A 60,948-nucleotide genomic window follows, 5' to 3' on the forward strand; every position below is an offset into this window, starting at 1 on the left:
AAAATGAATCTTGACTGCTGCCACACCATGTGTAGAAATACATTTCTGTTGGATCATAGACCTAAATGTAAAAGATAAAGCAAAAAACATTTAAGAAAACATAAGAGAATTGGAAATAGACAGTGGGCTAAGAAAATATTTCTTAAGTAGGACATAAAGGGTTCTAGTCTTTAAAAAATAATCAACAAATTAGACTTCATTGGCATAAGAAGTTTTGTTCACACACCCACACAAAAACCATCAACAGAACAAAAATGTAAATTAGAGTGGAATAAGATATTTGCAATACATATTTCCAACAAAGGAACTCATGTCCAGAATATATGATGAGCTCCCACAAAGTAATGTGAAAAAGACAACTTCATTTAGAAAATAGGCAAAAGACTTGCATAGGGGCATCAAAAAAGAGGATATCCAAATGACCAATGAATATCTGAAAAGGTGCCCAACATCATTAATTATCAAGAAAATGCAAGTCAAACCACTATGAGATACCATTGTACACACTAAATTAAAAATTTTTAATTGATAAAACCAAGTGTTGGCAAGGATGCAGAGCAAGTGAAATGCTCATATTCTGCTGGTTGGAGAATAAATTGGCATAAACACTTCGAAAACAAAAGCACTATCTACTAAAGCTGAATGTATGTATATACATCCTAGGTATATAGTCAACAAAAATATGCATACATATATTTAACAGAAGACATGCCTACAAATGTTCATGGCAGTTTTATTCATAATAGCCCTGTCTTAGTCAGTTCAGGCTGCTGTAACAGAATACCATAGACTGAGTGGTTAACAAACAACAGACATTTTTATTTCTCACAGTTCTGGAGGCTGGAAGTTGAAGATCATGGTGTCAGCATGATTGGCTTCTGGTGAGAAGCCTCTTCCAGGTTGCAGACTGCTGATTTTTTCTTATATCCTCACTTGGCAGAAAGACAGTGAGCGAGCTCTCTGGGGTCCCTTTTATAAGGGTACTAATCCCATTCATGAGGGCTCCACCCTCATGGCCTAATCATCTCACATAGACGCTCTCCCAATACCACCATATTGGGGTTAAGATTCCAACATGTGGACTTTGAGAGTACACAAACATTCGGTCCATAGCAAGTCCCAAACTGGAAACTACCTAAATATCCACCAGTAGTATAATATAGCTAAGTTTGATATAATCACATAACAGAATACTAAAAAACATTAAAAATGATTGAACTATCACTACACAGGACAACATTATGAACTTCACAAACACAATGTTGAATGATAGAAGTTAGAAATAAATAAATATACTCAATGATTCCACTTATAAAAGGTTCAAAAACAAGCAAAACTTACCTCTGGTGATAAAAGTCAAATTCATGATTATCTTTTTGGAGTTAACAACTGAAGAAACAAGAGGAGAGGCTTCTAGGATGCTGCTAATATTCTAATTCTTGTCCTCGATGGTGATTACATAGATGTGTTCACTTTGTAAAAATTCACCAAACTGAACATTTAAGATTTGCACCATTTTCTCTATGTTATTATTCTTTAATAAAATGTTTACTTTAAACAAATAGTATTGGCTGTTTTACATAGATATCATATTTTAAAACTTGGTAGACTGAAAACTATAGAAGAGAATAAAAATAACCCATGGTCTCTCATCCATGTATAACCACTGTTCACATTTTGGTGGACTACCCCATTCAGTGTACATAAGTTCCAAGAGCTTCACTCATACTAAAGACAGAACTTCATAAGCTAGAACTCAAATATAGGGACATGTATAATTAGTCCTCTAATCTTCAAGCAAATTATCACAAATCTAATGAGTTAAAACAACACACTTTATTTTCACATGGTTTCTGTGGGTCAAAAGTCCAGGCAGAGGTTAGCTTCTTCCTCTGATTAAGGTCTCACATGGCTGCAAAGTGTCAACTAGGCTCTGTTTTTATCTGGAGGCTTGACTGGGGATGAATCCACTTCCAAGTTCAATCAGGAGATGAATTCACTACTGTTGAAATTCAAAGAATGAAACCTTCTTAGAAATGCTTTTAAATAAACATGCTCAAGCTCCACAAAGAGATAAGTAAAGGAACAACAAAAAACATGATATAAAACAAACAGACGTGAATCAAGAACGAATGGATATAAAAAATTATAATCATTGACATAACAGCTCAAAAGATGGAATAAACTGTAAACTAGATGAAGAGAGAGCTGGGTAATAGAAAGAGTGCACTGAAGAATTCGTTTAGAAGGCAATATAGAAAAAGTGATGGAAAATATGAGAGAGAAGTTAAGAGAAATGGAAAATAACATTAGAAGATCAAGAATACATATAACAGAAATTTCCAGAAGTATGACGTAGAAGGAATTAAAAGAGAGCAATATTCAAAGAGATAATAGCTAAGAATTTTCAAGAAGTGAAAAAAGACATGTGTTCTCAAAATAAAGAAGTGCAACAAATGCCATGCTAAATAAATAAAAATTAAAATTCCACCTAGATACATTCAGAATTTCAAAGATGAAGAGAAAAATCTTAAAAGCAACCCTGAAGGGGAAAATAGGTTGCTCACAAAGAAATGATAAATAAACTGAAATGAGAACTCTCAACCACAAAAGAGATAAGAAAACAATGCAGTAATACCTTCAGGTATTCCGGGTGTTGAGGGAAATTAACTACTAACTTAGAATAATATACCTAGCTAAACTATTACTAAACAAAATGAAAACATCTTCAAACTTACAAAAAACAAGAATTTTTCATCCCCCAAACTTTTGATGAAAAATCTCCTAAGAGATGTCCTCTGCCAAGAAGAAATAGAAACTGGGGACTTCCCTGGTGGTGCAGTGGATAAGACTCCACACTCCCAATGCAGGGGGCCTGGGTTTGACCCCTGGTCAAGGAGCTAGATCCCACATGCGTGCCACAACTAAGAGTTCACATGCCACAACTAAGGAGCCCACATGCTGCAACTAAGGAGCCAGCGAGCAGCAACTAAGGAGCCCAACTGCTGCAACTAAGACCTGGTGCAACCAAATAAATGAATAAATAAATTAAAAAATAGAAACCTGGGACTTTCCTGGTGGCTCAGTGGTTAAGAATCCGCCTGCCAATGCAGGGGACACGGGTTCGAGCCCTGGTCTGGGAAGATAACACATGCCGTGGAGCAACTAAGCCCGTGTGCCACAACTACTGAGCTTACACTCTAGGGCCCGTGAGCCACAACTCCTGAACCCACATGCCACAACTACTGAAGCCTGTGCACCTAGAGCTCCGCAACAAAGAGAAGCCACCACAATGAGAAGCCCGTGCACTGCAACGAAGAGTGGCCCCTGCTCGCCACAACTAGAGAGAAAGCCTGTGTGCAGCAATGAAGACCCAATGAAGCCATAAATAAATTTATTAAAAGAAAATAGAAACCAAAAAGGAAGGAGTATCAAGAAGCAATGATGAACAAATGTTAGTAAATGATATTGGTAAATCTAATTATTATATTAGGATATAGGTTTGGCTGATCTGACTAAGATCCAAAATTCTAGTGGCTCACAAAGATAGAAATTATTTCTCAGTACAGTCTGGACATAACTAGCTCATATAACAGCTTCAAGGTGTCAGGGCCTCAGGCTCCTTATGCTTTGTTCCTTTATAATACCTGTGGTGTTGCTCTCGTCCCCAGAGTTCAAGATGGCTCTCCACTGCATCTACCTTCTCATTAGCAGAAACAGGGAAAGGGCAAACACAGTTTCCTTTAAAGAGCAGGAACTGTGATTTGCTTATATATCACTCCCACTTGCATCCCATTGGTGACAGCTAGCTCCAAGGGAGGCTGGGAAATGTAGTCCTTAGCAAGACAGCCATCTGCCCAGATAAAAATTCTTTTAGTCTGCAAATGGACAGATCAGGTATTGTGGGACAACCAGCAACTCCACCACAACCATTGACTATAAAAACTATATAATCCTAATTAAATTTTTACCCTAAAAAAGTATGATTAAATCAAGAAGGAAATATGTCCAAGCAAAAAAAGCCTGCAAGGGAGATTTTTTTAAAGTGATAATGTGCAGTTTGCAAAATGATACTCAGTGTCAAGTGTCTGCTAAAGAGTGAAATTCGCATGTAAAATCAAGAGGTTCCATCTGGAACATAGCAAGTAAAGATTGACTTCCACAAAGATGGAAACAAGTGACAATGTTAGGAATTAGACTGATATGCTAAGAGATATCAAACCAGGTTCAGTAGATATGTTGTAAACCTATACACTACCCACCTGTTAAAAAAAAAAAAAAAGGTAGAATTGAAATTCCAGACAAAAATAACAAGGAACTGATTTCAAGACTTACTATTATGCTACAGTCATCAGGACAATGAGAGGTTGGCCTAAGGACAAATAGATCAATGGAACAGAAGAAAGAATCCAGAAATAGACCCATACATTCACTGTTGATTGATTTCAGCAAAGGTGCCAGAGTAACACAACACAGAAGATAGCTTTTTAACAGCTGGTGCTGGAATTGCTGGATATCCACTTGGAAAAATAATGAACCGCAACTCTTACTTCACACCTGACACAAAAACTAAATTGAAATAGATCACAAATCTAAGTATAAAAGGTACAACAATGAAACTGCTAGAAGAAAACACAGGAGAAGATCTTCTCAGCCTTGGAGTATGCAAAGATATCTTAAAAACATGAGAGGGGCTTCCCTGGTGGCGCAGTGGTTGAGAGTCTGCCTGCTAATGCAGGGGACACGGGTTCGAGCCCTGGTCTGGGAAGATCCCACATGCCGCGGAGCAACTGGGCCCGTGAGCCACAACTGCTGAGCCTGCGCGTCTGGAGCCTGTGCTCCGCAACAGGAGAGACCACGGTAGTGAGAGGCCCGCGCACCGCAATGAAGAGTGGCCCCCGCTTGCCGCAGCTGGAGAAAGCCCTAGCACAGAAACGAAGACCCAACATAGCAATCAATCAATCAATCAATCAATAAATCAAAAAAAAAAAAAAAAAATGAGAGTACAAGCTGTAAGAGGGGAAAAAATGGATAAATTTGACTTCATCAGTGATAAAAAAACTTTTGCCCTTCAAAAGACACCACTGAGAAAATGAAAAGACAAACCCCAGATTGGGAGAAAATATTCACAATACAAATAACTGATAGAAGACTAATATACAAAATATTTAAAGAACTGCTACAACTCAATAAGAAAAAGGGAAATAGCCCAATTAAAAACAGGCAAAAGAATTGAACAGATACTTCCCAAAAGAAGATATATGAATTTTTCATTGTACATTATTTCACCCATATGAAAATGTGTATATTTTTCATCCACGTGAAACAATGCTCAACATCACTAGTCGTACCAAGTGTTGTGGAAGATGTGGAGCTGTGGGACTCTCAGACAATACTGAGGGACTTAAAGTGGTACAACCACTTTGGAAAACTGTCTGACAGTTTCTTTTTTTTTTTTTTTTAAATTATTATTTATTTATTTATTTATTTATTTATTTTTTGGCTGTGTTGGGTCTTCGTTTCTGTGCGAGGGCTTCCTCTAGTTGTGGCAAGCGGGGGCCACTCTTCATCGCGGTGCGCGGGCCTCTCACTATCGCGGCCTCTCTTGTTTCGGAGCACAGGCTCCAGGCGCGCAGGCTCAGTAGTTGTGGCTCACGGGCCCAGTTGCTCCGCGGCATGTGGGATCTTCCCAGACCAGGGCTCGAACCCGTGTCCCCTGCATTGGCAGGCAGATTCTCAACCACTGCGCCACCAGGGAAGCCCTGACAGTTTCTTATAAAGTTAAACATACACCTACCATACAACTCAGCCAGTCCACTCTTAGGTATGTATTTACCCAAGACAAATGAAAACATATGTCCACACAAAGACTTGTACACAAATGTTAATGGCAGCCTTATTCATGACAGCCCCAACCTAGAAACAACCCAAATGTCCTCCAACAGGTGAATGGAGAGACAAATGGTGATATAACCACACAACGGAAGACAACTTTGCAATGAACAAAGTAACAAACTACTGACATGAGTAACTTACATTAAGTGAAAGAAGCCAGATACAAAACAGTGCATAAGGTAGGAGTCCAATTATATGAAATTGGGGGAAAGGCAAAACTAATCTAGAGTGAAAGAAAGCAAAAATCAGTTGTTTGCTATCTTCCTTCTGGTGGTGGTTGCATGGGTATATTCACTTTTCAAAACTCATCAAAATTGTGTAAATACTATATGTAGATTATATCGGACATGTGCTGTCTAACACAGCAGACACAGCCATACGCGGCAGGTGAGTACTTGAAGTGCGGCTGATCCAAAATGAGATGTGCTGTTAAGTGTAAAATACATACCAGATTTCAAGATTTAGCACAGAAAATATAAACTATTTCATTAATAATCTCATATTGACTACATTCTGAAATACTCTTTTTGACATATTATGTTAAATAAAGCATATTATTAAAATTAATTTCACCTGTTTTTTTAATGTGGCTACTAGAAAATTTTAAATAATACATGTGACTCATTATATTTCTATTGGACAGCACTGCTTTGGACATTGTTGGGAAAATATATATCTGGGTATCAATGTTAAAAATTTAAGGGCAACCAGTTAAACAACAGAAATACATCTATAGTTTCAAAACTATCAAAGAAAAAAGGAGAATAAAGAAAACTGCAAATTTAATAGATGATAGAACATGAGAAATAATAATTTTAAAAGGTAGGGTAAAGAGAACAACAAAATAAAATGGTAGAAGTAAGTCTAAATATATCAACAGTCTTTACAAATGTAAATTGATTTCATTTGTCTCTTTAAAGACAGGGAATGTCATATTGGATCAAAACAAACAAAACAAAATACAATAGCATGCTGGTTAGAAGGAACACTATAAAGCAAAAGAAAAGGGAAAGGCTGAAAATAAAATAATGGGAAAAGATATACCAGGCAAATAGTAACCAAAAGAAATCTGACATAGAATATTAATATCAGGCAAAATACACCTAAGGCCATGAAATATGAAAAGAGATAAAGAGCGACACTGTAGGATGATGAAAGTAACAAATCAAAAATATCCACCAATAATAAGCTTTTTATACCTAACTACTAGCCTTGAAATAAGTAAAGCAAAAACTGGAAGAATTAGTTTGAAAAACTGAGGAATTTACAAAAGGAATGGGTTCATGGTTGTCATGAACACATGAACATTTATAAAAAATTGTCCTTGTGTTGGGTCACAAATGAAAGCCTGAACAACTTTTGAAGTGGATGTAAAGCAGACCACATTCTCTACCCACAATGCAGCAAAATTAGAAGTCAACAACAACAACAAAGGCAGATTCACAACAGCTGTAACTTTGAAAACTAAAAAGCACACTTGTTGTAGGAACATTTCTTTCCTACTCCTGATGTTTCCTTCTCTGTGGAGGGAACCAAATTAGTGTAGCACTCCCAGCCTCTCTCTGCCCAGGGGAGGAAGAGTGACATAGCTGGTCAATGCGGGGAATATAAGATGGGCTTACTTGATTTACCAACTTCCTTTCTCTTCTTGAAAGTGAGCTGCCTACAGGCAGTGGTCATTGTCTGTCCCCCATCCACCACCCACAGCATCACAGTGACCAGGGGTTAAGGTTGCCAAATCCCCATTTTCAGTATTAGGAAACCCATTTGGCTGTCACATCTACCCTCATCCTTATCCTCCAACCTTATCTTTATCAGTTAAAAAAAAAAAAGATACCTCCCCCCACTCTTTGTCTTGTCTCTCAGTTCAAAATCCAGGAGTCCAGGAGAGGAAAGAGAAATTGTTTACTGAGCTCCCTCAAAGACATCAACAGAAATCGCAATGGGAATGCTGAAATATTTGGTACTGAGAATAAAGAAATAGATACAAAACAAGACTTGTAGAATGGAACTAAAATGACGTTTGTAGAGAAATATATAGTTTAAGTGCATTTACTCTAAAACAAGAATGACTTAAACATAATGAGTAAAACTTTCAACTATCTAAAGAAGCTTAAAAAAAAAACAGTTGAAGGAAGTAAACAGTAGAGATAAGAGCATAAATGAAAAGGAAATCAACAATCACAAAAATGATCAACAGCTAAAAGTTGTTTCTTTTAAAAGACAATAAAACATCTGGCAAGATTAATCAAGGAAAGAAGGAAAAAGGCACAAATATCTAATATTAAGAATGAAAGGAGAATGAAACTACAGATATAGTAGAAGATTTAAGAATCATAAGAGAATACTATGAGCAACTTTATGCCACTATATATGAAAACATGAAATAGAGAATTTCTAGAAAAATAGAGATGATTAAAGTTTACTCAAGAAGGGGACTTCCCTGGTGGTCCAGTGGGTAAGACTCCATGCTCCCAATGCGGGGGGCCTGGGTGCGATCCCTTGTTGGTGAACTAGATCCTGCATGCATGCCGCAACTAAGAGTCCGAATGCCACAACTAAGAAGTCCACATACCACAACTAAAGATCCCGCATGCCACAACGAAGATCCCACGTGCCTCAACTAAGACCCAGTGCAGCCAAAATAAAATTAATTCATTCATTCATTCATTTAAAAAGTTTACTCAAGAAGAAGAAGAAACTAAATACATTAGTGACCATTAAAGAAAAGAAAGCAGTATTTTAAAAATCACCCCTCTCCACTCTCCACCTCCCCAAAGAAACCACAAATACATTGGAGAGGAATGAGACAGGGCTGTTCCTTAGAGGCAGAAAGAAGCAGGCAGGAACAGCTAGAGATCTGGATGACCTCACTGAGATCCACTCCATTCCTCCATTCCTGACCTTGTCACTGTTTGGTTTCACACATGAGCTCATGAGTTCCCCTTTTTTCCTGAGCAAATTCAGCTGGGTTTCTATCATTGATGTAACCCAAATACAAGCAGAGGTACCACATGGAAGCCACAAGAAATACTGTAGGAGTGGGGAGTTCTCTGGTGGTCTAGTGGTTAGGATTTGGCACTTTCACTGATGTGGCCTGGGTTCAGTCCCTGGTCAGGGAACTGAGATCCTGCAAGCCTCGCAGCACAGCCAAAAAGAAAGAAATAATGTAGATGGGGCACCATGTCTCACACAGTCCTAGGACTCCCCTGTACATATATGCTCTTCAAAATTCCACATCTGTGGCCACTGCAAAAACCAAACTTTCCTTCTCTCTCTGCTTTTCAAACAATTCCATAGGGCTCCTCACTACCAGTTGGTTCTGTTTACTTCTTTAACAAAGGAAGAAGTATCTGGCCACATATCCCAATCCTGGAGTGGGGGCTTCTGCTCCTGCCTGCCGTTCTGCTCGAAGATGTCCAGAGGATCTCTACCATGCCAACCACCCAATCCCATCCCCCTGTGCCCTGGGCAATGCTGATGAGGAATTTCAGTTCACTGATGGCTCAGCCTCTGCCTGACACATAGCAGGCCCTAGCTGAGTATACCGCATATCTCCTTCACCCGCACCCCAGTGCCAACACAGAACTTAGCCAAGCACTACTTCCTCCAGGACTACATTTCCTTCACTAGAAGGCAAAGAAATGGAGAAGCTCTAAATTCCAGACCAATCCTTTAGAGGATTACTGAATTCGGAGTTGTTTAAAGGGACCTCAGGGACCCACTCACTTTTCACATGAGAAGTGTAAAGGTCAAGACTTACACTGCAGGAGTGGTACCCAGGCTACTGCAGACCTAGAACTTTTCTTCTGGAGGAGGCTGGCATGCATGGTCCATCTTAGTAAGCTCCCACCATAAAAAGAAGCCACAGGACAGAGTATGGACAAGACCTGAGGATCCATTCAGAGTCCTTAGAATCGATGTCCCCAGCAGACAGTGTCCCCAGCAGCTCCATCCCTGCACGTTGCCAGAGATGAACCCGATTTTCTAACGGCCTCGTGTCATGTAGTTCAAGCATGATGAAAGCAGGGGTTAAGTCACAATTAGCAAACCAGTAACCAGTTGAATGTATGCAGTAAGTATATTTTCAGTCGATAAGTATTTAATTGGGGCTTAATTATTGAGTGATCACAGAGCATTTGAGATGCTTGGGTGAATGGTCCACTGAAAGAGACTAGTGCTACTTTCCTATTAGCACGGGTATTTTAAGGCATTCATATTGATCAGTGTGATAAATCCCAGAAGGTTAAATTTGCTGAACATGTACATGAAAATCAGTGCCCTGTGTGACCCGCACCTCTCTCCACACCCCTTCTTTCTTCCTTCCTCCTTCCAGAAACATCATGGGTCTGATAGAACCACTCTTGTGTGAATAAGGCTCTCATAGACTCATAACATTTGACTCTTAGACTGAGAACTACACCTTGGGACTGGGAACTCCATGAGGGCAGGCATGTTTCTCTCTTACTCACGGCTGCACCCCAGTGAGCCTGCGCCAACTAGAAGCCTAATAAATCTTGGTAGAATGCATGAGTGCAGAATGCTAGGACGTTGGGCCCCAGTGTCTCAATGTCAGAGTCACAGGCGATCAGTCTCCCAGCTTCTTGGACTGAAGGACCTAGAGAGGTGAGCAGCACCCACAGTGTTCAGGTGCAAAACTGAGAAGCTCTGGCTTCAGGGGCTTCTGCTGAGCTGCTCTCTTGGCTGTTGGAGGGGAGGGAGGGATGCAGAGAAGGGAGGGAGAAAGGGTGCAGGTTTCCAGGGGCTCCTAATGAGCTTGGACAGCAATGGAAGCCCTCACCCCTAAAGGTCCCAGAACTTCTCCATTCCCTTGCCCTGCCCCCACTATACCCTCCATAGGCAAGGCAGCTCTGGGACGTGGGAGGATCCAGAAGACTGCTCCCTCCCCCACCTCTACTCTCTCCTCCCCTCTCCCCTCCCCCCAGCCTTGGGAAACGGCAGCAGGAAATTTTGGAAGAGGGTCAAGGGAGATCCCTTATGGGCCTCTGGATGAGAACTTGGACCCTTTTATTTAACTGTTGCTCTCCCCATTCCGCCTTCCATTTCCTCTCAAAAGCTCCATGGAACTCACAGGTCAGGGTGTCATCACTTCACTGGGGCAGGTTGTATAGCCCAAGATAATTGAGAAAGAGCTTCAGTGGGTGGCCACAGTTTCCCTGTCTGGAAAGTGAGTTTTGGATTAGAAGAGTTCTGAGATGCCTTCCGGCTCCGATATGCTAGGACTTCCCTTTTTTTTTTTTATGGACCCCACTCCTTAGCAATGGGGTCTTGGGCAAGTCACCAAAGCAAAGCCCCTGCTAGCTCATCTGTAAAATGGGTACATTACCAGAGGCAGCCTGTCAGCTAGAGTGGATTTTCACCCCAACACACCCCTTGCAGCTGGTTCATTGCGTCCACCGTGGAGGTGGCCCAGGGCACTTAGTTAAGAGTTCAGACCTTGGTGTCTGGCAAGGTCAGCTTTGGGTTCCAGCCTCACCATTGACTGACTGCATGACAAGTAGCTTAAACTCTCTGTCAGTCTCCTCATCTGTGAAAAACAATCTTAACACGTACCTACTTCTTTTTTTTTATTTTTTGGCCCCGCCTCGAGGCTTGTGGGGTCCCAGCGCCCCACCAACCAGGGATCGAACCCCCGCCCTCGGCAGTGAGAGAGCAGAGTGCTAGCCGCTGGCGCTCCAGGGAATTCCCCAACAGATACCCACTTCCTAGGACTGTTGGGAGACCAGATCTGCGAGCTCATAGCATGTGCTAAGTACTTGGTCAATGCCAACTGTCACTTTGTGGTTCGCTGAGGTTCCAGGGCTCAAGGCAACCACACTGGCCTGGAGCGAGTCACCAGCTCAGAGACAGAATTGGAACCCCCTTTGATTGCAGACCAGTTCTTTATTTGTTTTGGAATTTTTGACCCCAAAATGCCCTTTTGGATCATTCTTTCTTTTTTTTTTTTCTTTGAAGTATAGTTGATTTACAATGTTGTGTCAGTTTCTGGTATGCAGCAAAGTGATTCAGTTATATGTATGTGTGTATATATATATATATATATTCTTTTTCATATCCTTTTCCATTATGATTTGTTACAAGATACTGAACACAGTTCCCAGACCAGTTCTTGAGGCCCTGGGGAGTGCCACCAAGGCGGCAGCAGCGAGCCCAGGGTGTTCTTGACCCTCCATCGCTGCCCCACTTACCCTTGGACCATTTTCTGAGAAGCCCAGGACCCCATAGCTCCAAGCTTCTGCAAGGACCTGATTAATCTCTGGAGGGGAGCTGCCTGACAGGCCTCCCTCCCCGCTGGTCTGTCCTTCCCTGCCTGGTGGGCTCACAGAGGCCAGCCCTCCCTGGGAGGCAGCAGCAGGTCCTAACTCCTGCTTTGCTGGTTCAGAGAAAACCCTGTTCCAGCTAGGTGGCAGGAGGTGCCCTCCAGGGTCACAGCTCCCTGAGCCAAACAGCCCAGCTCCCCCAGGGCCAGTTAAAGGAGAACTGCAGGGATTTGCCTGCTGGTCCAGTGGTTAAGACTTTGCCTTCCAATGCAGGGGGTGTGGGTTCGATCCCTGGTTGGGGAGCTAAGATCCCACATGCCTCACCGCCAAACCCCCCCCCCCAAAAAAAGAAGAAACAATATTGTAACAAGTTCAATAAAGACTTTAAAAATGGTCCACATCAAAAAAATTAAAAAAAAAAAGAAGAACCGCAGTGGTCCCTGTGGTGCGTGTGCCTTGGGGAAGTCATGCTTTGACCTGTAGATCTGTGTGCACCATGACATACCAACCAGCCTCACCCCAAATCACCCTGCCTTCTGAACATTTGCTTAGGCTTCTGCAGTTGAGAATCTTGCCATGCACTTGGCTCTAGTTACTGGTGGACTCCTCTATAGCCCTAACAGTGATAAAATGTCCCATGGAGTGAGTGCCACTGTGTACCGTGCCAAGAGCTACTGGTGTCTCTCCTTAAACCCACCCAGCCAAGTCCAGTGAAGTGGTCCTTACTGCTATTCTATCCCCATTTGACAGCTGGGCAAACTGAGGTTCTGAGAGTAACTTGCCCCAGGACACATACGACCAGTAAGTGGAGAAGCAGAATTTAAATCCAAATCCACTGGACTCCAGGCTTTAACCTCCTTACTGGGCAGCCTCCACTCTGCCTGCCGGGGCCTGAGTTCCCCAAGGGCTGCTGCGGCTCCTTCCAGGGCCCAGTGCAAGGCCCAGAATCTGGTTGCTATCTAGTTGGCATCGAATGAATACACTGTCTACTGAGAGAACCAGTTCAATGAAAGAAAGAGAGAGAGTGTGTCTCACAGGGCAGATGGGTGTCTGGTCAGAAGCCCTTCAACCCGCAGCCACAACCAGACAGGGGGGACCCCAGGTGCTGGAGAGTTTTGACATCACTCCCCACCCCCGATGCTGGATAGGACCCAAGGGTGAAAACTAGAAAGTAGAGGCGGTAATAGGGGGCTGCAGATGGTCTGGGAGCTGGGGAGTGACGGAATGCGGAGGGACACTGCTTACGCTATGCAAGTGGGTACCGGGTACCGGAGGCAACAGCCCAGTTCTTTGAGAATTGGGCAGACCCGGCAATTCACGAGGGAAGGGAAGGGCAGACGCAAGTGGCGACCCCCCTTCCTAAGTCACAGCAAACACGACGGATCCGGTCAGCCCTCGCCGCAGGGCCTGGCCCCAGCCATCCATCGGCCTTCTTGGGGAGATGGGGACGGGCAGCGGGGAGACCCGGACATTAAGATTTGGGAAAGTGGGGCTCTTTCACCTGTCTTCTGAGGCAGAGATGGAGACTGTGAAGGCGAGGCGACGCCCCAGAGAGCAGGGCCTGGTGTGCGCGGAACACAGATGCTCGGGCCGAGGCGCATACGGTAGGGCGCACGCTTAGGCACACAGGCTAGAGCGCACCAGTGGGGATGCACAGGCTGGGGCGCTCGGGCTGGAGTGCCGGGGCCTGGGCACCCGCTGGGGCGCAGCGCCCAGGGAGCACCGGGGAACCGGTCCCCGCGCCCCGCCCCGGCCGGGACGCCCCACGGCGGGCTGCTGCAGGAGGCGCCCCTCAGAGAAGCCGTTTGCCGCCGGTGTGTAACCTGATATTTTTCTGCACGGCCCCCAGAGGAATTTTTCCATTACCCAGGCAGCGCCGCAAGCCGCAGCCTTTTCTCTCTCCCCGCCTGGCTCGCCCGCCGCCCCCCGCCGCCCCCCGCCGTCCCCCGCCGTCCCCCGCCGTCCCCCGCAGCCTCTCCGGGCCGCCGCTCCGAGGCACTCTGTGCAAATGTAACCTTTCACAGGCCCCGCCTCCGCCAGGAAGCTGCGCGCTGGGTTGCCAGGAACGCGGCGCGGCGCGCTCAGAGCTGGAAGGCGGCCCGTTAATCAGCGGCGGCTGACAGAAAATCAGACAGCCCGGGCGGCCGGCCGGCCTCGGCCCTCTCCCTCCCGGCGCCTCCGCGCCTCGCTCGCTGCGCGCCCGCTCTTTGTTCCTCCGGCTCGCCCTGCTCTTGCCTCCGCGGGGCTGCGCCTCTCCATCACGCCCCCTTCTCCTCCCTGATTCTCGTCCTCTCCTGTCTTTTCCCTCTCCTCCTGGCCCTGTGCTTCCCGCTCTCTCCCCCTCCTGCCAGATGGCCTCGGACTCGCTTCCTTTCCTTCTCCTGGACAGCAGAAAGTCAAAGAAAAGGGGCTCATTCACCCCGTTCTTCGCCAGCCTATTGGGGGGAGGTTGGGCTCCCCGGTGCGCCTCTTGGTAACATCCTCCCCACCATCTCCCCGGGATCTCAAGACCGGCCTCCGCCCCAGATAGAAAGATCTTAAGCTGAGCTTTATGAATGACCTTAAGGTGGAGGAGTCCATGAAATCCCTAAAATTTTATGTCCCACTTTGGGTGCCTGGTGGGGTGGGAAGGGGGGTTGTCCAAAGGTTTCGTGGGTTTTTCAAAGCAGTCAGTGATTGGTTAAAAATCAGATTGGTCAGTGAAAGGTTAAAAATCACAGCCCTAGAGATGCTTCCCATTCATCTTAATGAACCTATTCAACACATATTTATTGAGACCTACTACGTGCCAGGTGCGTGCTAAGTCCTGGGCATATAGCCATGAACTCCAGACGAGGACCCTCACATTAGACAAGCTATAAATGTGTTATTACAGGCACTCTGGGGCTGGGAAGGAACTGGGAAGAGGTCGAGCGGAATGACAGGTGAGCCGAACCTGGGCTGGGGCGGGGGGAGGGGTGGTCTGAGGACTTCACAGGTGCCCCGGTTCCTACAAAGCCTGCACCCCAGCCTCCCCACTCCCAGCGCAGGCGCCAGGCCGGTGCAGCCCTTCCCCCCTCTGTTCCCACACCGCCATAAACAGCACTCAAAGCATGCTTGGGGCTGGGGGCAGCGGGGACACTATGGCCCCACCCTGTGCCCTCTTCAAGGCAGTAGAGCTGGCAGAGTGACCCAAAGGTCACCGTGTTCTATGTAGACAGGCTCAAAATGTGAGTCTGTGCTTGTTTTGTAGTAAGAACATTCGCAAGCGTCCGTTGAGCAGCTGCTCTGTAGCAGGAGCTGGGCTAAGCATTTTACATGCGTCATCTTTCATTGGCTTATTCGCCACTTCGACAAGTGTCTCCTGAGCCCCTCCTCTTGCCAGGCACCCTGCCAGACGCTGAGGATAAACCACTGGAGGTGCTCCTTGCCCTCATGGAGCTCACAGTCTGGTAGAGAAGAGACAACAGACAATTAACGGATGTCACAGCCGGTGACAAGGGCTGGGGATGAAATAAGCAAGGCAGTGAGAGAGACAGCAACCAGTGGGCAAGGCAGGAGGCGAGTGGTAGCTATGCTGGCTAGGGATGGTCAGGGATGCCATCCCTGAGGAGGGGGCATTCAAGCTGGGATGTAAAGGGTGGGAAGGAGCTGGTCCCCTGAAGGGCCAGAGAGGAAATTCTCAGGCAGGGGTAACAATCCACAAAAAGGTTCTGCCATTCTTACAACTACCTTAGGAGGTGGACACCACCACTGTGCCCATTTTACAGATGAGGAAACCGAGGCTCAGAAAAGCGAAATTCCTTCTGGCCTGGGGTCACCCCGCTAGGAACAGGCAAAGCAGGTCCTGGAATCCAGGCCTTCCCCCCACCCTTTCCCCTTTCACCTCCTGCCCCCCCAGCCCCCCACTTCCTTCCTGAGAACTGGTTAGCAGGCTCTCTGTGGAGGCAGCAGTGGGTGGCGGTGTACAGTGCAAAATGCTCTAGTCTGGGCTAGGAGTCCTGAGCTCTAATCCTGTCTCTGCCTCTCCCAGCAGGGTGACCTTGGGCAATTCACCTACCTTCTCTGGGCCTCAGTTTCCCCCTCTGTGTACAAGGATAATAAAGGCATGCCTCTCACAAGGCTGCAGTCCAGTGAGGTCAAGGGCATAGAGTGTTTAACAGAGGTCTCTGCACCCAGAAAGCGATCAGTGTGATCGTAGCTGACGCCAGATTAAATGAAGTGTCGCTATAGAAGTGGTTTCTATAACCTGGCAAAAATTAGACAGGATTTTTTGTTGCTGCGAATGGCAGTGAGGGGTTGCCTCCACCTTTTGCTAAAGGGTCTGTGGTGACGCTGCCTGATGCCCCCTCCTTGCTCGCCTCCCCAAGCACCCAGCCTTTGTCTAACCCTCCACATGCAGCTCTAGCGGTGCTGTTCAGTTTTGCCCATCAAGAGGTGGTAAGGAGATTCTGCTCACTGCGCCCTTGGCCTCAGCAAGAATTTACTTTTTACAATCCCCACCGTGCTCCTGGGCTGCGTGTAGGAGAGATGAGGGGCAAGGAATCCCCGAGGATGGGGAACTAAATTCTGAGCCTGGAGAAAGAGGAATCTCATGCTTGGTGGTTAGTTTCCACTGTGAACTTGGAGCCAGGCAGAACTCAGGTCTGATGTCTGGCTTCCACCCTCTCATCTGTAAAATGGGTGTGATAATAACAGCACTTCCTTTGTAGCTGATCAAGTTGGAGAGGCCTTAGCCAGTTCCTGGCCCCAGCAAGGGCTCTGCTGTCAGTGAGCCTTTATTATTGTGGTGTTTCTGTCCCGGGAGGTTGGGAAGACAGAATGGAGGAGGTACCATGTGAACTGAACATTGTAGGACAAAGAACTGGAGGGCTCAAGGAAAGGGAGTGGCAGCAGAGGGGCACCTGGGGAGTGGCAGATAGGCAAGGGGCAACTGAGGAGGAAGAGGGGGTGGGCCTGGATCTGAGCAGCCTCAGATCTGGACAGCTGGCTGCCACTTCCACACGCTGCATCAGTGAGGATGCTTCCGGCTGCAGGTAACGGGCATGCTGACTCAGGCTGGCATAAGCAATAAGTACACCCAAACAGAACATAGCAGGCAGCCCAGAGGTGAGGCCAGCTCCCGGGTCGGTGCCGTCCCTTCTTCAGCCAGAGCTTAATCCTCAGGGAATAGTGGAGGCCACCTGTTTCCTTCCTGGAGTCCAGCGGAAGGGAGAGAGGGCCTGGCATGGAGTGGGTGCTCCAGGAAGGTTTGTCAAATGAATGCTGAACGGTGCCCTATTTCTGTAAGTTTAGAGACTCTTGAGAGAGCAGCCATCAGTTAAATAAACAAGCCTTCAGACCAGGGTTTCTCAGGAGAATGTCTGGACCTTCTACACTGGAATCACTAAGGGGATGGGTGACAGGCTGAATAATCTAATCACCCCTAAAGATACCAGGTCATAGTCCCTGAAACCTGTGGATGTTACCTTATAGGGCAAAAGGGACGCGGCAGATGAGATTAAATAAAGGATCTCGAGACAGGGAAATTATCCCGGATTGTCTGGGCAGGCCCTAATGGAATCACAAGTGTTCTTATAGGAGGAAGGCAGAGGAGATTTGATAGAGAGGAGGAAAGGTGATCTGAAGACGGAGGCAGAGATTGGAGTGATGTGGCCACAAGCCAAGGAATGCCAGCAGTCACCAGAAGCTGGGAGCGGCAAGAAACAGATTCTCCCCTGGAGCCTCCAGAGCAACCCGCCCTGCCAACACCTAAATTTAGCCCAGTGAGACTCAGTTTGGACTTCGGTCTACAGAACTGCAAGAGGATACATTTCTGTTGTATTAAGCCACCCAGTTGGAGGTCACGTGTTACCGCAGCCCTAGGAAACAGGATGGTTATTAAAATGCAGATTACTGGGTTCCAAACTAAAAACACTGGATGCTGGGCCAGAGACTCTGCATTTTAAGCAAGCTTTTCTCCCCTCTCCCTCGTCCCGCATGACTGTTGCACACTGAAGTGTGAGGAAGAAACTCTGCATTGGAACAGAAGGGTGACCTGGGCTTGATCCATACAGGAAAACACTGGCAAGAATTAGCTTTGACTCATGGCAGCCTCTTTGGGGTCCTGAGGACCCAGTCCTGTGGAACTCAGCAGCTCTCCCAGGAGCCCTGCCCCAAGGCCATGCATATACTGGTCCTGGCCTGGGCCCGCCTGGGCCCCCTCCCCTCCTCTCATTTCTTGTTCCCCTCCTCTACCGGTCTTCAGTGTCCCTTATCACAGATCACAGCACCAGACTGTGGTTTCCCCGGGACTGTGAGCCCCCCAGGGCAGGCCCAGTCCTATCCTAACCACCAGGGGTCCCTACATTACTCTTGGCATACACTGAGAGCTCTGTAAAGACCTGAATGTGCCCATGATGTCACTGACCCTTCTGTACCCCCCAGACCTTTTGGCAGTGAGACAGGGGCTGGGCAAGTACTGGCTGTCTGGTCCCCTCGCCCTGACCCCCTCCTGCAGAAGCAGGCCAGCCCCCCAGATGCTCACAGGAATGCAGGCAGAGCCCCTCCACACCCTCCCTGCCTCTCCCCCAGCACCACCCTGGGTGGCTTGCCAGCAGCTAAATAGAGGAGGAGCCTGGGAAGGAAGAACCCACAGCAGCCTGGCTCTTGGGGACTGGAAAGGATAGGAGTGTGAGGGGACCAGCGCTGCCTTGGATTCAGGACACCACTTCTCACCTCTCCCTGCCTCTAACCAGCTGGGTGACTGGCCGTGGGCCCATCCCTTTCCCTCCCTGGTGCTCCGTCCTTCAGCCAAAGGGGCTCAACAGCAGGGGTCCCCAGAGCTCAGGAGCAGGGTCCCTGCATCCCATCAGAATGCACAATATCCAAGTGTCTTTTTTTTTTTTTTGTCCATACCACACACGGCATGCAGGATCTTAGTTCCCCGACCAGGGATCGAACCGGAGACCCCTGCAGTGGAAGCACGGAGTCCTAACCACTGGACCGCCAGGGAAGTCCCCAAGTGTCTTTTATGGGGACATGTACTACTCCCCAGTTCCAAGCAGGTCTGCTCCTCCAGGCCGTGTTATCTAAACCTGCTGCCTTCACTCACTGAACTCCCCCAGCTCTGAAGACTCGCGGGTCTTTCCCCATTCTGCTCCCGGGCCTAAAGCAACCTTGCAAATAAGTGTGGCCATTTGCCAGCCCATGGGAGGCTGATGGCGAAATGATCAAGTCCAGCCCTTCTTTCTACCAGCCCGGGATAGATGGCGCTGCTGGCTACTTCCGTATCACTCCCCCGCTTAAACCCTCCATGGCTCCCTATTGGCTACAGCAGTCGTTTCCAAACCTCCCTTTCTAGCAGGGAGACTTTCCTACACCTGTGTTTATAAAACAGATGAATGCTAAGCAGCTCAGGTTGAGGCAGGAGTGAGGGCAAGGCTGGACTCTGCCCCTAACCTCCCCTCTCCTTGTATGGTTTTTGCTAATGTTGGCAAACCATTAGCCAAAAGATAAGAAAGGTATGAGTGTAGCCCACAGACCTCCCACCCCTCCTTGGCTGGCCTCCTGGGACAGGGGTCATGGTTGCAGGAAGCCTCCCCAGGAGAGAGCCCAGCAGGGTCCCCACCTCCCAGTGCCTACAGACACACCCACAAATGTTTGATGGACCACCACCCTGCGCCAGGCTCTGTGCTAGACACTGGGATACACGAGGCAGAAATGGCTGCCTTCAGAGAGCAGGAACCTTTGGGGAGGGGCCTGGCACCCAAGAAACAAGTCCAGGGGTAAGATGAACAAGTGCCACAAAGACAACAGATCCAGGAACGGGAATCTGGCATGAAGGACTGGGGGGACATCGTTAGACCAGGGGGTCAGGGAGGGTCTCTCTGAGAAGGACTGGGAACAGAGCATCAGAGCAGAGGGAACAGCACGTGCAAAGGCCCTGTGGCTCTGTATGCTCCTAGTCGGGAATCATGGGATAAGCAAAACTGTCACAAGTCTCTCCCTCTCCACAAAAGGACAGGTACGTGACGTTCCCAGCAGCTTCACTCATCAGAGTCAGAGACCAGAAACCAGAATAGCCATTGACAGGAGACGGGATAAACAAACAGTGAAATTCAACAGAGCAATGAAAAAGGAAGGTACAGGTGGGCTCAATGACATGGACGAATCCCCAGAATATGCGGAGTGAAAAAGTCAAGCATAAAAGAGACACTCTGATTACACTTGTGTGTAAAGGAACAACTGTCCGTGGGGATGGAGGTCAGACTAGTGGATCCGTGGAGTGGAGCACGATGGGAACTTCCCCCAAGTGGTGGGGGTGTTTGGATGGATTCTTGCTCAGGGTGGCGCTCACACAGGACACAAATGTAAGAAACTGCGGAGCTGTACACTAAGACGAGAGCGTTTTGTTTTATCTTCTGTAAAGTATACCTCAAGAAAGTACTGAAAGGCAGAGAAATACAGTTTGCCCTATTTGGAAAGGAAGACTCCCGCGTCACCCCAGCCCACCACTTCCAAATCAGGAGTCACCCTGCAGGCTTTGCCTGATGTCACACCCAGGGCAGAAGAGTCCTGGCTCCCCTCCCACCCCTGCAAAAAGCCACCCAAACCCCGTCTTGCCCAACGCGTAAGTGAGGACGAAGGTCCTCCCTGACTCTGCCTCCTTCTCCCAGTTCTTCTCCCTCGAGGTTCGAGGGCTGGGAGGGGGTCCCAGGGTGGGGATGGGGTGGACCTGGAGACCAACTTTCCGGAATGTTCGGTGTCAGGCTGGGAAGGGCCCGGCTCCTCCCGAGCAGCTAGGCTGTAACCTGAGCCTCCGGTTACACGGATTTCTCCCGGGGGCGGGACCCCCACCCCCCAGGTTCTGGAATGCAGCCTGGGGCGTGGAGGGTGGCCTGGGAAGGGGTAACAAAGGTGCAACCGCTTTGAAATTCTGCTTCCTGCCCCCCCAGCCCCAGAGCTGAACAAACACTCCCTCTCCTGCCGGCTGGGGCTTTATCGGGAGTGCAGTGGGGACAGTCCGATGCCCGCCCCTGCCCGGGCTGGGATTTCGTTTCCACTCTCACCTGCCACCACCCAACCTCCAGGCCTAGCTGCGCCCGCCGGCTGCCCAAAGCCCACCAGCTCACGAGGTCCAGCGCTTCCTCCCCAACTCGATGGGCTCCAATCCTGGGCCTACCCGTCGTCGGGATGACATTCAGCCCCACAGGTTGGGGGTCCGGGGGGAGGAGGCATCAGGGGCCTCCCGCAGTGGTTGAGGCTGGCAGTGAGGCCAAGACTGAGGTCGTGGGGTTAAAGGCCAGCTTGGGGGGAACATGCACCCTGGTCGCTTCTCCCCTTGCCCACCCCAGTGAGGCCTGCTTGCACGGGTCCAGCGCCAGGATTCTGGTTCTTAAACACGGACAGGCTGAGGCAGGGGCTGTGAAGTGTCCCCAGCATTGTTTTGTTCGGTTTCAATAAGAGGAGCCGCCTTTATTCGGGGGCCTTCCAACAGCTCCCTGCAGCGCGGTGAGGATGGGATGAGGATGCCGCTGGCGGGGCCCAGCTCTGCGAGCTTCCCAATCTCAGCAAATAAACAAGGGGGGTGGGGAGGGGCACCAGTGAGGCTCCAGCCCCTCTCCTCCTTCCGACGTCTCCAGAGGTGACGGGGGGCTGCCAGGCAGGAGACCTTACCGGGAGAGGACAGGGCCTTCGGAAGGGAGCCGTCCATCCGGCAGCATGAGAGTGGGGAACCAGCAATACACACGCAGTGACACACGCATGTGATGACACACGAGTGTGCACACAGCACACGCATAGGCACCTGGCCCCCCTCCCCCGCTCCCCCAGCTCCCAGGCCAGTCCCAACAACCCAGCCCCTGCAGTGTCCTCTAAAAAGCCCCAGCAGAGCCCACCACTCTCCCAGAAGACCCCTGCCCCACCCGCTGGCCCTACAGCAGTCTCTCCCCTCCCCCTCCCTCTGCCCTTCCTGCCCTCCCACCGCTGAGCCCCACCTTCACCCCCCAGCTCAGCTCCCATCTGCACCCCAACCCTAAAACACAAGGCTCCCCAAGGCCAGGCCCACATGGCCCCGGCAGCCTCTCCATCCACGGAACCGCCCCTCGGGCAGGACCTCCACCTCAGCGGTGCCCCCACTGGACCCCAAGGGAGGACTCCCTGCCTCCCTCCTCAGCCCGCACTTTGGCCACCCCGGGCCCCTTCCTCATCCATTGGTCCAGGGGTATTACCTGGGGGCCAGGCGCGGGGGATGGGGGCAGGAGCTGGCCGGACCATTGGAGGACATCCCCAGCTTAGTCTCTTGGTGAAGGGAAAGCAAGGATAGAAGTGGGCTTGATGGCGTCGTCCCTGCCGGCAGGGATGTTACAGAAGTTGAGCCGGGGTGGGGTGGGGCTGAGAGCCCGACAAGGCCCTCCACACCACACAAACCAGCAGATGTGGTCCAGCCACGTGAGACCTGCTGGTCTCCTCGGGGGCCTCCCCCTCTCCAAGCAGCTTCGCCGACTCCACCAAGCTGGCCTGGGGGTCTCCCCTGCCCTTCCCAGACCCCTGTGCTGCCCCTGCCACATCACTGACCACTCTGTCCTTGTCTCCAAGGCTCTGTCCCCCCACCAGCTGGGGCTCCAGGATTCTGCCCATTGACAGGCACAGAGAGAGAAGTGGATTAGTGAGCGAGTGAATGAATGAACGAACGAATGAATGAACGAGGGAAGAGCTTTTCCACCAGCTGCTCATTTACAGGCTTCCCTGCCCTTGCAGGTTATGCCCACACTCGGGGGAAGAATTTACCCCGTCCCCAGCCTCGTGTTGGTCATTAACTCAGTGCCTGGACTTGCCTGGTTAATAAATAATTAAGCTGGACAGGTGCTGACCTCAGGCTGACCTTGAGCCTCTCCGCAGGTCGTCCCCCAGTCGGATGTGTGACTGCTTCGTAGTGACCCTTTTCTCCTCTTCTCTGCTGGTGGGTTCTGAATCCTGGGGAAGTGCCAGGCACAGAGAAGGCGTGGCCCCAGCCCCAGAGTGCCCCAGCCTGCCCGCAAGGCCACCCGCCCCGTCACCCCAGGACACAGAGAGTAGGGACTCCTTCTTCTCCACTCTCCTTACCAAAGCCCAGAATCCCTGAACTGAGCCAGCACGCGGGCCTCAAGCTGGGCTCTGCCGATGATGCGCTGAGTGACCTGGGGGTCCAGCTCGCCCCCACCACTGGGCCTCGGTTTCCCCATCAGTCGAACAAGGAGGATGGGTTCAGCATGACTGCGACTCATTCCATGACGCTGTGGAAACGGGCGAGTGTTGTGACAGATCCAGAGGAGACCTCAGAGACCACTCCGTCGTGTGCAGTGAGGGCCCGAAATCACACAGCAACTGGGGGAGGGCTGGGAGGAGGACGCAGTCCCTTGAGCCGTAGTCCGTCCTGGTCTCCCTCCCCTCCATGGCAGCCCTCCTTGTTGTCCATTATTCTCTTTTCTTCTTGTCATTCATTCATTCAGTGATAAGTTAGGCAGGGCTCAGCATGAGGGGCCAGGGTCTTGCCCTCAGGGAGGCCCAAACTAGGGGACACAGACCTCCCAGGCAGCTACACTCCAGAGCAATTTGTGCAGGTTCGCAAAAGGGAGGGGTGAGAGCAGGTGGAGGAGGAGGAGAAGAGGAGAGGGGAAGCAGGAGCTCCTGGCAGGAGTCACAGCAGAGCAAAGGCCCCACAGAGCAAGAATGACCCCTTGGGAGAGTTACACGCAGTTCAGTTTGGTTGGCTGTATCAAGACCTGATGAGTGGGACTTCCCTGGTGGTCAGTGGGTAAGACTTCGTGCTGCCAATGCAGGGGGCCTGGGTTCGATCTCTGGTCGAGGAACTAGATCCCGCATGCCACAACTAAGAAGTCTGCACGCCGCAACTAAGAAGTCTGCACGCCGCAACTGAGAGTCCACAAGCCGCAACTAACAGTCTGCATGCTGCAACTAAAAGGTCCCGCATGCTGCAACGAACATCCTGCGTGCCTCAACTAAGACCCGGCACAGCCAAAATAAAATAAATTAATTAATTATTTTTAAAAAGTAAATCTTAAAAAAAAAAAAGGACCTGATGAGCCACAAGTAGGAGTTTGAAATTAACTCCAAGACAATGAGGAGTAAAAGGGTTCGAACTAAGGAGAGGCGTTGTCAGATTGCTGGAAAGAGGGCTCTGGCTGCTGCTGCCGCATGAAATGATTGAGTGGAGTAGACACAGCCTGGGAGGCTATGAGTGTCACCCCAGGCAAGAGGCAGTGGAGTCCGGGTCGCTGGCAGCGGGGTGGGAGAGAAGTAGATAGATCCAAGAGTTACTAAGAAGTAGAATCATTAAGACTTGGTAACTAACTTCTGCTTCTGGCCAAGATGGAGTAACAGAGGCCAGATTTCCTATCCCACTTGAAACAACCAAAAAATTCAGACACACACACAAAAAATACATGAAACAGTGGTTTTCAAGAAAGAACCATCTGAAGGGATTAGAGGGAACTGTGTCTGATGCTCATACGGGGTTGGGAATACTGCCTGTTCCCACCAGTCAGACTGGAAAACTCATAATTCACAGGGAGGTGGGTATAGCATTTAGGAAGGTCTTGTCTCAGAGGTGGGGAATAATTAGCCCTAAACTGAGCATTGCTAAAAACCCACCTAATAAATCATAAAGCAAGACCCAAAAGGATCAATTGGGTCCCAAGTAATTTAACTGTTTCCCAGAATAAAGCTCAAGCAGATTTATAAAAATACAAAAATATCCAAAAATCACATCTGGCATCCACTAAACATTACCAGGTGTGCAAAGAAGCAAGAAAACATGACCCATAAAGAAAAGAATAATCAATCAATTGAACCTGACCCAGAACTGACACAGATGTTAGAATTAGCAGAGAAGGATTCTAAAACAGTTTTTATAACTGTATTCCATATTTGCAAAATGTTAGAGGCATGAAGTTATAAAAAAAGATCCAAATTAACTTTTAAGAGTTGAAAATTACAATGTCTGAGATGAAAAATACCCTGAATGGGATTTGTGGCAGATTAGACAAGACAGGAGAAAAGTTAATGAACCTGAAGGCACAGCAATAAAACCTATCCAAAATGAAACAGAGAAAAAAGAATTTTTTAAAAAATGGAAAGAACACCAGTCAGCTGTAGGATAATTCCAAGCAGCCGAATATATGGGGAGTCCCAGAGGAAAGGAGGAAGGGGAACAAAAAATATTGGAAGAAATCATGGATGAAAAATTTCCAAATTTAATGAAACCTGTATCCAAGAAGCTCAATGAACCCCAAGCACAGATGCTTGGTGACCGACTGGAAGTGGAGGGTGAAGGAGAAGGAGAAGACAAGGGTGATGTCCTTGCTTCTGGCCCAGGAGGCATGGCTGGGATACCATTCTCTGAGGGGGAGGCCTGCAGGGGGGCAGGTAGGGTGGGATCTGTGTCAGCTTTAGGGACACAGATGGAGGTGTCAAGGGCAGCAGGCATGATGGGTCTAGTGTTCAGAAGGCAATGGAATGGAGATAGAAGTCCAGGAGGCCATGGACTTGGTGGGCCGTGCTGGAGAGAGCTGAAGGGGCAGACCCCAGGACACACCATCAGTTAATCAAGAGACAGAGCCTGAAGGGTCACATGGGGAGCTGAGAAGGGACATGCAGAGAGGGAGGAGGGAAACCCAAGGAGCACGGTACCCAGGTGGACTGGCCCTGATGAGAGACTGGTCTAAAGTGGCCATGTTGTCACTCAGAGGTGAAGTCTGGTGTGGCTGGCTTGGCCCCAGGGCGGGACTGTCTCAGGATATTGTACAGAAAGTGGTAGATGTCCTGGGGAGGGTTGGGACCCCAGGGGTCTGGAAGAGGGTGGCAAGCATAAAATATTCTCGCAAGAGTGAGGACTAGATGGGTGGAGGCGGGGATGTCTGAATTTCAGACCTCAGAAGTGCGGCCGTGGAAGTGAGGACCAGGTCAGCATGGACCACAGTACAGGGGCCAAGCCAAGGCCCCCGGAAACAACAGGATGGAGAAAGGGAGAGACCAGCATATTGGCCAGGGCATCCTGGTGGTGCCAGAGGAACACTGAGACAGGAGAGGAGGACTGTGGGAGGCCCCAAAGTCTTCTGAGCATGAAGCATTGTGCCAGGGGTGAGGAGGTGATCCCAGGGACCAGGGTGCAGGAACCACAAAGGGGTGAGGGAGTTGGGTGGGGGTGGAGGGAGAGGCAAGCTGTGGTGGGTGGAAGAGCATCACAGACGTGGGTTACGAACCACAGAGATTCCTATGGAGAGAGAAAGAGAGAAAAAGAGAGTGCAAGCAAGCTCATTTTCTGCACACCGGGCTCCATCACTACCACCCAGGCGGGCAGCTTAAGGAAGGATGCGCTTGTGCATGCCTTCACAGGACGCTCCAGCTCCTGAGAGGAGAGCTCTGGCCCAGCCCTAACCTGGGCCTTGAAGCCAGGGCGGTGGGATGGTGCAAAAGTCGAGAGGAGCCAGGCCCCACGGCCTGCCACTGGTGCCCGAGTATGCTCAGAGCAGACGGGCCGGGGCGCAGGTGTGAGAGGCCCAAGCAGGGACGTGGCATGTGGCGGCCTGCCTCTCTAAGCTCAGAGCCTCAGGAGAGCCTCTCTTGGCAAGGGGCCCGGGGGAGGACTCAGCCTGCTCGGCAGGGCCACCTGCTGTCTCTTGCCCCTGCCAGCCCTAGAGGCCCCGGGGGGTGCAGGGAGGATGCCGTTTCCCTGGACCCAAGCCGGGTGCCGGGGGCAGCTGGCCGTCCTGGCCAACTTCTACCTCCCTCTTCAGAATCTTCTACCAGGTAAGCAGCAGCCAAGCCCTGCCCTGGTCTCTCTGTCCTTTTGCACTCTGCTGAAAGATCGGGAAGTGCCCTCCTCCCCCTGGGAGCGCGTTGTGCTCCCTAATGAATGTGGGGTTACACACACCCAGGGTGCTGTGTGTATGCTCCAAACGTGCGTGGAGACAGAGACCCAGGCACAAATGTAAGCAACCTCGGAAATGTGCATGCGCTTGGGAGGAGCTACCTACACTAACGGGCATGTGTATAGAGGAATTACACATGGGCGTATGCAAACACAAGGAAGGCATGAAACCACAAAGGTGAGTACCTGCACCACGTGCACCTGCATACCCACGCATGCCAGCGTGCACACATTACGCACCCAGAATGCAAACATAGAGCAGATGTCCAGGCACACACGGCCATTTCATACACATCCCTGTAGCTCCGCGCATCCACAGAGGTGCCCATTCCATGTGCTTATAAGCATTCACAGAGACGTTCAACCCACACACAAATGTGCGCTGAAAACTAAGTGCAAGCAGACGTACACAGGCACATGCAAGACGCACATACAAACTTGCACAAAGATGCACGTTTACATAAATGTACACATGCATACACATACACAGTTATTTGTACATATACGGAGCCACTCATGCTTATATATGTGTACATGCATGCACACGTGCACAGCCATGCCCGGGTACACAACGCACAAATACACACATACAAAAATGCACATGCAGATATGCCCTCATATATATCTGGATGCTTAGAAAAGCCTAACTAAAGGCGCTCAACACATTCATGCTACACTGAAAGCGCCATGAGGGCAGGGACTGTGGCCCCCTCGTTCACAGCTGCACCCCTGAAGCCCAGCTCAGGGTGTGGTGCCCAGAGGTTTGCAGAGCCGAACACTGGGAAACAGCTTGGGCAAAAGCTCAGAGGCAGGAGGGCGACAGACAGTCTGGGGAGTGGCCAGAGGTCCCTTGTGAGTGAGTGGGGCTGGGATGGGCCCGGTGGCTGGGGAGGGGGGCTTTCAGGATGGTTACTCCTCTTCTTCCTCCCACCCTCCTCTTCCTCCCACCCTCCTCTTCCTCCCACCCTCCTCTTCCTCCCACCCTCCTCTTCCTCCCCTCCTTCCCCATTGATTCTCCCCTGCTACACATACTGATGGCAGGTGGAATGTCAGATGGGGCAGGAGGGAGGCAGGTGTCACAGAAAACCCATGGCCTTGCAGCCAGGAAGGCAGGTCTTGCTTGGCTCTATCTTAGTGCTGGGGGACCCGGCCAGGGTACTGATTTTCCCTGGGTCTCAGTTACATGCTAGGTGTTCAGCTGTAAGAATTTTCACAAAGTGAACCCACCTGTATAACTAAACAGCATCCAAATCAAAAAAATAGAACATATCCTGCTCCCCAGAGCGGATGAAGGTCAATTTTTACAGAACGTAAGGCCCCGCAGGCCAGCCTGTGCCCCCCCGCCCCCATAAGTTTCTATTTGCCCTCACAGCCAGCAAGGGGGCACTTCGTCCTCTCAGCTCAGGACCCCTTTGCCAGGGTTCCTGCCACCCACGGGGAGAAAGGGCAGAAACAGCCCGTCAGCCTCCAGCGCTCCGGCCCTGCCTCTCCTCAGCGTCAGGCCAGGGCCCCTGTGGCCGGCGGTGGGGCCGCCTCTCCTTCAGCACCGCCTCTGGAGTGCCATTTGGGGAGCCAGGAAACCTTGGGAGAGGGAGCACGGAGACCCCAAGTTTCTATACCATCCTGCCCCTTCGATTGAGCCACTTGTTGGTAGCACCCAAGGGCCTATGGCTTTCAGGGAAGACTTGAACCCAGGGCTGACCCAGTCCAAAGCCCACAGCCCGTACAGTGGTGGAGATCATTATCTCCATTTCACAGGGGAGGAAACTGAGGCTCAGAGAGACCAAGAGCAGAGCTAGGACTCCAGCTGTGGGGGCAAACTTGACCCTGTCATCCCCCCGCTCAAAGCCTCTCTGTGCTCCCCTTTGCTGGGACACTCCAAAGCCCTCCATGACCTGGCCCTGCCAACCTCTCCCTGGGGGGACATAAGGTCCAAACCCCTTTTTGTTGAAGGCCTGGGACAGCGACAGGGGCTTGCCCAAGGTCACACGCTGGTGAGTGGAGGGACAGGATTAGAGCTCAGATCCCCTGCTTTCCAGCCTGGAACCGCCTCCCCTGGACCAGCCTAGTACTGGGAGAGGAGAGGTCTCCCCCACTCCTCCCCTTTCCCTCCTCCCTGGAGGCTGCAGAGGCGAGCTGCCCTGAGCCAAGTGGGCCTGGAGGACCTGACCTGACCCCCCTTCCTCCCTGACCACTCCCCCAGCCTTTTGGTATGTCAGCATCCACTGAGAAGACCCCCCCCCATCTCCCCTCTGTTAGCTGGGTTCTAGTGTCATGGGGCCATTTGCTGGCTGTATGGGGTGGACAGGGCACCTCCCCTCTCTGAGCTTAGTTTACTCATCTATAAAATGGGGTTATGACACATCTCCTAGAGTCGCTGGTAAGAAATGGTGGTATAAACGTGAAATAAACCCCCAACACGCTTCCTTCCGGGCGACAAGCCCAGGCACTCCTCATAAAGCCTCCCATTTTATCATCTCGACAAGCTAGACGTAGGAACTGCCCGGGTTTATACGCGAGAGGAAACTGAGGCTCAGGTCAGGCACTTTCCGAGGCAGCAGGGCTCCAAACCACTGGGAGCAGGGGTTGGTCCTCCCCGGCCAGCCCTCGGGCTCTCCAGGGGCAGGGCCCACACTAGGGGCGTTCTCCGCACCCAAGCGGGGCTCCGGGTGCCAGGCCCACGGGACGGGTCGGCCAGCGCGGAGGGCGGGGCCAAGCTGGGGAGAGCGGGTTGTGGTGGGGGGAGCGCCTGTCAGCGCGGGGTCGGCCTTGGGTCGATACAGCGGCGGGATGAATGGGCGAGGAGAGAGCACAGAGGCAGAGCGGGCGCGGGGGAAGGGGGGAAGGGGGGAAGGGGAGGAGGAAGTGGAAGACGGCCGAGGGGAGGGGAGGGGGGAGGGGAGGGGAGGGGGAGGGGAGGGGAGGGGAGGGGGGAGGGGAGGGGGAGGGGAGGGGAGGGGGGAGGGGAGGAGAAGAGAGGGCCCGCCCCCGCCCCCTCCTACCCTCACCCCGCCCGGCGGCCCCTGCCCGGGTCTGCAGCCTTCAGCGCCGAGCGCGGCCCCGCGGCCCCGCCGAGGGATCGATAACTAATTTCACCGCAGCAGCCGCCCCAGTTTTTTCCCGATAATTGTGCGCCTGCAGCTGCGAGCAAGGCCCCCAGCCCGGCGCGCGGCCCCCGCCCGCACCCGATCAATTGACACCGCCACCGGGCGGCAGGAAAACTCATTTTTCTCTCCCTCCCCGGCTCCCGGTGGGCGCAGGCGAAGCTCCGCCTCGGGCCGGGGCGGGGGGGTGGGGTGGGGGGTAGCGCGGGCCGGTTCCCGGACTGACTCGAGTTTCGGAAGGAGGTTTCCAGGGTATCCGAGGCAGCCGGAGGGCCTCAGTGTCTCTGTTCCACAAGTAGGGGCGTGGCCGAGGACCTGGGGGCTGGACTGACCCCGCCCCCTCGGCTTTCCCTGGGCGGGCCAGCGGTGCACCTGCCCCCCCTATCACTTCTGGGAGGGAGGACCAAGAGCGCAGGCGCCGTGGTCTAGACACGAGGGTTCGAATCCAGCCTTTACTAGTTACCACTGTGTGACCTTGGACTGGTTCTGCCCTTTGGGCTCTTCCTCTCCGAGCCTCAGTTTCCCCATCTTCCCAAAGGGGCTGGCATAGTCCTCGGTGCGCAGGGCTGTAGATGGGAGTGCGCAAGTACGTGATCGGTAAATGGCGGTTGTCATTAGAGAGTGGAGGAAATCTTCACTCATTTACTCACTGAGCACCTACTGTGCGGCAGGTACTGTTCTGGGCTTGAGGACAGAGCAGTGATGAAGCAGACAAAAGTCCCTGCCCTCGTGGAACTGACCTTCTAACGAGGGGATGAACGAAACAACATGTAAGTGAAGTAACTAGTGAGAAGACGAGAAAAGCCATGGAGAAAAGTAAACTAGGGCGTGTGGCATAGGGTGTGAGGAGTGGTTGCAAGGGCAGTGCAGCCCCCCAGGACCAACTGAGCGGGGCTTCATTGCCAGAGGCCCCTTTGCAAAGCTCTGAGCTGCCCCCTCTGCAAAGCTCCCAGCCTGCTGTCTGCTCAAGGTCAGGGAAAGCTGCAGACTTGGCATTCTCTGAGAAGGGTGGGCAGGAGGAAGGAGAGCAGAGCGGGGAGAAGGCGAGATGGGGGGTGTGTCTAGAGAGAAAGGGGGTGTGCAGACAGAGGGAGAAGGGAGGACAGAGCTCCAGTGGCCAGGAGGCCTGGAAGGTCAAGGTCAGATGGTACTCAGGTAGCCAGCCGCCCCAGCTGGGCCACGGAGGCTCAGAGAGGGGCAGAGGCCTGCCCAAGGCCACAGTACATGTGGGGGTCGGAGGTGGGCTCCTGGGTCTTGGCTCCAGACCCTGCAGAAGGGTGAGAAGGGCCAGAGCGGAAGAGAGAAGAGAGGAGAGACTCACGAGGGTAGGGAGGGGTGGGGGCAGCCCAGAGGCTGGGTCAGAGGCGGGCTGGGAGCTTCCTCGGAGCAACATGGGTTGTGTTAGGACATCTTCGGGAGGACTGGGAATGACTCGGAATGACTCAGGGAACCCAATCTGCTGACCAGACTCCCTCCGGCCTGCCTCCCCTCCAAACCAGTTACCCAAATCTGACAGAGGAGTCCTAAGGCTTCTGCACGATGGTGGGTGAGCCAGGCAGGAGGCAGGGCCCTTGGCTGTTGGGGAGGTGGGCTGTTCTGGGGCTGAACAAACCTCAGGACGTTCCCCCTGCCTCAGTTTCCTCATCTCGAAAATGGAGTTAGTGGTGAAGTTCTGAGGTTCTGTCTGTCTCCTTCCCTCCGGATTCCTGGCACACCCAGCCCCATCACGGGGTTGAGAGCAGTGACTCGGCAGAAGTGAAAGCTCGAGACTGCTAGCAACCAAATGAGGTTAGCAGGGGAGGGAAGGGCTGAATTGGGTGGCTGGGATTTGGAACAAACGGAGCTAGGCCGCACCCACCTGTTTGTTTGTCCATCCATCCACCCACCCAGACAGTCATTCAGTCATTCAGCACACACTTAGTAAGCACCTACTATGTGCGGGGCAGTATGGAGGGGAGTGGGCATAAGGTCCTGCCTCTCCCATCCTGTCCCTCCCCCCATGACCCCCACGCTTTCTCTCGAGGAGTGGTCGAAGGAGCACCGGACTGGGAGTCAATGTAGGACTGATGTCCCCTGGGTGCCCCTCTGTGCCTTGGCTGGACTAACAACAGCCACGTCAAGGGTCTGGCTCCCAGCATCATGTTCAGTCCCTCAGTTTCCCTAAGGCCAGATGAGGGATCGGAGACCAGGACCCACCCGGGGTCCCACGGCCAGGAGGCTGTGCCTGACCCAGAGCCCTGTCCGCCTGTCCCGAGTCTGGGAGGAATGATTGCCTATCAGGAAGGATTTGAGGATCCCAGGCAGAAACCAGGCCACAGCGTTCAGAGTCCCCTTGTCCTGTCCCTCAACTGGTGGCTTTGGCTGCCAGTCATCTCAGAAAGGGCCTGTGTGGGTCAGCCTAGCAGCTGCCCCTTTGCCCACACCCAATGGTGGCTGATGCCCTGGGAGGCCATCCAGGGCAACTTCAGCCTCCACAGTGAGACCAGCCTCCCTTTTCAGAGAGGTGTATATTCAGTCTGTCCCATCTCTCAGAACACCATGGCAGACGACATCCAAGGCCTTACAGAATTCTTGATCTGGAGATATGGGATCCCCTCCCCTTGGGCCTTGGACCAAGGGCCCTACTTTATGGCAAGGAGAGAGCACAGTGGGTGTGCAAGCACGGTAGCGACTGGTCTGACCCTGGAGCAATGGGCCTGACGGAACGCTGGGGCAGCCAGCTCGTGCGACACCCTGTGTCCAGAACCCACAGCCAATCAATGGTGCTGTGACCCCCAAAACTAGGACACACGGTCCAGGAACAAGCTGTGGAAATAGGATTGTGCCCACCTCCATCACTCCAGTGCCTCACTTGTAGATTTGTACTTCTCCTCCCTGCAGCCTGAGATTTTGTCAGAGAAGAGGTCCGGTTCCCTGGGACTGGGTGGGGTGGGGGGTGGGGAGAGAGCTGGAGGGAGGGAACCGGAAGTGGAGGGAGGGAACAGGAAGTGGAGGGAGGGAACCGGAAGTGGAGGGAGGGAACCGGAAGTGGAGGGAGGGCTCCACCGGGCACAGAATGGGTCCCGCTGAACTCAAAGCTGTGACTGCCATCTGACCACTTTGGAGGCCTCATGCCAGGGACCAGCAGGCCGAGAAAGGAGTTACTGTTCAGGGGTGGGTCATCTACCCCAGATCCAGCTGCAGGGGCAATAGTTTGCTTCAGTAACAGGCTTGTGTCAAGTCTTTGCAGGGACTGTGGATAGCCAGCTCCTTTAAGGGGACTCTAATGGGCCGAGCCCAGTGCAGGGCAGGGGCAGAGCTGAGTCCTGCAATAGGTGGACTGTATTGAATACCTTTCCTGCGCTACTTCCAACGTCTTGGATTTGCCTCTTAATCCAGGCCCAGTGGCGGTGAATAAACAGCCCCTGCAGGGTCTGGCCAGGCAACTGCAGGCCAACAGTGCCTCACCCTGAGTTGCATCTCTCTTCCTGCCCTGGGAGTTCACTGATGCCCCATATGGGATGTCCCTCTCCCCATCAGGAACCCACTCAGAGATCAGCTGTAACACCATTCAGGCCAACCCTTGATCCAAGGGAGACGGAGCTATGGGGTGCCTCCCCCTTTCTTCCCCCAGGCAGATGGTCCCAAGATGCATTTCATAAGGAATCTCGGGCAACCCTGGGGGCCTGGGCGCCCAGGTTGCCTTAATGGTGAACTCAGGAATGCACATTTGTATTGGTTCTCTTTCCTCTCCTGTTTTCCTCTCCCCTCTCCCCATCCCTCACTCTTGCCCCTGCAACTGTACTCCCAAACAAACTACGTGTACCTCAGCCTTTATTTTAGCCTGCTTTCAGGGAGCCCAGACCAAACAGGTGTTATGGGCAGAATTATGTCCCTAACCCCTCCCCGCCAAATTAGTAGGTTGAAGTCCTAACACCCAGTACCTTAGATGTGACTATATTTGGACATAGGGTCTTTAAAGAGGTAATTAAGTTAAAATGAGGTCATCAGGATGGGCCCTAATCCAACATGACTGGTGTCCTTCTAAGAAGAGGAGATTGGGACACAGACACGCACAGAGGAAGGATCACATGAAGACACAGCAAGAAGATGGCCGTCTACAAGCCAAGGAGGGAGGCCTCAGAAGAAACCAACTCTGCCTATACCTTGATCATGGGTTTCCAGTCTCCAGGCTGGAAGAAAATTAATTTCTGTTGTTTAAGCCATCCGGTCTGTGGCACTTTATTATGTCAGCCCTGGGAAACCAATACACAGGTATATTCTATTATCGTCCCATTTTACAACCAAAGAAACAGAGGCTTTGAGAGGCAAAGGACTCGCCCAGGGTCACACAGCTAGTGAGTAGCAGAGCCCAAATGCAAACAGGGGTCTTTGGGCGGCAGAGTGCAAGCCGTCCACACTAGGGACACTAGGAACCCAGTAAGTCTTCAAACCCCCCTGGCCCAGCATCCCCAGTCTCCCCTCCCACGTCTGGGAAGCCCCTCCCTCTATCCAGGTCCACCCCTCCTTCTCCAGCCTTGACTGCATTGGCCTTGGGAAGCTCCCTCCAGCTCCCCGCCTCTGGGCCTCTGGCTCTGCTGTTGCTGCAGCGCTAAGCTTTGCCAGCTCATTCCCTCCCGCCTTTCCTCTGAAGTCTGTTCTCCAGCAGCATTACACACACACACACACACACACACTCCCACGCGCGCTCCGCACTCACCTCAGCACTCTGAGGCTCTTTCTACCACCTTCCCTCATGCCTGCTGCAGACCAGCCACAGAGTGACTTTGGGGGGTGCCCCCTGAAGACCACACCTCCCTTGCTCCCTGTGTCCCAGTTCCCCAGTGAGAACCCTCCTGTCCTAGCTGGGCACTGTGCACAGAGCACCTCACTAACTCCTACCCCCTGCAGCAGGGACTAGTATTGTCTCCATTTTCTATATGAGGAACTGAGGCCCAGAGAGGGATAGGGCTCTGCCTAAGGATGCACAGCAATGAGAGGTGGGGCTGGGATTCATCCCAAGTCTCAGGACCGAGCTCTCTGCAGCAGAGGCCAAACTCAAAGAATGGGATTAATTCCAAAATGTTGTGGCTACGACATGGGACTTTCCCTAAGAGCAGGTTATGATGCAGAGCAGAGGGCAGGGACTGGGCGTGTGGACCCAGAGGTCATGCCCCTCCCTGCCACTGCCCTGATCCTCCCCCTGTGGGTGCTCCACTCCCCCAAGGACAAGCATGAACCTCCACCCTGCCCACACTCATTATCATGTGGCCGCCTGACCCTCGGCCATGAGGGTGCTATGCAGAGACCCTCAGAGACTCCCACTCGGGGGGGGGCGGGGGATGCGGGCAGTGGCCAACCGTTATCAAGCACCTCCTGTGTGCCAGGCTCTTTGCTGTGCTGTAGCAATGGAAGGGAGAGGCAGAGCAGGGCTGACCTCCAAGAGCACGTGGTCTAGTGGGGGAAACACACACAATGAACTTTCTGATCACAACAGATGCTGGGAGAGAAAGGCAGTCAGTAATGGGGTGGTTTGACCCAGTCTCAGGAGAGGTTAGGGAGGGCTTCCCAGAGGGCGGGGCCCTAGAGCGGAGATCTGAAGACTGAGTGGCCTAGCTAAAGAGGGAGGGAACGGCATGGCAGCTTGAGGGAACAGCATGTGTTGTTCAAAGGGCCTGTGCAGGGAGGGCCGCAGGGAGGGCCACGGGGAGAAGGGGCAGAGAGAAGGCCTGTGGAGTGGAGCTGGTGGAGGCTTCAGATGAGGCTGGAAAGACTCCCAAGGGCTAGGACATGTGGGGCCCTGTGAGCACATTAGACTCTTGTCTTTCTCTGGCAGACATTTGTGTTTTGAGACCCCTGCACCAGCTCTCCGTGATGGAGAATGGGGTCAAGGCAGGTCGGCAGTGCGTCCAGGTGAGAGGGTCTGGGGATGTGTTAGCTGTCATGAATATTAAAAAAAAATAAAATAAAAAGATGCAAAACTCAGCACAGCAGCGACAATAATATCCAGTCGTCACCTGAAACTAACACAATATTGTAAATTAACTATACCCCAATAAAAATTAAAAAAAAAAAATCCAGTCCTGATTTCAAACTGGGAGGGACCTCAGAGATTCTTAGTTTGTGGACACACAATTTTACACACGAGGAAACTGAGGCCTGGAGAGAGGAAGTGCTTTACATCCACGTGAGTGTGCTGGTTCATTCATTTAACACACATTTTTTGAGCAACTGCTAGGTGCCAGACACTGTTCAAGAGGCTGGGGACATAAATAAGAGCAACACAGAGCTGTCTTACTGTCCCAGGGTGCGCTGAGGCCAAACCTGTGCCGTTCTCAGGGCAGGATGGCCATTGGGGAGGAGGGGGGGTGATAACAATATTGACAAAGTTATACCCACGAGCATTCTCCATCCCCAGACACTGTGTCAAACCTTCTGTAAACAGGACCTCATTAATTGCTACAACACTGCAAGGGAGTGCTGTGGTGCCATTTTACAGATGACAGGATTAAAGGTCAGAGAGGTGGCATGACCCGCCTCACCCACGGATGAGGGAGGGACCAGGCAGCTTGTCTGGGCTAAGGGGCCAGGCCACCCCTCACCCTGCCAGCGCACCCCAGCTGGCCCTCCTCCTGGCCTGAGCAGGTCCCCTGCAGGACCCCGGCCAGAGCTGGGGGGATGGTGCGGGAGGGGAGCAGGGGGATGCGGGGGGTGGGGGGTGCTGCCTGGAGAAGTAGTGCCTGGCTTGGTGTCCCCTGGGGATACTGGGAGGTCTCTGTCCCTTCCCCCATTCAGTGGAGGGGCCCAGGCTGGGGGATGGAGGTCACAGGGAGGTCAGGGAGGAAGGAAGGAGCAGAATGTGTCAGCGCTGAAGGCTGCAGGCATACTCTTCCCTTCTCCCACTCTCTCCTCCCCCTCCAACAGTAAAGCAACCTCCCTGAGTCCACGGTCTGTGCAGGGGAGAGGGGACCAGAGTGGGGAGTGGAGACCTCTGGCCTCCCCCTGCTCCAGCCCCCCTCCGGGGCACAGTCTTGGCTCCACCACTGTCCCCCATCACTACCTGCAGGACCATACGGGCTGCACAGCCCTCCTGCATCGAGCAAGCACGCATGTGCACACGCGTGTGATCGCAGCCTCCTCGCTCATGTACCCACACCTGTGCATTCACTCGTTCATTCATTCATTCCACAAAGCTCTGAACACCTGCTCTGGGCTAGACCCCATGCTGGGTGCTGGTGACAGGGGAGAACAAGGCAGTCTAGGTTTCTGCCCTCAGAACAGGACCTCAGAAGGAAGAAGGACGCTCACAAGCGATTATCCTACCCTGTGGTTAGTGCTGAGACCAGGGGAGCACATGGGAGGGAGTTGCCGTGAGGTCAAAGGGTAATCATCCCAGTGGGGGTAGCAGTCAGGGAAGGCTACCTGGAGGAGGTAACCTTTCCAAGACCTAAAGACTGAGTAGGAGCTAGTCAGTGAGGAGGAAAAGGGAAAAGTGTTCCAGACAGAGGGAATAGCATGGGCGAAGGCCTGGACTCCCACGGGAACGTGACCGCCTAAGGAACGGAGTGGAAGCAGGCAGGGCTGGATCTCAGGGTGCAAGCTGGGGAGTTGGGGAGGTGGAGAGGCTGCAGGTGCTAGACGGCGCTGGGTACTGGAGGCCATGGTGAAGAGGTGAACTTCTCCCTGGGCCAACAGGGGGCTGTGAGTCGGGGAGTGACAGGTCAAAGGTGAATTTCAGAATGCTCATCCAGGCTGCATATGTACCTGCACACAGGTCCTGGCACATGCAGACCTGCACATGCACACCTGTTCACAAGTACCTGTACACACATGCCTGCCCACCCGGACACATGCAGGGATACACCTGTGTGCCTGGCCCTGTGCTGAGCTCTTCACACACACGGCATCCAGTTGGGCCCTACAGCTAAGTCCTACCTATTCTCTGCATTTTACCGCAGAGAAAACTGAGGCTCGGAGAGGTGGGGGGACCTGCCCAGAGACTCATGTGACAGCTCAGCAGAGCAGAGAAGCAGCGCCCGGGCTCCGGTCTCCAGGCTAGGTCTCCTGGTGAAGAGAGGCAGCGGCGACAGCAGCCCAGAGGGGCGCCACAGCTCTGCTTTGGAAGCACATTCTCCGGTTTCTCCTGCTCACCTCTCAGGTCCCCCCAGCAACCCCAGCCTCGGCAGTCAAACGGGCTAGTTTTGTTTCCTGGAGAAAATACAGATGGAAAGTCCCAGACAAGGGCTCCTCTGTGACCCCATGACCTCAGAAAGCTCCCACCTCTGCCCCTTAATCATTTGCAAAGCAGCATCACTGCATGTTACTTCTTTTCTTTCTGGAACAGCAGGGCTGGCTAAGACCTGGGAGAAGAGCTGGTGCAACACCCCCGTATGGGTTTCCTGTAGCTGCTGCAACAAATAACCACAAATTTAGTGGCTTAACCCAAATGTATTCTCTTATAGTCTGGGGGTCAGAAGCCCAAAGTCCAGGTGTCAGTAGGGCTGTGTTCCTTCTGTGGGTCTAGGGGAGAATCTTGCTTTTTCCAGCTTCTAGAGGCTGCCCACTTTCCTTGGCTGTGGCCCCATCCTCCTTCAAAGCCAGCAGCACAGCACCTTCCAATCTCTCTTTCTGACTCTGCGCTTCTTGCCTCTCTTGTGATTACAATGGGCCCACCCTGCTAGCCTGACTGTAAGCCCCTGGAGGGCTCGGCAGTGCTTCTCCCACGTCCTCTTCCCCCAGCCTTTACACGCTGCCCAGGATAGGCATGGGGCCCACCACTGCTGCCTAGAAGACAGGGAGCCCCATCCAGGCTTCCTGGGAAGGAGTCAAGATGCTCCCGAGGTCTTCGGCTCTCTGGCTCCAGACTTGAGGCCTGCCTCTCCCTTGCCAGAGGTAAGAGCTGGCCAAGGAGGAGTTGAAGTTGGAGCTGGTGGGGACCCGTAAGTCCTGTATGAATTCCCCTAGGCCTGATTGGTATCTCCCACTTTGGGGGAACAATGCCAGCAGCCAGTTAGCTGGGCCCCACCAGGCTCTGGACCTCTCCTGGGGGCAAATGGGAGGGGGGGGCTCCAGGACCTGGAACCAAGGGCACTCCAGGGAGCTTGGAGCAGGGAGTCTCTACTCTGCCATGTCCCTGCTGGGCCACCCATGGGGAGTCTCACCCCCTCTCTGAGCCCCAGGGGCCCATTGGGAAGATGGAGATAATCGTGGAGCCCTCTTCCTGGGTTGTGTGGGGATTCAGGGCAACTGGTTGAGCACGTACTGCGTATTAAGAACAGTTCAAACCTGCAAAGTAGGCAGACATGGGCCTTCGTGGGGCCCTGGCTTACCATGAAAACAGCTATGTCTCCACCTGGATCCTGGAGAGAAGGTGACCCACAGCGGAGCTGCTGCCCTCCGGCACTCAGCTGACCTCTGCCGTGAGCAAGAAGTAAGAGCTTTGCGGAATCTGGCAGGGGGCCCAGCAGATGGGTGACTGGTACCCAGGTGGGGCTGGGTGGAGAGAGAACGGGGCTCTCTGGTCGTCTGGGCCTCTCTCCCTGAGGGATGGAGCCTCAAGGCTGGAGACTGGCCTTTCCAGGCCTCGTCTCTCTGCACCACACCCAGATGGATTAAGTAGGAAGATGTCCCCAGGAAGAGCTCCTTGGCAAGACACCCCATGGGGAGGCAACCACCACCCAGGGGAGACGTTGGAGAAACGCCGGTGAGACAACATCCCTGGGCTCCTACCCACCCCCAGGCTCACCTGTGTGCTCCCCCAGGAGCAGGACACCCCAGGAGCCAGAAGCTGGGGCAGGGCCACCCCAGCTTCCACACTGCCCTGGAAAGATATTTTCACACTGATTCAGTCCCAGTTTTTGAAGGAGGCCAGAGGTTGCCTCCACGTCGCCCCTCCCCCTTGGTTCTCTGGAACCCTCCATCACAGCCCTGCCCCTCCGTCCCCTCCAAGTGGTAAAACCCCCTGCCCCGTCCAGGAGCTGGCCTCGCTGAGTCCCCTTGCATCAGGCCAGGCTCAGTCCTGGAGGCCACAGCCCAGACCCTGAGCCAGCCCAAGGGGAGAACCCACACTGAGGGGTGCCCAGTGCATTTATGGGGCACATGGAGATGAGCAAATTCAGTCAGGTCAGTAGTTCATTGTGCAGCAATTTATCAGGCACTGCAGAGAAGTAGAGACATATCAGCTCTAGAGCTAGAAGGCCCTAGGTTCGCATCCCATCTCCACCACTTACCAGCCAGGTGGCCTTGGGCAGGTGATTTGACTGATACTGTTCCTCAGTTTCCCTACCTTGAGAGTTATTGTGAGGATTAAATGAACAACTGCAAAGTAACGTAATAAATACACATCAGCTATTATTATTATTATCATTATTGTTATAAGCCAGGAGATGAGAACTGTTGACACAGGCTGCTAGGTCTCTTTTCTCTTCAACCATAAGAATAGCATCCCCCATTCTTAGCTAGGCATAGAACTGCCTGGCCTAGAGACTACATTTCCCACCTTCCCTTGCAGCTAGATGTGGCCATGTGACCAAGTTCTGACCAATGGGATGTTGGCAGAAGTGCTGGGGCTCACTCCCTGGGAGTCTCCTTAAAGGACAGAGGGGACACCTTCTCCCTTTTTTCTCCTTTCTGGGATTAGAATGTGAGCACGGAGGCTGGAGCTGGAGCAGCCATTGTGCACTGCGAGGTTGCAGCTGTGTGTCAAGGACGGCAGGGCAACAAGACAGTAGGAGCCCGGGTCCCCAGTGGCCATGGACTCTCATACTAGCCCTGACTGCCTGTATTTATTTCAGCAAAGAATAGAAACTTTTCTTGCTTAAACCACTAATATTTGAAGTCTGCCCTGTGTGAAGCACAACCAAATCCTTTTTAACGCAGAGATGCAGCAGTGAGGAAGACATACAGTCCCTGCCTCGTGGGGACTTCAGTTGACTTGAGAGTTGTGGAGGATCCATAACCATGTAAACAAAGAAGGAAATAATTGCAGTTGTGAAAAGAGCCATGAAGGAAATGAAACAAGAGAATGGAGAACAATAGGGGGAGTGGAGGAGGCATTGACTGACTCTGGGAGGACAGTCCACGGAGGGCCTTGGGAGGAGGGAACAGCCGAGCTGAGATCTGAGGTGGGAGGAGGAGAGGAGAGGTAAAGGAATGAAGATGGACCCCCACCCTTCCAGGAGCACAAGTCTGGGGTGGAGTCTGGTGGTCCTGGGCCCCTAGCCTGGTCCTGCCTCTTCCCAGCTGTGGCACCCAGGCGAGCTATTTCTCTCTCTGAGTCAAAGCATTCAGCAAGTACCTGACACATAGTAGGGGTCCAATGAAAGATGGCTGTTTTAGAACACATGGGTGAACCGTGCATGAAATCATAGAGGGGACAGAGGCAGAGGGTGGAGGTGTGTTCTGGAAGTCTTCACAGTAGAGGGAACATTTAGATTGGGTCCTGAGGGGGGACTTCCCTGGTGATCTAGTGGTGAAGAATCCTCCTTCCAATGCAGGGGACTCGGATTCGATCCCTGGTTGGGGAACTAAGACCCCATATGCCATGGGGCTACTAAGCCCACACGCCACAACTACTGAGCTTGTGCGCCACAACTACTGAGCTTGTGTCCGTCAACCAGACAGCCCGCAGGCCTCAACCAGAGAGCCCGCAGGCCGCAAACTAAAGAGCCCACACGCCACACTACGAAGAGCCCACGTGCCTAGGGGAAGAAAAGGTCTTCTAGGAGTGTGGATCACACCCCCTTTCTACTTGCCATGCACTTTGGAGCCAGCCCCACCCATCATACCTCCTCAGAGCCTAGCTTCTGGTTTCTCCATTGGCCAGTCCATTCTAGGTGGGGTCTGAAATACAGGCTGGGATTGTCTTCTAACCCCAGTTTAATCCCTCCTGCTTCTTTTGGTCACACCCATTGCGTTCCCTCAACCGGGCAGTGGGGACCTTCTGGGCTGGATTCTGTGGGTTCCCAGGTCTGGCAAGGCCCTGCTGAACCAAGACCCTGCCCAGACCCCTTGCTGTCCCCTGACCTCTGCCACACCACCCTGCTCTTCCCTCCTGCCGTGAGTCCCCTCTCTCACACTCACAAAATCCAGCCCACCCACTGTGCCCTCTGCCATTGCCACCACTTACTCTCACCTGCCCTGGCCTTTGCTTTCAATTCATCCATGCCACTTCCTGCAGGAAGCCTTCCTTGATGTCTGGAGTAGAGCCTTTTCTCTGAACTGTCTGTAGTTCTACCATCATAGCCTGTATTTATGGATCTATTTGATTCATGTCTCTTCCCCCCACTAAATGATGAATCGATCCTGTCCACAGAGGCACCCACAGCACTCAGCACAGGGCTGGCACAGAGTAAGTGCTCAGCAAACACTTATTAAAGGGAGGAAGTAGGAGAATTAGTCCAAACTTCCAGGAAAGATGAGAAAACAGTCTGAGAGGCTTGGCCCAGGCGGGAGTCAGGTCTCCTGCCCCCGGGGTGAGCCCTCCATTCTCTCTCCCTTCTCCCCTCTGCCAGCTTAACCCAGGAGAGAGCAGACCGTGGGGTGGGGGTGGGGGCAGTGAGAGGGGTGGGAGGGAGCTGCAGACAGAATACCCAGTCCCCTGGGGAGGCAGAAAGCTGGAGCTGGAGGGGAGACTGAAGCTCGCATCTGGTTTGGCCCACCTAGGCCGCAGCTCCTGCAGGCCTCACATCCACCTCTACACCCCGCCTAACCACGCCCCACCCTCCCCCTCCTGGGGAAGCACTGGGGGGCCCTTTCAGAGCTGCCCTTGGATTTGTGTGCACATACAGCCAGTTATATGGTGCTGTGCATGCATCTAAACATCAGTTCCTGAGACAGAACACTGAAACCTGTCTTGAGGCTTGCGGCCAATTTGTTCCTGTATTTAGTATACGAAAGCCCCACCCCTCCACAAAAGGATGGTGAGTGGACCCAGGAGGCCTTGGTTGAATGGAGTCCTAGGTTTGAATCTAGCCTGAGGGGCTCCCTCTCTTTCCTGAGGCCTAGCACTGCCAGCTCTGTCCCCCAAGCTCTGGGACCTGACCCTTTTGTGGGCCTTAGTGTTCCCATCTGCAACTTGGAACTAGAACTCCGTCCCCAGCCTGCCACTCTGGGGCGCTGGGACAGGCGCGGGAAGTCAGCTGGGCGGGCAGAGGAGAGGGTTCAAGGAGGCATCATGGGACACTGGGGCAGGGAGTCAGGAGGCTGGGGCTTTCTGGAAGCTGTCCGTGGTTGAGCCCCTCTGCGGTGAGGGCAAGGCCCGGGCTGGAGGTGGGGAGAAAGGCCACCCAGCTTTGTAATTGGAGGATACAGTGTACCGGGAACCTGGAATTCTCCCGGCGCCCTCCACCTCCCGCCACCAGACTGGCTGTCCCTAAGGCTTATTATTATGGCTGCTGTTATTGAAAGATTCCTTTTCCCTGTTTCCCAAGCGCGAACCCCCAGCTGATAAGGATGCAGTCCTGGAGCTCACAGCCAGAGGCCTGTGGGGGGCGGTTACCAGAGCGTGGGCTGCCACGAGGGGGCGCTGCGGCAGCGGACCAGGAGGAGGGCACCTGGCAGGGGTGGGGAGCGGTTCCGAGGAAGGCCCGCAAGAAGAGAGAAAGCCCCAAGCCAAGAGCTGACCCTGAGGCCTGGAAGGAAAAGATGGGAAGGGCTTCTCAGGCAGGAGGAACAGCATATGCTAGGGCCCGAGACAGGACAATATCTGGGAACCGCAGTTATTGTCTGGCCCAGGGGCTGCGTGGGAGCATCACGACCGGTGGTGCTGGCATGGTACCCGCCGCTGGGGCCTTGAACGCCGAGGACAACCCGCTTCTTCGCTCCATGGGCGGGGCTTGGGCGTTCCACACCCCCTCCCCCGCCTCCTCCCCTCCTCCGGGAGGTCCGCGAAGGCTGGACCCGCCGCTTCCCTTTCAAGTCTGCCTCCCGGAGGCTCCGAGCCGGCCGGGCGCTGGGGCCGCTGCTACTCCGCCGACATCAAAGCCCGCCGTCCCGGCCTGATCCGGTTGCTGGAGCGGCGGGCGAGCCGGGAGGGAGGCAGGTTGGGGCGGATTCCCCTTTCATCCCGAGGCTCGGCCGGCGCGCCCTCCGGGAGGCCCTGCACGTCCCTGCAGGGCATGTCCCTACAGGGCCTGGCAGTCAGGGAAGGTAGGGGCTGATGGGGCCGCGAGGCTGCGCTGCTGGGCCCAGCAGGGGCAGGGCCTCCATCCTGGTCGGGCTGTGTGACCTCGGGCCTGTCGCTGCCTTCTCTGTGCTTCGGCTTCCACAGCTACCCTCCTCCCTGCCCAGGAAGCCCTAGCACCGGGAAGATTCTGGGCAGGTTCCCTAATGTCTGGATTACTGAGATCCGAGCAGGGAGCTAGGGCTCACCTTGGTCGGCAGCCACCCTAAGAGGCAGCTATACTTATCACCCCCATTTTACAGATGGGAAAACCTTGGCCTTAGGAGGTCACACAGCCAGCTAAGTAGCAGAGCTGGGTATAGACCTGGGTTTGTTTGTTTGTTGTGTTGTTTTGTTTTTTTCTCCAGAGACTTGAAGCTTAGCTGCTGCCTCCGGGATGAGAAGGGCAGGGCTCCCCAGAGCCCAGGCAGGGAACCATCTCAGTCAACACAAGAACCCCAGTTGGGAGGTACCGTTATTATGCCCATTATATAGCTAAGGGACTGAGGCACAGAGGAGTGAAGGGTGGGCCTCAGTCTCACGGGAAATGACCAAGTCAAAATTTGAACCCACACTGAGCCGCGGTGCCTGATTTGATAGCTTTGGCCACAGAGAGCAGTGGTGTCACCACCACCATCCCCCACCTCACGGGCCAAACAACACACAGATACAGAGCCTGGAAGTGCTTCTCTGTGCAGGGCCTTATCTGCCAAGAGAGGACGGTTTTAATGGGCCTCCCCAGGATGTCAGGTGCACTCAGTCTGGGGGGATGGGATGGGTGCCTGGGTATCAGGCAGATGCCAACCCAACCCAGAGATTTAGAATTCCTCCCTGGAAAATCAGATAATCAAGGAAGTCACATACCGTGAAATGAGTGTGATCCTTGCCAGAAACCCACAGGGAGCACCAGAGAATCATCACACAGCACCTTACAGGCAGGGAAACTGAGGCGCAGAACACAGCAGGGAGCCCCCTCGCCCAGCATTTATTGAGGGCCTCCTGTGTGGTAGGGTCTGGGCTGGGGACCTGTTCAGTCCCTGTATTCCTGGAGCTCAGGGTCTGATGAGAGTGGTCCTCTGTGCACCAGTCATGTAACCATTGTTCAGTTCTGATCCAGGAGGGCTTCCCTGAGGAGGAGACATCTAAGCTGAGACCTGATGTTTAACAGGAGTCAGTGAAGCTAGTGGGAAGAGCATGTCAGGCAGAGGGGAAAGCAAGTGCAAAGGCCCTGGGGGCATGAAGGAGTCTGGCCTGCTGCAGAAGAGGGGAGAAGCCAAGGAGAAGGCAGAGGGGCAGGACCTCGGAAAAGCCTGCCTGGGCCAGGTCAGTGCCTGGTGGCAGGAGAAGAGGCAAGGTGAGGGGAAGGGGAGAGTGAAGGCTGGCAACCACCTCGGTGACACCCCAGGACTTCAAATCTCCTTGGGAGAACCCCGGCTGGGAGCAGGATTAAGGTGGGAGCTGTCTCCAGCCCTGTTCTAAACCCAACTCTGTTGAGCTACTAAAAGAAAAAGGAAGGAGATCAAAAGGGAAAATTTGCAAGTTAGATTTACCCGCAATTCTATTAAACCACCAAAAGCTGTTGGAAAATAGTATTAGGGTCTTAACTCCACAAACGCTGAAAATCCCAGCCTGGAAGGCCCATGGAGGCCCAGCCCTGTCCACCCTGCACTGGGGCAGGAGGGAGGGGCCGACTGGATTGGGCAGCCTGGCCTGGTCTGAGGGCTCAGCCAACATGCAAACTGGGTAGAGCTGGTGGCTCCCCAAGACGGGGTCTGGGCTTCTCAGAAGTGTGCTGTGTACAGGGTAGAGCTGTTTCCACCCTAGTCTTTGCCTTGTTTGTGGAGGGGGGAGGGGGGCTATGGAGGAGGGAGGGAGGATGGAATAGGGAGGGAGAGAGACAGTAGCAAGGGAAAGAGGGAAGAGGGGCGAGGGAGGGAGAGGAGGAGCCTGCCTTGTGCTGGATGGCAGTCTTCGAGGGGTGTCTCTGCACTGTGGGACACCCACTTTGGTTCCTTCCCTCAAAATAATATCAGCTCCCGGGATGGTGGAGCCTGGACGCTGGCCCTGAGCCTGGGGAATCTCCAAGTGGGTCTCATCTGATCCTCACAAGGACTGGACCCCAGTCATGAAGCTTGGCCAGACTCCCAAGCCTGGGTGCTTGACCTGGGGCTAACCCACAGGTGTACTGAGGCACTGTGTGTGTGTATGTGTGTGTGTGTGTGTGTGTGTGTGTGTGTACCCTCGTGCACACGTGTATGTACCTGCGCACACATGTGTATATGTTAAGGTTAGGTTAAGAGTACAGACTGGCTGCACTGGCTGGGCTTAGATCCTGGCTTAGCCCCTTACCAGCTGTGTGACCTTGGGTGAGTGACCCTCAATCATGGGGCATATGTGAGTTAATCTGAGGAACCCTGCAGTACAGCCCCTGAAACAGAGTAACTGCTCAATTTTGGCTATTACGATTATTATTCCTTATTATTCCAAAAAGGCTGACTGTGCGATTCCTTTAGGAACACGTTCTAAACTGGAGGGAGGGGGTCTGTGGATGGGCCTCAGTAAGTCCTAGAAGCTCCTGGAATTGACTGCAAAGCTTTGTGTGTGGGTACATTTTTCTGGACAGATAAGGTCCTTAGCTTTCGTCAAAAGGTTTCATGACCCCCCCCAAAGTTGCGCCTTCTTTCGCCAGCGTCGATGGCACCCCCAGTGCTTGGAGGGCCCAACTTCTGGGGCTGCCTGTTGCCTGGGGTGGCTCGGCAGGGCAGGTGGGTGTCGGGCTGTCCTGCTGACCCACCACTGGCACCCACACTTGGGAGGCCATGTGTGCCCAGGGATAATGAGCCCCCAACTCAAGGGGAATTATTGTTTAAGGTTGAGACAACGCAGCACGTTGTATCTAAACCAGCTCCCTTCTCCGGGATGGGGGAGGCACGAAAAAAGATTTCAAAGGCGAGCTTTGCATAAACAAAACACAATAAAAATAACCCTTAGAACCCAAATGCTGAATGGCAGCCCCAGGCATATTCAACCAGCTGATGCCAGCCCTCTCGACAGGCACAGCCCACCAAGGGGCGCCTGCCAGGAGCCTCCATTGCATCTGGGGCCTAGGGGACAGGCACCCACACCTGCCCCCCCCCCTCAGCAGGCCACCTGGCTCAGCCCCGCCCTCCAGGCCTTGCTGGGACTCCCGCCAGCTCCATCCTGGTGGCTCTGTCAGGCTGGAAGTGCCCTTTGCCCAATTCTCACCTGCTGAAGTCAGGGACCTCCCTATCTGGCATCAGGGAAGTTGTGAGTATATGGCAAGGGGCAGTGCCTCCCCCCCCCCACCAGGGAAATGTGAACCTGCTCCTGGGAGGTAGTGCAGCTTTGCAGGTTCCAACCCCGGTTCAGCTGTGTGACCCCAAGATGGTGGCCACACCTCTCTGAGCCTCATGTAGAAATGCAGATCATCACAGTACCTCCTTCACAGGATAGAGCTTTGGCTCCCTCCACGGTAGTCCTTGAAATTAGGACAGGAGAGAGGCTGTCAGGGAGGCCTGGGCATATATGAGCACGTGGAAGGACATGAGTCTCAGTATGCCAAGGCCAGGGGCCACGCCTGGGCCACCAGAACACCCACACTTGCTGTGACACTCTGGGTCTCAGTTTCTCCATCTCTACAATTAAATGACCTTGAAAGCGCCTTCTCCGATTTCCCAGTTAGACTGACAAGTGGGAACACTAGGAGCAGAAAGTGTGTGCAATGCAGAATGGATATAAAATCGACACGGCACCAAAAAAAAAATAATAATCAGTATCACAATACAAAAATACACGTGTGTAAGCACTTCCTTGTATGATGCAGAATAACTCAGGAAAGTGCCCAGCAAACGTTGTTACCTAGTGGGAGGGACCAGGGCCTCGCGGGGGACGGCTGAGCGGGGCTTTCTTCTCTCTGGTTTCTGGCCTCTGCCTACCGATGCTGGGCATGCGTTATTTAGTCGATACAGACATGCAGGGGTATTTTTACAGTCCCTTTGGAGCTTTGCTGGTCCTGACCTCCTGCCTGAGGCTGACCCAGCTCCCAGGGAGCTGCCCTGAGGGAGCTGGGGACCCATGACAGGATTTGGGGTCCGGACAAAGCCCACTCCTAAGCCGATCTGTTACTGCCACCTCCAACAAACCTCGTGGACCCTCCTGCCAGCCCTCCCTGTAGCCCCAGCCCAGCATTCACCACAGTTTAATGTCTGTGTCCAGGATCAGCTATACAATTTGCAAGGGCCCAGGGCAAAGTGAAAATGTAGGGCTCCTTGCTCAAAATTGATTAAGGATCTCAGGATGACGGCTTTAAACTCAGTGGAGGGCCCTTTTAGGCAAGCCCCTGTGTGGCTCACTGCAGGGGTCACACACTGCGAGCCCAGCCCCATCTGTATCTGCCTGGCCACCACGATGTGGGCTCCCTGAGGCAGGAGTGTGTCTGTCTTGGTCACAGAGCCTGGTACCCAGTAGATGCCCAATAAATGTGTTCTGTGAATGAATATGGGAGAAGGAACAGAACTGAGGTGTGGGCAGAGTTTACCATCGATAGGCAGTCTGTGTACGCTGGCGACAGTCCTGCCCTCCTGGGCCTTCCCCTCTGGGCCAGAGGAAATCTGGGGCTAGTTTTTCTAGAGGAGGAAACCCTCACCTCAGAGGAGGCAGCTGCCCTGTGCTCCCCTGCACACCTGCCTGTACATCCCTCATCACAGCACTTCTCACTGACTTCTTATCTGGAGCTCAGCTGTGTGACCCTGGGAAAGTGACTTAACCTCTCTGTGACCCGGTTTTTTCATCTGTAATATGGAGCTAAGGGCGTGCCTACTTCACAGAGCTGCGCCCTCCTTCATGGATCAGTAAGCTCCGAAGCATGGCAGTCTTTGGACCAATGTCTGTACAAGGACCTGCTCGATAGCCTTTGTCACTATGCCTCTGTGATCCCCGGCGAACTCTGAGCTCCATGAGGACAGGGCCCAGGTCTGTCTTGCTCACGTGGATTCTTGGTTAACATTATGGAATGGCTGTGGGCTGTCAGAAGTTACTCAGGAGCCATCCTGGGGAGGCATCGTCCCCTGGAGAATGCACACTGGGGATCTGGGCTGCCTGGGCCAGCAGGTTTCTGGAAGAAGATTCTTTGGGGTTTGCTGTGCCCTGCAGCTGGGGGAGCTGGAAGCCAGCCCAGAGCCCAGATGGGGGCTCCCTGGGAGCTTGCGGGTGTCACCACAATCCCCAGGGCTGCCAGGTGCAGACAATAAATCTGGAAACCCTGGCGGGTGAGTCATTAAGGGTCCCCAAGGCCTCATGATGGGAGATGGCAGATGAGCTGCCCCTGACTCTTTGGGTCCAAGTGCCACCATTCAAAAGGGTTCCAGAAGCCAGTGATGGGTCCAACCTCTGCTGCTGGCTCGGACTCCACCCAGCATCCGAAGCTGGCTCCGATGGGCCCAGACGGCACAATGAACATCACCAGTGTCACCCCCTTTCCTGAGGCTGTTTACAGGGGAATGTTGAGGCTTTTGGAGGTGGCAGCATGCATTGTCTCCATGGAGGGGTTTGATGGCCCTCGGCAGGAGCCCCTGGAAGCTGCAGACCATCTGTCACTTAGGGCATATTTGGGAGGGAAGGACAACAGGACCCCAAAAGGGAGAAATGTCAGGGAAAGGGAGGACATGGCAGGGCAGGGGGTCGGGGGGAGTTAGGATAAATGGCACAGACAAAGGCAGCAGGAATGAGCAGTGCGCAGCCCCACATGGCCGGGCAGAGGGGGTGTGTGTGTGTGTGCCTGTCTTGGCTAGGGGAGCTCCGGCGCTTCCTCCTGCCTCATCAACAGCCCTCCTGGGCCCCTTGCCCTACCCTGACCCGCGCTAGGAATCGTGGCACCAGCCTCGCTGCAGGGCCTGTAGCAATCCCCTCCCTTCCCGTGCTCTTGGTCTGCTGTCTGGGTCTGACCATGCCTCCATCTCACTGTCGTCAAAAGGCCCAGGTGTCCACCCCGTGCCCCAAACTGTGGGTTTGGTCCCCGCCTCTGTGCCCCCAAAGCCCGGGCCTCCCCTCACAGCACTTGTCACTGTGTCCTGCAATCGCCCATTCGAGTCCATGTCCCCCAGCAGACTGTCCCAGGTCCCAGCCTGTGTGTGTGGCAAACAGGTGCTCACCGAACTGCCGGCAGAATGAAAGTGAATGAGCCCCTGGGGCAGCTCATGTTACCGGAGCCCACCGTGGGACCAGCTCTCTCGGGTTCCACGTCTCCAGTGGCACCTCACTGCCATCCGGGCTGAGGGGGGGGGGGCCTCTCTGACCACGCCCATGTCTGGATGCAGCGCTGCCCTCCTGCCTCCCCGTGGGTCCAGCCCCACCCTCTGGGCAATTCTTGAGGCTTCCGACTCACAGGACCCTTTGCTCTTGTCCTTTCGCTTGCCAGTCTCCACATCCTCCCCAAACACCACCTCCAAATACATCTCTCTCCCTCCCTGACCTTGCCCGGTTCTCCCTGCCTCCAAGGTGCCCTTCACGCAGGAGGAAGGACCTGGGGCAGGAAGGGTCCTCCAGACCACCCTGCTTGCCCTGGGGCGAGGGAGCCCCAGGATTGTACGTCGGCACCTCTTCCTGCTGAATTTGAATCCTGACTCCAACCCTTCAAAACGAAGTGACCTTGAGAAAGAGATGCAGCTCTCTGGGTCTCGGTTTCCCAGCGACAAATGGTTGTGAGAGGACACGGGTGTGGGTGGCTGAAGGCTGGGCACTGGCATAGGACACACGTGGGCCTAGTCCCAGCTCCGGCTCCTGCGCTTGGCACGGCCTGGGCAAGACCCCCTAACTTCTCTGGGCCTCGGTTTCCTTATCTGCAAAGGAGCTAAGGAGATGCCCTTGCAGTGGGTGGAGAGGCCCAGTGACGCGGGGACCGCCGGGAGAAAGGAGCAGATTTTCCTGCTTCTCCCATCACTTCCTTCTGCCCTGGGTTGGGAGTCATTTCTCCCTCCCCGCCACCCCCAAAACTAGACCAGCTCCCACTGCCCCCCAGCCTGGGTTGGCCCCAGTCTGCCCATGTTCCAGGGCCGGGGTGTGGGTGGGAGATGGAATGGGGTGCGGGCTGCTATTGCACAGAGTGATAAGGGCAGACAGGAACTGGAGGAGACCGGTGGGGGGTACACCTGCCTTGCCCACCCCCAGAGATTCAGGGGGGCTCTGAGGCTGTAGGGAGCAAGAGCTGGGGCACCAGCTCCAGCCACGGCCACTTCCCCAGCCTTCCCGCCGCACTGCTCCCAGGAGCCCAGGCGGGATTGGCCACCTGCCAGCCCTGAGTGGAAATGTACCAGCGAAAAGGACCCTGCTGGGGACCCTGGGGAGGGGTCCATCCCCTCCCTGCAGCACTCCCTCTCCTCCTCTCCCCCTTCTTGGTCACCCCACATTCAAGTTCAAGCTCTGCCTGCAGAGGGGCAGGGGCATGTTGGGAAGATCTACAGAGGGCTGGGGTGGAGGTTGTGTCTGCGGCCTCCAAGGCAACACGTGGACTCTGGAATGTCGGGGTGCGGTCGCTGGGAGACCCTAGCTGGGGAGGACATGCGCGTGTCCTGCGTGAGTATGTGGGGTTTCTAAGTGTCGTGGTGTGAGTCTTTGCATGCGTGTGGGTGTGGGTGTGGAGGTGTTTGTGGTGCCTATCTGTGTGCGTGTGTGACGTGTGTGTGCGACGAGTGTGTGGTGTGCGCGTGGGGCGCGTCTCCGGGGGCCTGTCTGCGGCTGTCCCTGTGTGTCCCTGCGTTTCTGCTGGCAGGGGCGGGAGGGGAGGCTCGGGGCTGCCGCTCAAGGTCCTCTTGACACAGAATCCATGTGTGTCGAGGAGGGAAAGAGAGAGCGGAGGAAGGAGAGGGGAGGAGAACGGAGCGAGGGAAGGAGAAATGGAGGGCTGGGGCGGGGGCGAGGGGGGCGATGCGAGCGGAAGGTAGGCGGGCGAGGCGGGCGAGGCGGGCGAGGCGGGCAGGCGGGGGTGGCGGGGAGCGGAGGGGTCCCCGAGAAACCCGGCTGCGGGACGCCGCGTGGCCGCCTGCCGGGTCCCCATCCCCACCCCACCGGACAGGCCCCCGCCGGGAGGCCGCTGTCCGGCCGCCCCGCTTTGGGAGGCCCGACGCCGCAGGGCCGTCCCCCGCCCCCTTCCCCGCCCCTGTGCGCTGCACGTGGGACTCAATCTTCAGTGCTCGTGGCTGACGGCGCTGTTGCAAGCTTAGCAGTTTTTTGGTTGAACAACGAAAAAGCGAGAAAGAGAAGTTGGGGGTTGGGGAGCCTCCCTTCCCCGCCCCGCGGTCCGGCAGCGAAGTCGGGCAGGTGGAAGGAGGCGGCGCGGCGCGGGGTCGGAGGAGACGCGAGCGCCGCACGAGGGGAAAAGTTTCCGACCCTTTAGCAAGAGGCTGAGAAGTTTCGGCCGCGCCGGGCGGCGCCAAAGCCAGGCCAACACTGCCCCCGCGTGGGCGCGGCGCGGCGCTGCAGCCGGTGGCCGGTTTGGGGTCCGCCGCGGCTCTGCCGGGGAAACTGAGGCTCGGAGAGGGCGAGGTGGGCTGTGCAAGGCCACGAGGAAAAGGTGCGGTAGAATCAGGCCTCCGGGACCCGCAGGCTCTCCAGGAAATAGAAGTACTGGGGTGGGGGGGAGGGGTGAAAGTCCAGAAAGTGGGGATGGAGGGGACAGATCATCCCAGGGATCGAAATCCCACTACACTCCCCAGTGAAGGGGAATGGTAGCACTGCTCCATCCCACCCCCACAGGGTTGGTAGATCCGTGGCCTTTTCTGGAGCCAGGGCCCTCTTTCGAAACAGTTCTCCCCCATCCACAACCCGTCGTGGCCCTAAAATCCCCACGGCCGGTCCAACCCCAATCCCAGCCTTTCCTACTCAGCACTGCGTCTGGGTGTGGATTCCGTGGCTGTTTCTCCACTGGCCAGGAGGTGGCGATAAAGACCTCGATCCCGGGCTTGGCGAGGGGTTGGAGCCAAAGCGCTGCTTCTAGGAGAGAGGGGAGGGGGCCAAACTTTGCCCAGCAGTTGGAACGCAGGTGTGTGGCAGGGCCAAACCTGGCAGACAGGCAAATGGGGGTGGCACTGCTGGGTCAGTGCAGCGGTCAGAAAAGCTCCAGGCACTTCCTGCCACCTTGTCTTGCGCCACTGCCTGTGTGACTCTGAACACTGCCCCCCTAAGTGGGAGAGAAACATCTGACCCCTGCCCACCCAGATGCTTGCCCTCCAGGGACCAGATGAGACCCTGGCCTGGGGAACACAGAAGACAAATGTTTGTCCCTTTGGCCACAGTCTGGATGCCCTCACCCCACAGGGGAGGTCCGCAAGCAGCCTTTGGTTCCCGTCAAAGATGGAGGCTGGGCTGGGGGAGGCTGGGGCAGGTGCCTGTTTCAGGTGTGGGCTGATCTAGGTTGACAGAGGCTTGGTCCCAGGTTTGAGGTGTGTGGCAGGGTCTCCCACCTCCCAGAAGAGGGGCTCACTTGCAACAAGCCTGACCCCTGAAGATGCCTTGCCCCCCCATCTTCATCCCAGCTGTGACTCCGCCCCTGCCCTCCCCCTGGCCCAGGACCCCCAAAGACCAGCAACCAGGAGAGGTTTGTAGGGTGAGACCTGGCAGCAGATACCAGCCACCAGGGATGTGTGTTTATTTGTGGGTCAGGGAAGGCCTCTCCTCACCCCTCACCCGTGTCCACACCTGGGCTTGGGCACCAGCAGCCATTCACCTCTGAGCGCAACGTGATGTTGACGGCAGGAGGAGCTGGTGCCCCTTAGGGCGGCCTTGTTTCAGGACCGTGTGTGCAACACCAAGCTGGGCAGGAAGGACTCCTAGGGCGAGAAGGAGAACCAGCTGGGCGTTTTGGGGGCCTTTGGGCAGGAGATGGGGTTCCCTGGGCCCAGGGGGATTCTACACCGCAGCCCGAGGGGGCAGGCACTGTGGTCAGCCCCATTTTACAGATGTGGAAACTGACACGAAAAAGACCCCACCGATCGAAAGTTAGGAGCTTGCGATCTGAACCCAGGCAGCCTGGCCTGAGAGCCTACCCCTTAGCCGAGCACATACGGGGGTTTTACCCAGAGCCCTGGCCACCCCACTGGGCACCACCCCCCCACCAGGCAGGGGGGCTCCAGGTGTCTGGCTGCCAGCAGTTGCTCACTAGCTTCGGGCTCCAGGAACAGGGCGATTTGCCCACCTGCTCCAGAAAGGTTTTGAGGTCCCCCCGCTGCCTCTGGGGATGAAGGGCAGGCTGCTGTTCATAGAGGTGTCCTCAGAGAGGTGGCCCTTCGGCTCCAGGGTGGACCTAAGGGGGACAGGAGCCCATGAACTGCGTGGAGGACCCTGAGTCCCAGGTCCACCCATGGCTGGCAGAACCCTCAAGGGCCCAGACCACAGCTGGACACGGAGGTTTACAGGATGAGGAGATGCATGAATCCCATCCCCTTCCACAGAGCCTCACAGGCCAGGGAAGTCCCAGCCGAATGAGTTGGCCATGGTGTCCTCCTTGGCCCTGGGATACAGGGCTTTGGGCAAACTCTCCAGCCATCTCCCGACACTCCCGAACACCTGCTCCGACGCTGCTGACCCGCTGGCTGTCCTGTTCTCGAGGATGCCCTGCCGGACTGGAGGAGAGAGAGCACGGGTGAGATCTCTACCCGGGCGGGCACCTATACCCCCCTCTCTCCTCCTCCCTCTGGCAGGCAAGATCGGGCAGAGTCCTGTCTCCATGGCAACCCAAGGCTCCCAGTGCCTTCTGGCTGCCTCCAGGGAAGGCTCTGGTTTTAAAACTATCCTGCATGACTGTTTCTGCCTTTATTACCGAAGCTGTGCCCCCTACCCCCCCCCACACACCCCCCTCCTGCTTCAGCCCAAAATGGGCCCCATTTCCCACAGTGGGAAGGCCAGTCGCCCCACCATGTGAATCCAAGAGACGATGCAGAGAATCCTACGAGGATGGAGAGTGTTTCCTGTCCAACAGCTGCCCCTCCAGCTGGTCAGGAACCCCGAATTCCTGAGGATGGAAAGGGCTGGGAAGCAGCCGCTGAGCGCCACTCTGGTGTTCTGGGGTATGACCACAGCCCAGTGGCTGACAAGGAAGTGTCTCCCATGCCAGCCAACTGCCATTCCCAAGAAACTTTCTCCAGGTGCCCCCTTTCCTTGTGTTCCCAGGGGTGGCCAGGGGGCACTCTGGCTTCTCTTTTCAGCTGCTGTGTCATGTGTCCTCAGGGCCTTGGCTGCCCCATTGAACAACCAGAAGTTGGGCAGAATTGCTGCTTCCACCTCCAACTTCCTGTGACCCTGAGGGGGATGGGTCAGGTTCCTTCTGAATCAGCCAACGTTCTGGATTTTGAGGGCTTTGCCCCCAGCGGGGCTTTGGGGCAGCTGTTCCCTGAGAGCACACACAGTCGGTGCTTAATAAATAGATGAGGCCGTTGGACTGCTGGATCCTGAGAAGAGAAAGGGCTGGGCAGATGGGGAAAGCAGGCCTTAGGAAAGATCATACCAGAGCAAGGACGTGTACTCTTCCTGCCTCTTGACACCCACTTCAGAAAACACTGGAAACTGCGCCAACATGAACAAAGCTCTGCCTGGGAACCTGGGCCTGGTGGTTGGTTCCTAGCTTCTTTGCTGGACCAGGCAGTGCCAGCCTTCCGTGGAGGTGTGACCTTCTAGAACTTTCTGGGCACCTCCCAAGCCAGGCCTCTGAGGTCTGCCTTCAGGGATATGGGAAAAAGATGCTTCGGGTGCCTTTGTTCCTACCTTCTCCAGCCCCTGGAGGCCATGTGCGGGGTCTGCAGGCTGAGGTTGTGGGTTCCAAGGTGGGCAGATACAGCGTGTGGGAACCCTTGGCAGTGAGAAATCCTTCCGTGGTGGCCAGGCCTGGACAGTCACTGTTTCCTGGGCCACAGCTGCAGCCTTGGGACACCTCTGCTGGACCTCAGACCCTCTACTTGGTCCTTGAAGGTCACCCTAACAGCCTCCAGAGAGGCCAGTTCAAGGGCCTCCTCCACAGGATCAATGGCCTCTTGGGCTTTTTGGCCGGCCCCTAACTCCCAGGACCCAGGGCCACAGCCTCTGCTCTTCAGGTTTCAGGCTGGAACTTTCTGGAGTCCTGGAGCTCCCCTTCCTGTCTGCTCACCTGCACAGCTGCATTCCCAGTAGCGGAGCGCTGTGTCCCGTAGCGTCTCATCCGCAAACCGCACGCGGAAAGGGCAACACCGCCTGCGGTGCCCTGAGCCTTCCCCCGAGTAGTTGTGGGTGAGCACGGCCTTGAGCTTGGGGGCCTGTGTAGCGTGGGGCCTGGTGAGAGAGATGAGAAGGGCAGGGGAGGACCAAGGCCTGAGCCCCCAGCCCCCCATGCCACCCTGACAACACACATCCACCAGGCCGGAGCTCCCTGTGGGATCCTGACAATCACAGCTGGCCTCTCCTGAGCACTTCCTGCCCTTCAGGCAATGGCTCAAGCATGTAACAGGCATCAGCCCACCAAACCCACACAGCCCTGTGAAACATGATTATTATTCCCATTTTACAGATGAGGAAACTGAGGCACAGAGGGTTTTTGTTTTTTGCAACTTGCCCAAGATCGCACAGCTGGTTAGGGGTAGAGCCGAGATCTGAATCTGGTTCCAGAGCTGGCTCTCTTATATATCAAGCAATTCAGCAGAGACAATAAGGATATGAACTCCGGAGTCAGGCAGTCCTGGGTTTCAATTCTAACTCTTTTGAGCCTGAGTTTCTTTGTCTGTAAAATGGAGATCATTGTTGTGCCCACCGTACAGGGTTGTGAAGAGATGATAGGGATTGAAAAGCACTGTCCCCCGCACCACCACCCCCGCCAGGGTCTGCAGGGCCAAGGGTAAGCACCTCTAACTGAGAATTGTTTTATAATCGTCAATTTCAATTATGCCCCTTCCCAGTCCTGTGACATGGGGCAGACCGCCCTCAAGTCTCCATTTTACAGTTTTCCCCTTTAAATTATGTACTATGTATTGTAGACACAATAATAGCATCCTTGTAAGAGTCTGGTGAGTATCAAATAACTTACGTGAGGCATCTGGTACAGGGCCTGGCAAGGGACCTGTGCTCAATAAAGGGGATCTGTTATGGTTACATTTATTAATTTCAGCCTCCAGAGCAAGGCTGCAGGAGGGCTTGCTTGATCCATCCACAGCTCTGTTATTCAGAAATGCCACGTTTGACCTTACGTACAATGCCTATTGATATATCTGACTCCATTTATCTGACCACATCTTTATGTCCGTTTGGACACAGAGGGGACGCTTTTCATAAGCCCATTGAAGAGCCAGGCATCCAGGAGATGGCCAAGACAGTGTCGGCTACAGGCATTGGGACCTAGTTATGCAACAGCTGTTTGCTTATCCATGCCTGCTTGGTGCTGGCCTCAGGACCAGCCAAAGGCTTGCCGCAGCTGTGCCCACTGGTCTGAAATCTCAGCTTCTCCTCTCAAATGCTGCTGGAGCGTGTTCTAATGCACCCAGCTGTCTCCAGCAGGGCCTACTAGGGAACGCCACACACCTCAAGATGCTCAAGAATTAGCTCCTGAATGTGAAACACTGTGAAGGTATCCATCCCTGTTGTTGCTTACATTCGAGATAATGAGTTCCATACTCTTATTTATTATATCTTGTGAGAAGTAGTGTGTTTATTTGGTCTGATTGATTTAAAGTTCCTGGGTTGGCAAATGTGTTTCATTTCTGGCACTTACTCTGATCCACTGGTGGTGTCTGCCTGGAGCACTGTGTCAGGAAGGGTTCTGAGGCTCAGTGGGGGAAAAGTGCTGTGATCAGTTAGTACTGTCTGCCATGGGTCCAGGATGAGAAGGAATGGCATGTCTAGTGTATTTCCTCTCCCTGGTCTTTAAACTCATGGGCAATGCTCTTCACCTTTCATCCATGTTTAAGCCTGTTTAAGCAGGAGGAATTAGTTCTGCATTCTTTTCCCCCTCCATTAGAGCTACAGCATCGAGGCCCAGTTAAGCTCTAATGCCCAGGCTCTTCCTACCCCCATCCCTTATTTTACTTCCCCCGATATTTGACATATAGTAAAAGCTAATAAAAGTTAGAGGAAGAAATGGATGAATGAATGGTGGGTTGTGTGAAAGGATGGAAGACTGGGTAGCTGGGTAGGTGGGTGGACAGATAGATGAATTAATGAAAAGGTCTTTTTTTTTTTTTTTTTTTGACCTCACCACATGGCTTGCAGGATCTTAGTTCCTGGACCAGGGATTGAACCTGGGCCACAGCAGTGAAAGTGCTGAGTCCTAACCACTGGACCGCCAGGGAATTCCCGAAAAGGTCTTAATACAAGGACTGGATCTTAGGAGGATGGGCACATGTATGGATGCATGGGTGGATGAATGATTATGTAGATGAGTGTGTAGACTTGTACATGGCTTCAAGACTAAAGATGGATAGCATCCTGGATTTACAAGTGGATGGAAGGATTGGTAGATGATCAGTCACTGGATTCATGGATAGATGGATAGAATTGTGGGAATTTGGGAATAGCTGGATGACTGGCTGGCTGGATATGTGGATTAATGGATCAACAGGAGACCTGATTCATGGGTGGGTGGATGGATGGAGAGATTCATGAATAGGTTGTAAAAGACCTGGTTCACAGATAAGATGTATGCAAGGGTGGATGGGTGAATGGGAGAATGAATATATGAATGGATTCATCGATGAATTATGAAGGTGTTGGTAGAAGACCTGATTAATGGGTGGATGGATTCATAGATGTTGATGGATGATCCTTGAACAGGTTGGGAGAAGACCTGATTCATGGATGGACACACAGATGGATGAATAGGTGGACAGATGGATACATTCATGGGTGAAAGGCAGAGGAAAGAAATGCTCTTTCTCCCCACTCCCCTACCCCATCCTCCCATAACGCACTGATTGGTCTTCTCAACCGTGGTGAATTGTGAGTGATCTCTCCTGAAGGGCCCTAGGGCAGGTATGTGATGGAGCAAAATCTTCTTAAGACTATTCTTGAAGTACAATGACTGGCCCCTTGAAGACAAATAGGCCACACCTGGCATGAGTCATCAGGGTCCCCCATCGTCAGAGCATTGATGACAACCCTGTCCCCACCAGCAGGTCACTGACACTTACCCCAGGTCTGGGAGGAAGGAGTAGCGGGGACACTGAGGAGGACTTCCAGAGTGTTCTGACACACCCCTTTGATGTTGTGATGCTGAGGATGCTGGGAGCCAGGAGGAGGTGGAAATAGTTATGAGCCTTCTCTTGGGGACCATCCTTACCAGGCTCTTCCTGGTTGCATGGCCTTGGGCCTCAGTTTACTCATCTGTACAATAGGGGCAGTGGTAGACCCGCCCTCAAGGGGTGGTTGCCATCTCCAGGACTCTGCCAGGCATACTCTGCTAACACTGCCATTATTCTATGCCAGGTGGTGGGACCCCCACCGGAAATGACTCAGCCCCCCCCCCGTGGGGGCCGTAGGGGCCTCCCTCGGTGGTCGCGGCTGCTCCGCAGACTCAGCCCTGAGCTGGCGCAGGAACTGCCGGGACCGGCTGGGGGGGGAACTCTCCTAGGAGGTCGCCCAAAGAGTCGGGGTTCTCCCTGGCCGAGCCCCTGCGGGGGTCCTTGCACTGTCCAGGCCCGGGGCGCCGGTTCCCGGGTCTCGCCGGCCAAGAGCATGGGCGGCAGCAGCAGCGACCTCAGCCCTGGCCCGTTCCGCGCCGCGCGCTGAGCCACGGTGGGCAGGACGGGCAGGCGCGACCGGGGGCGCCTGACGCCCACCCCGGGATCCGAGTGCGAGGACTCACACGCGAGGGCCTGCCACCACTCGGCGCCGCCATCCGAAGCCCTGGAGCCCCCGGAGGCCCCCGCGCCAGAGGCTGCTCGGAGCTCGGGCAGCGGCAGCCTCGGCAGCAGCGGGTCTCTCCGTCTGCGATCGCCACCGCCGGGGAGCCCCTCGGGCGCCACCTGCTGGGCACAGGAGCTGCGGCGACGCCGGGGCATGTCTGGCCCTGCGCCCAGCTCAGGGCATCCTCACGCCAGTGGGGGCGGTGCCGTGTGAAGTGGAGAGGAGGGCGTAGACCAGCCTCCAGGCCATAGCGCCCGGAGCGGGGCAGCGTGGTTCGGGGCTACTACCCCTGGCTCGCCAGACAGTAAGTGGCTTCAGGCTACTGTTTCCTCTGTCCCGATCCTCTGTTTCCTCACCTGAAAAACGGTGACGGTGAGAGTACCCACTTTTTGAGTTACTGTGACGTTTAAATGAGCGAGCACATGTAAATGGCTTAGAATAATGACAGGCACGTTGTACGTGCTCAACGAAGCCTAGCTGCTGCTGTTATTATATTTTAAAATTATTATTTAGGATTTAGACTCAGTTCCACTACTTATTAGCTGTACCCTTGGGCAAGCCAATTAATTAACTGCTCTCAGTGCCCTCATCTGCAGAATGGGGATAACCCAGCGCCTGCTCCTTTGTGAGAATGAAACCGCACCACATGGTAGAGAGCACTTAGCATCTGGAGTGTTCAACGTGTTGTTACTGTTATTAGCGCTGAGGTGGGAATTGGGAAAGCTGGAACCAGCTTGAAATGGTGACCTGCCCTGCAGTTGCCCATTC

General features: G+C 53.7%; 1 protein-coding gene across 1 annotated transcript; it reads right to left on the reverse strand.

The window, feature by feature from the left end:
- Nucleotides 1–27,737: 27,737 nt before the first annotated feature.
- On the reverse strand, nt 27,738–60,335 carry C6H9orf50 (chromosome 6 C9orf50 homolog). The gene is given in 13 exon segments (XM_036854193.1): nt 27,738–27,844; nt 28,976–29,057; nt 29,720–29,783; nt 30,634–30,736; nt 36,752–36,819; nt 54,518–54,625; nt 54,782–54,944; nt 56,462–56,622; nt 58,048–58,050; nt 59,247–59,363; nt 59,777–59,892; nt 59,894–59,984; nt 59,986–60,335. Coding segments are annotated over 13 exon segments (1,533 nt in total).
- Between the last annotated feature and the right edge of the window lie 613 nt (nt 60,336–60,948).

Source organism: Balaenoptera musculus, chromosome 6 (genome assembly GCF_009873245.2).
Source record: "Balaenoptera musculus isolate JJ_BM4_2016_0621 chromosome 6, mBalMus1.pri.v3, whole genome shotgun sequence".
Taxonomy (NCBI): Eukaryota; Metazoa; Chordata; class Mammalia; order Artiodactyla; family Balaenopteridae; genus Balaenoptera; species Balaenoptera musculus.